Below are 71178 nucleotides of genomic sequence, written 5' to 3'. Positions count from 1 at the left end.
GCCGTCTAAGGAATCCAGCAGCATGTGCACACATCCCATCAGTTTGCCAGCTTATTCAGATGCTGGCCTTGGCCCGGGACACTGCAACATAATGGCTCATCCGTGGTTTACCCTCACCTCTCAAGCTCAAACTAGGTTTTCCTCTCCCTCCTCGTTTTTCACTCTGTCATCTGCTCTTACTTTCACCCGCTTCTCCCTCTCTTTGCTCCCTCTTTCCACAATTTTTTTTATCTCATTCTGACATTCGCCATTTTTCAACATGCAGGGCGCGAAAAACTCCTCCTCCCCGGTCCCCGCTCCCTGGCATCGTCCCCCCTCCTCCGATCCCTCTCCCCTCTCTGTGTGTATATCTCCAGAGATATGGTGGGTAACAGGTCCCTCTCATCCCTCTGCTCTCTTTTTTCTGCCTCACTCTATCACCTATCCCCTCCCTGTCACATGCTGTGCACTGTTGACTGAGTATGTGGAGTAAGGGTGACGCCTGGCTTCTCTGGAATCAAATGGGCTTGAACTGATCTGGAAATGAGAGGGGAGCTGTGGACCAGGGGAGAGGCTTGGCCGTCAAAGATCATATATCTACACAGCAGCCAGATTTAGGCAACATTACACACTGGTGCGCAAGTTCTGGTATATGCATGTGTGCATCAGTGAGTAGCTTTGACTTCAGAAATAAAAGCCCATTGACCTCAAATGATATTTTGCATCCCCCAGCCCCCAACCCTCGGCAACCTGTCAGTGTACACATACAGGACAGAAAACACATGAGAGCCAGCACATCCTTCCCATCCTTCCCTCTCCAAAGATCTGGGGGGGGGGGGGGGCTGAGCAGCTGTTGCACTTCTTAGAAACAGTCGAAGCTGGACCGAGCTGGATACTCTCTCACAACGAACAATCTGTGACACACTGAAGCCGGCCTGGCTGCTCCCACCATGCGTCCTTTTATTCCGCTTCATCGCACTGCCCCCCCCCCCCCCCCCCCCCCCCCCCCCCCCCCCCCCCCCCCCTTCCTGACTCCACTCCGCTTTTCAACCGTGCAGCAGCCGGGACACAGAGACGTACAGTCACTGGCAATCTATTTCCACCGGTGTTTACAAAGCTACCAGTCTTGTCCCCTGAACAAACACGCGGGTCAGAGCGGGGCAGTCGCCGGAGACGCGAGGGGAGCGAGCACACAAAGTCGAGTCACGAACAAATGACACAGTACGAAATAAAAAAGCTGAGAATATGAGTGTTTTCCCTTCCTCTCCTCCTGCGCGTTCGTACTCCTCCGTGCGCCCACTCTCCTCTGCTTCTATCTCCCTCTCTCCCCGCTTCCACCGGCCCAGGAATCGATCTCCACAGGATCGATAAGTTGGCATGAATATTCCCTGCCTGCCGAGAGTGTAGTCGGGGAGAGACGGAGGCTGGGGCTCAGGCGCAGGCAGTGGCGGAGAGGGGAAGGATGGGGACGGAGACGGGAGAGAGACACACACGGAGAGAAGAACACTGTAGGCGGCGTGGACATTGACCAACACATGCTTGGAACGGTGGCGCGTAATTCCACAGAATGGACGGCAAAAAAAGGGGGGATTTTATGCAGTTAATTTGCAATCAGGCTGGACATCGCCGGGATAACGCTTCTTTTATTTTAACAAGCGCCTCGCAGGTGCCACGGACTCCGTTCAAGCCTCCACGAGGAATCCGGAGGAGTGTGTGCGTGCGTTCCGCGAGTGTGTGTGTGTGTGTGTGTGTGTGTGCGCGCCGACTGCGCTCGCCGCTGCAAGTGCATCGGCACCGAGCGAAGGGCAGGGCGGGTCCGCGCGGCTGGCCGACACGGAGGAGGTGGTGCAGGGGAGAAGAGAGATGAAGGAAACACGTCTTACCGGAGTTGGAGCGCAGAGCCAGGGGGGACTTGAGGCGCCAGGCGTTGAGGTCGGGGGCAGTTCTCTGAAACACGAACGGCACCGGCAAGGGGACAAACATGATCTTCGCCCGGCGTCTTGTTTTCGATGCAAGTAATCGGTCAGAAGCGCGGCGAGATCGAGCTCGGTCCTCTCCTGGAGCCTCGGCGTCTCGGCGCGTCCCTCTGGCGTCGACAGCTTCGGGGAGATGCTCGGCGCGGGGAGCTCGCAGCGGTCGCCGTTAGGTGTGTACACATGTAGCCCGGCCGCGCACTTTTATTCACACGTGTGGAGCTCGACTGGTGGCCGGCGTTGGTTTTTGGTGTAAATGTGCATAGAACATATATGTGTATAGGACGGTCCCTTGGGGTGCAGCAGTTATGTCCTATATACAGTCCAGACCGACACACAGGCGGACAGAGGAGACCCGGAGCTGCACTTGAACGGGAAAAGTTGTGTTACAATCACAAGGCCTGTCGTAAGAATAAAAGAGGACGCGTCGCCGGTCGCGGACGCACCTGCGTCTCCCCCGATACTAAAGCGGTTCTAACCCTTGAGTAAACATAGAGGCCCGGGAGCTTATTCTCTCCTCTCACTGCTCACCGGCAATCTCTCCTATAGGTGTGGAGCGAGAACGAAAAAAGGCACGAGAACAGTCGCTAGCCTTGTCCTGTGGCATCCCCGACCGGGCTCGTGGACCGCAGCTTCGGTTATTCGAAATAGAGCCGACACAACGCGCCGCGACACGTAGATGGATACAGACAAAGACAAAGTGTAGAAGAAAAGAAAAAAAAAAAAAAAAGAGGAAAAAAAAATGCCCGCGGAGTTGTAAAGTCTTATTTGGATTTCTTGCACTATTTGGTTTTGTTCTGTTGTATTTTTTGGTCTCTAGCTGCACGCGCTCCCCTCCGCTCGTCTCCGCTGCACGAAGGCTACATGTAGGACAACAACTCGTGCGCTCGCGCGAAGCAGCGCGTCGCGTCTCGGGCACATTTAAAACCGCTGCATTTAGCAAAGAAAAGGGAAAAGAGAAAAGAAAAAGGAGCCACCGTCAACAAATAAAACGAAAAAGAAGTGTGTGTGTGTGGGGGGGGGGGGGGGGGGGGGGGCTGCACGCGCACGCGCTCACGCACGCGCTCACTCACACACACACAAACACGACGCGCGCGCGCTTGGCCCTGACGCTCCTCCTCCCTCGCGCTCTGTCACAAGGCAGTAATTAAAACGCAATCAATCGATACTTAGACGAATAAATAAATAAATATAGCGAATAAATAAATATATATATATATATATATATATATATATATAAAAACAACCACGGAATCACAAAAACAACGCAAACAAGACAGCGTGTACAATCCGGCGGCGTCGCGTTTTATCGGAACACTTGCCTATCTCCGTCCGTCCGCCTGTGTGTCTGTTTTTAGTCTGTCTGTTTGTCCCCGTTTTTTATTTGGGAACCCCCCAACTGCTCATTCGACCTGGCTCCCTCCAGGATTGTAGCGATCTGCCACTAGGCTGGCCGCAACATTGAGGCGAGAGGGGAGCCGCTACTACTCACACATCACCACCCCACCCCCGCACCCACCCACCTCCCTCCCTCCATCCATCCCCTCCTTCCTCGCAACCACCCCCCCCCCCCCTCCATCTCCCTCGTTTTCACTACCGCTGCAAAAGGTATCCTGTATTGATTTCAGGATTTTTCTCCCCCCCCCCCCTCTCTTAATAATACCGGCTATAATGATGCCAATGGTGATCAGTGCATTACTGCCGACCTGCTTGGGAAGGGATTTATCCCGATAAGAGAATCCGCGGATACCTCGGCGCTTAAGGCTAATACCTACCAGGATACCCAGCGTGCACACAATTAACTTATCTCATCACTGCTACTTTTAATCAGCCCCCCCCCCCCCCCCCCCCCCCCCCCCCCCCCCCGCGGGCGGACCAGGGGGCATCGTTAGGGTAATTCAGATGCAGGCAGACAAGAGCGACCACTACTGTTCCCCGAGCGTGAGAGATAGAAACCTGCGTCCACGAGATGAAAATGCATTTTACTAAGTGATATAAACGCGCCATGCGTGTGACTAAGTGCTTCCCTTGTACTTGGAGCGAGTGTATAAAAGCTTACACGCTTTGCAAATAAAATAAGAAAGTCCGTGGGTGCCAGGGGACGGGCTCCTCCGCCCTCAGCCTCTCCTCCCTCCCTCCCTCCCTCTCCCCCCTCCTGCTCCCGGATCTTGTTCTCTCCGTCCCGGCCACGCAGGCCGGTCTCTCCCCATGCAGCACGCCTCTCGCAGCAACGACATGTTACACGCTGTCAATTACAGGCCAGCATCAGTCAACGCCGGCCGCTTACACACCAGATTATTGTCGATATAGATTTTTAAATAGAAAAATCTATAGCTTAAACATCAGCAGTCAATACGGGCAAATCAATAGGAGGGAGCGAGCTCGTGCTCCTGCGGGGCCCGGAAGGCCCCTTCCCGCAGGACTGTTTATACCTGCTCAGTTAATGCTGCGGATGATTAGGTCTGTTTTAATGGAAAACTGTACATAAAATAATAGATTTTCCCATCATCGCCAGACTTGTCATTTTCGCAGTCATCGGCAGACAAACCGTGTGCTCTCTCAAGTAATGTGTGCTGCCCACTAAGCTGGCATATTCCTAATTATGAAAAATGTGTCATGCCTTGTAGTAGACAACCAAGTTTTATTGTCCTTCTCCCTCCACTTCACGTATGACAGATGACATCTGCAGGTCCAACGGGGGAGAGGAGGGGAAGGGAGCGAGAGGAGGAGAGGGAGGAGAGGAACGCAAGAAAGAACGAAGGGAGAGAGAGAAAGAGAGGAGAGAGGTGAAGAGGAAGGAAGGGAGGATGTATAGAGGATGGGTGAAAACTGATGAAGGAGTGAGGTGGGGGAGAAGTGAGAGAGAAGGAGGGGAAAGGGGTGAGGCAAGGAGGGGAGAGAGGAGAAAGAAGGAGGGAAGGGAGAAGTGACTAGTTGTCCTTCAAAGACCCCCTTCTCTCCACAGAGGGAGGCATGCGTGCCCCCTTTCCCTCCTCCCCACACTCCTTCCAGACAAAAGCAATTATTTCTTGTAGAATGTAGTGTGGTTGTGTGCGTCTGTGGAAGAGAGGGATGGAGGGGAGGGTGTGTGAGATTGAAAGAGGGGAAAATAAGATGGTGTTGGAGGGGTAGAAGAGGATGGGGAGGTGAGGAGGAGGAGGAGGGATGCTAACACCTAAAGCATCCAACCCTTCATCCTCCAAACACTCTCCAGGCCAAACTCTTCTCTTGCCTCTGCCACAGAAACCACCGATTCCTGGTGCATATTCACAAACGCACGGAGGCCGCTCGGATGATCTCATGAACCTACAGCAGGTGTTCCACCTAAAAACTTTGAAGGTGGAAAAGAAACTTTCTCTTCTGCCTCTTGTCTCACTTGCACAAACGTGGGCATGTGCTGGATTTTTTTAAGATTTTCACCCTATTAAATATAATTTTCCCTCGGCATGTTGCTCAAAGGGTTTGCATCGTTTGACAAGTGAAATAAACACACGGAATACGAATGCTACGCGATACCTGCCGATGATATCTATCCCCCTTTATCTTTGTCTCCGTCCCACCGTCTTGTCTGTGAAGGACCATACCTAAATTCAGCAGACAGCCCCCTTCAGTGTGTTCAGTCTTGCTGCCTATAGGGCCCCTGCAGCGAGTTGGTCCCTGCAGGTTCACTCCCCAAGGACTTGGAGAAACCCAGGGGTCCGAAGGAGAGACGGAGAGAGAGGGAGAGAGAGATCCCCCTTGGGGGGCAGCTCCAGCCAATAACCCCTGCTGGACCGCTCTCATTGGGGGCCCATGCGGTGCTGATTGTCCACCTCCCACCCTATCAAGCCTCCCAATCCATACAGAGATATATGGCTCGTTCCATTGTTTTCTAGGCTCTATCTTCTCCTGTGCTGTATTGAGAAATGCACTTCTAAAATTGTCTCTTTCTCTCGCTCTCTTTTCAGATGGAGAAATACTGTAATGGATGCAATATTGGATGCTGGCAGTAACAGCAATTTTCAGGGATTAGGGATGATTATACGGGAACAAGATACTGTAAATACTTTTAATTTCACAGAAATGTCCAAAATCTATTGCTATGGAAGTGCCCTGTACTTAATCTCTACTGCCACAATGTTCGGTTTATTGAAATGATTACAATGAATAAGGACATTGAACTTTGTTTTTCTAGCACTTTCTATATTGTGTCATTTTAACAATCAATTACTCCTTTTATAAATAAATTATAAACTGGTCACAATTACTAATAGTCATCTTCCAGAAAATTGTAAAACGAATTACTTTTCCATTTCTTTGTCATTTAGAAATCCTGCACATCTATATATTAGCAGGTCATTTATTGCCATCATCTTCACGAGTGGTGTGTAATATGAAATGTAATCTCTAAATAAAGAAATGAAAAAAAAATATTTCTTCTCTTTCCTTCAATTGGCATATGGAAACAATGATTAACAACTCTGTTTCTTATACACTATTTATACAAGGGTTATTAAAGATGGGTCAGATAAAATTAGACTGTACAATTCCAGAGCAAACACACATTCATTTAATGGTTTACATCAGGGCTATTCAAATTAAAATATTAAGTTGAAATGTATAATTAATAATTGCAGTTTTTTTCATCATTGTTATAGTGAATGTATATTGTTTGGGTTACATGGTTTTGTGTACTAGTTACAAATATATTCATGGAGGCAATTTGTTCAATTCTTCTTCTCACAACATGTTTTCCATGTCATGTGCTGTGGGTTAGGATGTGGCATGAAATATTTATCCAATCAGAAAAAGCCAGGAGTATCCTTAGGCTATACATTAGTCATAACATGGGTCATGCATTAGTCATTTAGTTTATTGCACTCTTGGTAATTGCCTGTTATTCATTCTGAATGATTGATTTGACCGCTTGAAAACACTGCGTTTGAATATTGAACAAGATAATTTTCATTGTAACAGATGCAGAAAATGCAAAAGGCAACGGCAAGGTCTATCCACCTATCAGAGAGTAAGTTTGTGTTTGTGTGCGTGTGTGTGAGAGAGAGAGTCTATGTGGAAAGTGTTTGTCATATATGTGCAAAGTGTAAAGTGCTTATTGTGTGTGTGTATGTGTGTGTGTGTGTGTGTATGTGTGCTCGGAATGTGTTTGTTGTGTGGGTATGAGTGTGGATGTATGTGTGTGTGTGTGTGTGTGTGTGTGCATGCTCATACACCTTTCCTTATGTGTTTTTTTTAGTGTTTGTGTGTGCACCTGTGTGTAAAGTGTTTATTGTGTGGGTGGGTTTGTGTGTGTGTGTGTGTGTGTGTGTGTGTGTGTGTCTGTGTGAGCATTCATTGTGCACACGTGAGTGTGTGTGTGTGCAAGGCTCAGCTCATCTGCGGGTGTTCACATCCATGTCATGGTCGTAGTTAAATGGTGATGTCATGTTGACAAACGAGGTGGTTGAATTAAATTCCCACTCATAAATAACGGCGTCGGTCGGGAATCAATAGCAGCCAACAGTGGCGTTACTGGCTCTGTCAGCGGCCTAACAAGGCCCCATTAGAATGGACAACACTCTCTCACTGTCGCCTGGTCCCATCTCAACCCAGCAGCAAAGAGAGCCAAACGTACACTTCTCATATCCTCTCTGTACACACACCAATAACACACAGTGAAATGCAATATTCACATAAAGCCATGCTCTGACATGATGTATAGATTTGTCAAGATAATATGGATATGATGCATGGGCTTTTATGAGGTTTGTTTGTTGGTGTCTTTTTCAGTGTGTATGTTTGTGTGTGTGTATGTGTGTGTGTGTGTGTGTGTGTGTGTGTGTGTGTGGGCGGGGGGCGGGGGGGGGGGGGGGGGGGGGGGGGGGCTGTTAGTGTGTCTTGGTTAGTGCCAATGTGTGAGAAGGCGCAAGGTTGTGCAGGCTTTGGATCACAACCAGAGTTCAGATTCAACAAAGATTCAATCAATCCAAGAAGACACACAAGCAGGGAAAAGAAAAAGTGAGCTCTGTGTGTGTGTTTGTGTGTGTGTGTGTGTGTGTGTGTGTGTGTGTGTACGTTTGTGTGTATATAGATGCCAATGCCAGTTCACAGTGGCACAAAAATTCAGATACTAACACACACAAATGCGCGCGCACGCAAGCACACACACACATACTTTGAGACAGAAAATACATGACAGAGAGACAGACAGACAGACAGACAGACACACACACACACACACACATCGTGACTACACCACTATTTCCATCCTTTCACTTTCTGCATCCTTCTCTTTTCTTTCCTTTAGTGAACAAGCAGCTGATCCAGCTAAAGCCCTTGTTCTTTCTCTATTCCTTGTCTTTTTTATTAGTTTTTTATTAACTTTGCCTCCCTCCCTCTCTCTGTCAGCCCTCTCAATAATCAATGCTGATATATTGCCAATATCCATCTCAGTCCCTCGTGCCATCTTTCACTGAGGCTCTGTTATTGGGGGAGATTGGCCCAATAATAATGATATTTATTATAGATATCTATTATCTGGGTTTGTGGCAGCGCGGACGCATGCCGCTAAACACTTACATGCCGGCAAACTGCACAGACACAAAAACACAAAAACACAAAAACACACACACACACACACACACACACACACACACACACACACACACACACACACACACACACACACACACACACACACACACACACACACACACACACACACACACACACACACACACACACACACACACACACACACACACACACACACACACACACAGTCTCTCTGGGGCTCTTTAATTTACACTGGTAATATCAGGCGATTATTCCCCATACATATAGTGCAGGGTTATCAGCAGAGTTAGCACAGAGTGGCCATAACCGTCTTTGTATTCACACAACATTATATAGTCCACTGCACCTGCGTGTGTGTGTGTTAGTGTGTGTGTGTGTGTGTGTGTGTGCTCACCTATGGCAGCCTACTGGCGCTGAGCAGTGTTTAGAAGCCAAGGGAGGGTTGATGGGAGGGGTCAAGATTCAAACAGTGCTTGGTCAGGGGAGGGGATGCAGGAGAGAGGGGACTGGACAATCTGGCCTCTCGGCCTCTACACCCCTCCTTCCCCCCTCCTCCACATACACACATGCACACACCCTCCAAACCCCCCAGGCCTCATCTACACCCCCTCCATCCCTCCAGTAGCCAGGGCCCCAGACGGTAATCCACCCCAGTGCTCCTCATCCTTTCATGTATTGATTTCCTCTCCTGCGCCACGGTTACATGTCGCACCCACGTCATTGGGTCCCGGCTGCTTCTGCTGCCCCCCCTCCCCTCTCTACCTCACCCATCCACCCCCCTACACCACCATCACCACACACCCCATCTTCAACAACAACAACAACTAAAAGAGGAAGTGGGGGGCGGGGGGTACAACCCAACCCATCCAGGGAGAGAAGGACATAGAGGGGAGGAAAAAAAGAGTGAGATGGGAAATGAAGGGAGGAAAAAGAGGGCAGATAAAGCACTGCAGTATTTCAGCAAAGCAACCAGCATTTTACAGGGTCAGAAACAAACAGGGGAGGATGGAGAGAGAAATAACAGGGGGAAAAAATCTGCCCCTGGGGGGTTGCAGAGGATATTGTGGAAATTATCAGAGTGCGACACATGCTGGAAGTCCATGGCGAGAGATTTATTTCGAATTTGTCTTTGACAGTGAAATTCATCACCGAGTTGGCCCGTATCTGTTCTAATTTCACAGACACCTTTGGATGACTACAAGGAGGCACGGTTCCATTTTGTAAGACAGAAAAAAATATATAGTTAATTATCAATGCTGCAATGATGGGTTTATTAATCTATAAGTCAATATACAAAAAATTAATTAATTACAATTTTGATGAGTTATTAGTTGTTGAAGTCATTTTCTGAGAATTATGCCAGAATTCTGTGGACCTGGAATTTTGGATTGTTGGTCGGACAAAACAGATGTTTGTAGATGTCACCTTGGACTTTCAGAATTTCTCAGAATCGACATTGTGATCTAAAACAGTCATTTCATGCAGACCTACTCATAATACACAATAATGTTGTCTCAGAAATATAAAGACTCCGGTCCGCTCAAGCAAAAAAGGATCCTATTCTTAAATGATATAATTATATACACCACGGTATGTCTCAAATTTACCAAGTGTCAATGTTCTCTCACTTTTGTACAAAACTTTGAAGATGCATTTGTGTTTTGTGATTGATTTTTGTGATAAATATGTGCTCAAAAGTGTATCTCAGTGTGTGTGTGTGTGTGTGTGTGTGTGTGTGTGTGTGTGTGTGTGCGTGCGTGCGTGCGTGCGAGATCCCTGTGTGAGCAGATGAACTATGAATGAGACTGCAGCCTGGGAGTACGACAGGTCAAGGTTATGTTACGAGTGTGTATTGGACAAATTGTGTGTCTGTCTCTGTGAGCGTGTGAGAGCTGTCTGTTAGCTCAAGAGAGTGTGTGCGTGTGTGTGTGTGCGCTGAGTCCGCGGGTTTTCACAACTAGCCTGCATGTGTGTCTGTCCATGTGTTATCTCACATGAGTACAGACACATATTCTTCATTTATCCATGTGTTTTCAAACTAGCGCGTGTGTGTATGCGTGTGCGTGTGTGTGTGTGTGTGCATATGTGTGAGTGTGTGCTGTAAGGCGGTCCCTATCACCAGAGCAAACACAGGCCCCATCACTTCAGAGCAAACAGCAGCTCGGCACAGCGTATGCATTTTAAACACTTTATCTCTCATTGTCTCGAAAACACACACACTGCCATGAAATAATATGTTATTTTTCATTTTCTGTAGATGCAAACTGGAGTCTGAAAATGTAAACATTAAAAGCTTGCGCAAAACAGTCTCCTCTGTCAGTGTCATCATCATCATTTTCATCATCATCATCACTGTTGTTGCCAGCTCTATCATCATAATAATGCAGCTTTAAAGAGCACTCTTTAAAACATCATACAATTAATGTCACTGCAGCGCAGCATTACATGATCACAATGGTGACAATAGTGATATTGAAGGATTTTTTCTCTGCGTGGTGGACAATGGTTGCTTTTCCTTGCTTGCCATTTGAAAGCACTTATCTAAAGTGGATCTAAGTAGAGAAAATTGTAATTGCAACACAGTAACGCTATATGTGGTCCGAGTATATTGTGTGTTGGGCAAGACACGCTGTACACCGAGACAGAAAAGCAGCAAATGACTTTAGAAAAGATTGCGCCCAGTGGTCAAGTATGGGCGCAATAATATAAAATTGCTATCAACTGAACGTCTGCATTTAAGCCCCGACACTTAAGCCAAGTAAAGGTCAAACGCACGCAGATACAAAAATATATAAGTGTTCCTGTGCACAGATTTAAGAAGATGTGGTTCAGCTCACATTTACTTTATCGCACGTGCACACGCGCACATTCAAACGTACGCGCGTGCGCGCACGGAGACACGCACACGCACACACACAGCCTCGGATACAGCCAATTAGGTACACCACCTTCAGAGAAACACCAGTGGGCATGTAAGATTCGGAGTCCAGAGGGCCTCTAAAGCCTAACACAGTCATAAGCCAGAAATAACACACACACGTCTCCAGTAGGCTCTGCAGACCATGTGAAACAGCAAGGCAAAGACAAAACACTCCATTCCATCTCTGACATTTCCAATATCTGTCTATTCCTCATAAACCTCTGTACGCTCATAAAGTGACTCATTCTTCACAGATGAACATGTTCCACCTGGGTGGTTAGCAGGCCGGCAACCCACTGCCACTACCTCCTAATGCGTGTAATAATTACTACATCTCTGGATTTCTTTATAGCCTTTCGACCCCACGGACACAGTCGGACATGCTGAAGGTGGAAGGGCTCAAACCATTACAATATATTTTAGATTTGAAATATTTCTTTAAAAGAGTTTGAATGTAAAATCAATCTGTACTGTTTGCTGTTTTGTTTGTTCTCTGGCCTTATTTACCTCCACATTGTTGGTGAACCTCTTTCACTTAACCTCCCATTGCAGCTCATAACTCTGCCCCCCCCCCCCCCTCCACCTCCTGCTCTTCCTCTCCTCTCACTCTGTTAATTCACTACACTGTCACCAGCCAGTGTATTTACCTAACACCAATCTTTCTCCTCTCCCCTCTTCCGATGCTCCTCTCCTCTCAATCCTTCTCTCCATCTCTGCCCCTGTGAGCGGTGAGACTATGTGAGTGAGTGTGCAGGAGATTTAGAGCGAGGATCAATAAGAAATTTAAAAATCAATGCACTTAGCGCCAGGAAATCAATGGGCCTAATCGGGATGCCAATCGGCCCAGTCAAAACAATTAAGAGGGAAGAAAAATGTTTAACAACCTCCTCTCTCTTGCTTACATAGACACAGGGGAGAGAGGGGAGAGAGTGACGGAGGCCTAAAGTGGAATATCAGAGGCAGACAGAGAGGGACGAGATGGAGTGATATATCGGAAGGAAAGGCTCAGGAGAAAATGCTCAAAGCTTAGACCCAAAGAAAGCAGGATTGAAGGGAGGGGCGGACAGAGGCAGGGAGCCAGGGACAGGGCTGGAGATAAAGAACAGTAAAAGGAAGCATATGATGCAGTGGGGTGACAGTTATGAAGGACAACAGAGGAGACCAGGAAAAGTTGAAGGATATGGAAGGCAGGACACAGACGCCGTTCTCATCCATTTTTCGTGCAAATATTCTGCCGTTAGTTCCAGGAAGAAAAAGTGACATGTATCCGAGCTGAGGGTTATAAATAAGGTTATGGTTTGTGATCAGAAACACAAAAAGCAATACCCTCCCTGTGGAAGTGGTGCAATTTGGTTCATCAAAGGAATCCAAACCAGCTGCTCCCTATGGTCAAAGACAGTACAGTGTAGCACTGATCCTCGCCAGACGGCCAATCAACTGACAGTCGAATCACAAACAGCCAACACTTCCAAATCAGCGACATCAAAAAGAGACTTTTTGCTCCCCGTCGAAGCGTCCAATCATACCGAATGTTTGTCGGCCCAGACGCCCAATGAGGAAGCTGCAGTGGACTGCAGGAATCGCAGAACGGGTTGGTGGGTGGTGGGGGGTCTAATTTGGGGTCAATCAATAGATCTCCCCTCTCTCTATCTTCCGCCTGTTGCCACGCTAAAATCAATGGGAAAGCCAATAGTTCCCCGCCCCAGTGTGGATTAGTGAACACACAACTAATCAGCCAGTCACTGAAACTGACATCTCAGCTATTAACCTATTGATACAGGAGACACGTGTTGAACACACACGCACACACACTCCAGTACAAACATCTGTGCTGCTGTAATGATGAGGGGAAATACCTTAAGACGTGGCCACACAAACAGGCTGAAAGGCTCTTTGAAGGGTAAACTGTGTCTGAACAGAAGGAACATTCATTGTAACTCTTACAATATGTATCATAGACTATTTGAAATATAGATTATATCTATAGCATAAATATAAGGCCTTCTTTGCACGCATCATCTATGCCCAGTGGTGTAAGTAAGAAGAAGCCGCCGAGCAGTAGAAGTAAGGTGTTTAACAATTAAAGGGACCGATGACTTCAACAATGTCCTCTGATTCGGTGGCAGCCGGCAGCCATTTAGATTTTTTTCTCGCTTCTCTTTCCTCCAGTTCGACAACACATCACGTGCCTCATCTTTTCTGTGGGATCACAGGCTCTGAGGGTCAAGGGGGGGGGGGGGGGGGGGGGCTCAAAATGACCCTGTGTGGACGCCAGCTTCACTCTAATTCAGGATTCAGCCACTGGCCAGCCACCACCGGCCTCCATTAAGAAAAAGAGGGAGTATTTGTTGGAGAGGTGGGGGAGAAGTGTGCTCGCTTGTAACATGGTGGCACTGCCGGTTCAGACTGATATATAAATTGGACATAAAAATTTTAAAAAAGTGTTTTTTAAATAACTGGTTGTCGGAACAGTGTGATAGCAAACAGCAGACAAATGCTGGAAAAACATTAGGATTTTCTGGAGTTACCTTTGACTGTAATGCACGCAGCTGATTAGTGAAACATCTCACAGAGAAGCTGATAAGTGATTTCAAACGCGCCTGTCAAAAATCACATTAAAGACAATAGATCGCAGAGGGTTTTTTTGTGCCAAAAACACCTCACTCCTCAGGAAGATAAAATAATATGTACCTGGCTCTTAAGAGGAGCACTACACAGGAATCATTTTTCAAAAATAACAGCCTGACTAGCTTTCATCCCTTACTTTTGAAAGCCCTCTTGTTTTCTGAGATTGCCTCTCCTTCCTCTGTTCTTCCTCCCCTCCCTCTCCCCTCTCTGTCATGTTTTAGTTTTCATATGTTGGTTTTGTTCTTCCTCATTTTCCCCTTGTGTAAAAAAATGAAAGGCTGAAAATAGGATGAGTGAGGGGGGGAAAAAAGGCAGGAGGCAAAAGCAAGCGACTGTACATCGGTGAAATCACTGTCTGCAGTGCTGAGACTCTTCTCTTCTCTGCACTGACAGTTACGGACTACGATACAGCCCCGAACCCCATCCATATACATCATACTCTGCAAATCAAACTGTATCCATAGACAATGCAAAATGCTCCCGTTGGCCAGTGCTGAATTACTGTATACCAATGTGGTATTCTGACAGCATGACCAGAGGAGCAGCATTGATCAGCTGCATAAAAAAAAACACCCGTTCAAATCGCATTCAGATGTACAAGTTATATGAAAAGCTAAACCCAGCCCATGCATGTTTTTTGAATTAGTTATCAGCCATGCACATTGTAGTGTGACAGGCTGGCGAGGCAAAGCAAGGATAAATGTCTGTCTTTTTCCTATCTCTACCTTCTTGCTTCTTGACATCCTTTCAGCAATCCTTTTTCACACGTTAAATGCACCAAGAGAATGGAAGTGAGAGGCGTGGGGTGTGGAGTGGATTTTGTGTTTTTTATTTTATTTTTTGTCCATAGACTTTATTTCCACGGTGGACCCAGCATGAGAGGCAGGCAGTCATGGCTGGGTCGACATGATTCTACATTTAGGCCTAATCCACACCTCTTCCTCCACACTGTTGTGGTTATGATGGAGTTGGAGCGAGAAACTTATTGAAAGAGAGAGAGGGAGAGGGAGAGAGACTTAGAGGAATATAGGGAGGGAGAGAGAGAAAGTCTGGCGGGGTATTGTTGAGATGTCCAGGCAAGTCCGGATGCATTGGTTCCGTATAACATTCCTATTCCACTTCCAACAGGCGGATGCTGCCACTCTGAGAGAACGCAATCCTGATTTCTCGCTTGAGACCCAATATCTGCACCATACAAATAGGAGGATATGGGAGGGAATGCGATACAGACTATATGGAATATGGCTCTTTCTTCTTATCCTGCTCAGCCATATTGATGTTTTTGAGCCTTTCATTGCTCAGCCAAAATGAAGTCTTTCAGGGGCCGGAGCCATTGACAGATTAGGAAAACATATCGTATTTTGTAGGACATGACAGAGGCTCTGTTGTTATCTGAATAATATGAGCAGTGCTGAGGTGGCACGGAAACACAATTTGTGAAACATTGTGTGGGTAAACTCAGGGGTGAAATTACAGCCTCCTCTCACAGACAGAAAAGTCCAACCGTGGAAGTGAAAGTAGTTTTCATTGTGGCTGTTACATCAATTTTGCTTTTTGCATTTTTTTTGCTTTTTTAATGATCAACTTGCAAAGGGGGTGGGGTGGGGGGTTAACTTTCAGTCCATGATTATGCTTTAATAACTACAACCTAAAGAGGGAAGGTTGAAAACGTTGATGGCAACACTGCCGATCCCTCGCACAATGGAGAACATATAGGGGTGCAAATCACTTGGACCAAATCACAGAAAATTGATCATTTGATCATCAGCAGCATTGTGACAGCTGCATGGTGATTTCCAAAAGGTCTAGCGGATTTATTTATTTTTTACTGATTAATTGTGATGGTGACAATAGTGACATTTAAATCAGGCTGCAGTGATGACCAGCAAGCACCAGAGTGAACAGGGATGCTGGGCAGAGTTGTGGTGGCCAAAACAGGATGTGTGGCTGATAACAAAGAAAACAACAGGGGGGGGGGGGGGGGGGGGGGGACTGGGAAAAAAAAAAAAGGTTGAAGAGATGAAGGAGAGAAAATAAGGTGTGCTGCAGTCATCTGGAGTGTGTAAAAGGGTTATGCTGAGAGGTGGCATGTTCAGAAGCGATAGACAGAGAGGAGAAGAGGGAGGAGGTGGGTAACAGAGAGGTACAAGGAGAACAATTGAAAAGGGCTGGTCGAGAGGGAAGGAGAGATTTGGGATTAAGGAATGAGTGTGGGGTAAAAGGAGGAGGATTATGGGGTTCTGGGGAGAGAAGGACAAAGTGAGATGCAGGCGGGATAGAGGAGGAGGAAACAAGTGGAGGAAGAGACACGGAGAGAGAGGAACTGCACAGGGCTTTTGACGGAGAGAGCAGTGATAAAAAGATGTATTTTTCCCTGCTTCCTCTGTTGTCCTCCCTCTCCTCCGGGTAACTTCCCGCTGCTCTCCCCCTCTCTGCTGCCTTCCTCCTCTGTCTGACACAGTGGGAAGACAGGTAGGGGGCCTAATGGAGCCGGACACAGCGGCCGCTCTCTGCTGACCCCCACAGGCGGAAAGGGGGCACTGCAGGACTCTGCTGACCAGCCCGGCCGAGATCCGCCTCAACTCGACTCTCCGCCGGAGCGGCCATCAATCCGCCACAAAGGCCCGGAGGAGGCTGGGGGAGATGGGACGAGAGGCAAGGGGAATGTGCTCCTGCGATGCTCAATGTGTATCACACGACTCTAACACTGTCGAGAATATGGGGCTGTGATTCGTGCTGGGGACGAGAGGAAATGAGCGAGGTGCTGTGGTGACTTGTGCCCGTGACGATCAGTGTAGAAAATCCCCCTTAAAATCTGGTAATATTGTTAAGAAATATGGGATCATAAGATGAATAAATATTTTTCCGTCTGATAACATCAATGGTACTGAAATGCTCGGTGAACTTATAAGTTGATCAGACAGATTGGTTCTACGAGAATAAATGTAACGATTTGTAAATGTAATGTATCCCCCCCCCCCAATCATTTAGATAATTCAACAAGAAACAATACCAGGCACTCGCTTGTTTAACGTTCACAAATGTAAAAAGAAAAATATATTTTTTAAATCAGCTCACTTTCATATTCTTATTTTTGATTTTGATTTTTGGGAGAGTCTGACAACTTGTGATGGTATTTATTATAATTTTCGACAATTTAAAAACTACACTGATTTAAAATTACTCCACGAAGAAAGTGAACACTGGCAGACAATAAGCAAAGTTGCAAAGTGGAGAATTACATTTTCAGAATAACATTTTCATGGAACCTTTGTGATATTTATTATGTTACTTAACATTTGACTTAATGTGAACTGTTACATAATAGTAAAAATAATTTCTTACAACCGGATGCCGCTTGTACATCTGCTGATTTTCTTTATCACTTAATAGTGAATTTCTTTGAGTGCAGCTGGCATTTTTAATTTTTTTTGCTGTTAAAAAAAGCTAAATTGCTGCTAAATCATTGTTAAATCAACACAGATCATGACGACAGCTCGTCCACTATTCTTCTTTCCTAGTTTGAACCTCCAGATATACTTTCCAAACACCAGGCCTCGAAAGACACTCCAAATCAAATAAACTTGAGAGAAGACAAAACATCCTTTGACTTGGTCCCCACTCTACATTCTGGCTGTATGATATACTTTTAAGGAAATCCTCAGAGGGGTTGACGTGGTAACAGCCACGGACAGAAGCTATAGGCCATGGGTGTGGCAGGGTGGCAGGGTGCCCGGGTGGGAGCACATCCCGGGTCCAAATCTGTGGCAGTAGGGGCTGACCGCTGTGCTACGTCCTGCAGGTAAAATGGATGAGGGTCAGCATGTTGGGGGAGACTCTACCTCCCTGGTCATTGTGTGGGGGGAGGTACTCATTACAGACTGACCGTTATGGTGACAAGCGGTGACACACTGAGGCTTCACTCTGGGGAATTGGATGGTGGACAGAGGACGGGATGTGCAAAGGTTGTGTGGACATTGTTTACGTCAATGCATTGTTCTTCTTTTTTTTTACTCTATATACATTAAGGTAGCTATGTGCGTACACGTGCAATTGTGATTCTGTTTCACTGCGTGTGTGTGTGTGTGTGTGTGTGTGTGTGTGTGTGTGTGTGTGTGTGTGTGTGTGTGTGTCCAGGCTAGATAGCACATATTTGCTAATCTGTAGGGGGTAGCAGGAGGAAGGGGATTGGGTCATAAGCCGGGGTCAGGTGTTAATTCACTGCTTCAAACCAGAGCCAAGCACCAAAACCAGGGGAGACCGGGAGACAAAAACTACAAGGATGTATTTAAGGTCCACTGTGGTGTCTCTCGTCCTGTCATTTTCCTCTTTGGATTCCGCTTCACTCTTGCTTTGCCCCCCTTCTGTCCTAAATTTCACCTCGTCTCATTCCATCCCTAGCCCTATCCCCATCCTCTCCTCTCCCTGGCCGGTCCAGTACGCTGCTTCCTCCCCCAGCTGTTAGGCCCCCAAAGGTCAGTCCGTCTGCAGGGTCATCAGTCTGGGATGAAGCTGAACTCTGACACCGAGCCCTTGATGTATTCCAACCACAAACCCGCAGACACACTCACATAATGGGCATGTGTGGTCTCACAAGAGCCCCGTTTCATTGTGGTCATTTTTGATCAATTTATCACTTCTCCTTTGTCACTTATTGAAGTCCTGTCTGCGGCGGCAAAGCCATGGTCTGCGGCCGCCTGCTGCACTTGCTGAGTGGTCACGCAGAGAAAAGACAACACCTTCAACGACAGGATCTTTGCAGATGATTAATCCAATCACCATTTATCAGCTAATCGATGCAGCGATGATCACAAACTGCCCATTGATTATATTCAATAACCACAATTGATACGTGACTACATGGGGGGGGGACACTCCTCCTTGAGAAAGACGCAGGAGACCAGAAGCCCGGACGTGTGTGTACACACACAACCAGAAAAAAGAAAAATATATCAGCAACACCCCATTCCAGATTTCAGGATTTTTGACCTATAGTTTTCCTCTATGACAAACTGGCCTTCCTGGAAATATTTACCGAATTTAGTCAACAAGGATACTAACAATTTATTGGACTTTCAATTTTATATTTTCTCTGTAGCAATGTGCCTTTTAAATCTATATGCCCATTTATCAAAATTATTAAATACAATTTAAAAAACTAAATTTTGTTCACAACATGCCATAAACAAAGGTAAGCCTATATATCTTTGAAAATGTATATCAAATATATATATTTTCCCCTCCAAAATAATGTCCAGCAAAACAGACATTTCTGACAGATATTATTGGAAACATATGCAGTACTCTTCGTCTGTCAAACTTTTCTATTCAGGCAAAGATCGTATTAATTTATTCAGCCATACACCGGTCACTGCTGGTCCCTTCTTACCACAACAACGACGCGTCGTGCAACTGCAATCTTTCCGGCTTAATTGAGGGACTGGCCAGGCGACCTTTGACCCGCTGGTCATTACCGCATTGTGCACCGGGCCGCGGAGGAGCCGCCGCGCCATTCGGGAGGGGAGTCGTGTGCAGAAAATGGATTCATTTCGTTTGGCCCGTGGTGCTCGACACCGCCTGTACCAAAGTGGCCAGTACCAAAAAATATACAGAAAGAAAAAAAAAAAAAGAACCCCCACATCAAAGCTTCATAAGACCAGAACTGAGCCAATAAACCGTTTATGGAATGATGCTCTCAGACACAGACTTTAACATAAACCATAAAATTGACTGTATCGGTCGCGCGGTCTGTTTCAAGTCGATAAGGTGCGGGACGGGGGGTCAGGGTGCCACTCCTGCAGAAACAGTCCCACCTCATCCGCAGACGTGTGACAGTCGCCTCAATCCTGTTTGGATAATCTGGCAAATATTACTACTACTACTAATAATTTCTCCAGGAACACACTGCTTTAAAAGAAAAAAGAAAAAGAAGAAGCCATGCACAATTACAGACGGATGATTTTTACAAAGATATGTGAATACCAGCTTGCACTTTAATGCAGGTGTTTAAATGTGCAGGTGTCACCACTTGGTCCCATAGCCTTTCAGTATTTGTCTTATTGATTTGATAACCTGATTATTATTTTAAAAAACTTTGTCAAACTTCAAGTGTAACAGACATTTCTCGTCTTAAAGATATAGATTTATAAGCGACTGAATTTACCTCTTATATTCACTTTATACATTTTCCCCGGAAAAAATAAAAGGGAAAAGGAAACGTTTTTAGAACACAAAGGCTAGATGTTTTTCAAATACCATAGGTTATATATTAAAGACTGTCTGAATTCTTATTTTTTTATCATATGCACACGCGTCCGCTCGAGTTTCTGGTTTATTCTAAGGCGATAAACTGCATCTGTTTCGAAGCTGTCTATGTTTTGTATTTGCATGAAGGCGACATTTCAATATTCCTCGAAATAAAAGCTTGGCGATGTGTTATGCAAAATAAGTATTACTACAAGCGAAATACCCACATTCAGATGTAGATGAAACAGTTGGCCAGTTGTTTGGAAATATTCTGGAACTTTATCGCAAAGCATTTTGAATAACTTGGAAATTAAAATCGGAATTTTGAAACACCCTCAAACTGTCGGCTGACGATCCACATTCTCAGTTTACCTCAATGACATTAGAAATGCTGCAAAAATAAATAGTAAGCGGGCCTATAATGTTTTTAATTCACTTATTTAAATAATATGCATACGACATGCTTAGACATTTTAGAGCGACGGGATCTGAAGCAAAAGCAGTAACATTGAAAGAATTGTGAAATAATCTTGGAATCGTGGTATTAAAATATTGACATGCAAAACAAAGAAATATGCATTCATATTCAGATATTCTCTAAACATTAACACCTACATCTTATCGATTTCAACTGCGACATGAGGTCAAACGTGTCCGGTGTGATCAATAACTCGACATGCTTCCATCAAACAACCAATAACAAAACGATTTGGACATTTTTGGGCTTCAGATGCAAAGCAACAGTGTGAATATCACATCGCAGCCGCAGGACATTTCAAATACACTTCGCTTTTAATTTGATTTAATTAAAATAATATTTTTTGTGACAGCTACAAGACAACAAAATGCAAATATTCAAAATTACGCAGATGATTTTGAATAGCGTACTAAAGCGCGAGCGCAAGCGCGCACTCTCACTCTCACTCACTCACTCACTCACTCTCTCACACACACACACACACACACACACTGTGGCATATTATTGATATTAAATTACAGTGATGGTAATAGACGGAATATATGGAAGAGACTCAAAACTACAGAGGAGCCTCATCAAAATTAGTCAACATCCGCAAAGAGAGCACGAGAAATGAAACATGTCCATAGTGCCACAAGAAAACGTTTGGACACGTTAAACAAAAACATGCATGTATTTTAACACATTATTGTTATGATGTAGGTAAATCCAGGGTTTGTAATACAGTGCGAAGTAACTCCATGTGTTTCTACGTGCAGCAGCTTTGACCATGCAAGTGTAGTGACTTTAATGAGACAAGTAATTCCGAATAAAATTCGTGCAATAAAAGCAACCTGGGAAAAATACATTTTCTAAATGCATGACGGGTTAGATATCCAAAACAGAAATGTGTCACTTTCAGAGCTGCAGTGTTAACGAGAACTGTCTGCTGAGCAAAACGTGCAGTGTTCGGGTCTCGTGGGGTTTGAGTCATGTGCGCACTGTGCTTTACACTCCACATGCTCGCCTTGTTTCATAACTGCTCACACTTATGTTTGCGTGTGTTTTTTCATATTGATAAACCTATATGTCACCTCAAGACAGAGACGTCACAAATTCCCAGTTTCAAATTATCCTACAAACTTGGACGAGCTGTGCAAAGACCCAATGTCCCGATTAGGGTATTTACATCACACGATCTAAGATGTAACCTTGGGGCAGTGTAATCAGAAAACTTAACAAAAATAGAAAAAATAATTTCCCTCCTTAACATATTTATTCATGAGCATGTGAGGGTCACCGTGTTGAGGTCAGATGAGGCACAATTGAGCCCTGGCCATGACCTTGTGGTGTGTGCATCGTTTTAATTGTGCGTAAAGGTTAAGCAGAAAGGACACCCTCGTGTTTGGAAGCCACGTTTGAACCAAGCGATGGGAATTTAAGGACCAAACGCGGTCGGCACATTGTCAGCACCAAATGCTACCGCAGGTATTAAGCGACAGGCGTTTAAAGGAGATTTTGGTGGTAAATGATGGGATGCAGGGACGCTGCCACGCGTTCCGTCAACGTGGCAGGGGGCCACCGCGGAGCAGTGTGCTGCACAGTCATCGGGGCAGCAGCGTGCCGGCAGCGCAGCGGCCGGGCAGAGCGCCTCGGCTGGGAGGGAGGTGTCCACTGACCGCTCTCCTCCTCTCCTCTGGCGGCTGCGGCTCCCTGCTCGGCCTTATAAAGGCCGTGGATCCCCCCTCCTCTTAATTGATTTTCTCATAATTAACTCAGTCTGTCCATCGATTTCCCTTCTGCGGCCGATCAGCACTCGCCGAGCTCGAGGTGTTGTTGTGCTGTCTGCGGGCATCTGGGTGCCGACGAGCGAGTGTCGACAACATTGATTACAACCCTCGGAGCGCGGGGTGGACTCGGCCGTAAACCGCCGTCGTACAGGCGACATTATGCACCAATTAAGACACAGGTTGCCTATGAACACACACACACACACACACACACACAGACACACACACACACCGCCCGGGCGGCGCGGCACACCCACCTGTGCGTAAAGAGCCTCTTAAATCAACCACGGCCTTTCACAATAAGAAATCAAACGACAAAGAGGAGAACGACTGAACCACAGGACAATGGAGTCTACATCGCTGTCTCTGTTTGGGCATCGGTTCTTCCCTTCGAGCCAAAGCTCCATGCTGCCAGCTGTGCATGAAGTCAAACGTGAGCGGCATCACGCGCAAAGAACACCAAAAATATGAGGACACTGCATTCAGCAGCAACGACGACGACGACAACAACAACAACACCACACACACACACACACACACACACACACACACGTTCACTCACACCGTAGATATGAGGCAAATCATGTGCAATGGCATTCGCAGGTGACGAGAGAAAGCATTGCAGGTGCACAGGAGCTGTGGCGAGACTTCCGCATATGCATAACACAGAGCATATTCCGAATCAAATATTCCCGCGATAATACAACATGCAGAGCAGGCGAGAAGACACGACGCTATTCGTCCACGGAGCAAAGGAGCAAGGGAAGATGAGGACAGGGGTACAGAGAGAGAGAGAGAGAGAGAGAGAGCAAAGAGAGAAGGAGTGAGAGTCGGAACACGAGGGTTGCCCCAGTGAATTAATTTCTTTCTAATCAATAAAAAAAGCCCAGCCCCGCACAAAAAAAATCATTAGGACCGATATTTCTCTACCCCTCTCCCCTCTCTGCGCTGCCTTTTCCCCAGGACGCCGCCGAGGGGAGAGCCTGCCTCCCCAGCAAGTGGAGTAAAACCGTCCGCTTTTTGGAATTGACACTGAACAGAAAAGGATTGTGATGTGAGCAGGAAGAAGGGGAGTGTGTGTTACAGCCGAGGAGAGGAAAGGTGAAAAGACACATGGAGGAAAAGGAGTTCAGTCTGCAGGATGCATATCTGAGCCCCAAACACCCAACAGCCCGCCCCCCAGGAACATTTTCTTGTTGTTTTCTTCTTTTTTTTGTGCATTTGAAAAATTTACCAGTGCTTCCATCGGTGAACGTCTCCATCCCCGCCATGCGAGCAGCCTGTCTGGACAAGAGAGGGATGGAGAGCAAAAAGATGGGGGAGAGGGTACGGGGGAGGCAGAGGTGCATGTAAGGGGGGGCAGTGTGTGTGTGTGTGTGTGTGTGTGTGTGTGTGTGTGTGTGTGTGTGTGTGTGTGTGTGATTTGGGGGGGGTCTGGGTTGAGGGTTCAGCATTAAACTGAGGGGTGGGGGTTCAGAGGAGGGGTGGGGGTGTTTGGGGGCATATGGTTACACCCTAACCTTTCATCTCCCCCTTCTCTCTCTCTCTCTCGCTCTCTCTCTCTCTCTCTCTCTCTCTTCGTCCCTCATTGTCCCTCTTGCTCTCTCCATCTCTCACCCTCAACGTGTGTCTCTCAGTGGTTACCATGGTGACCTGGTGGCTGTGGTGATGCTGCTGAGGAGAAAGAGGCGCGTGCACGTGAGAGAGGGTAGGAAGGAGGGAGGAAGGCAAGAGGGGTGCAAGGATGGGTTGTGTGACACATTTAAGGTAATTAAGAAATCAAAATCATTTCCAGGATTAAATATCACTGCACCACACTCATGTCGTGTCATACAAAGATGCTGGTTTGCTGCTGATTCACTTTGAAGGTGCAGGATGTTTATAGGGCCCAGCATGACACTGAGGCATGGCCTGCATAATCAAGCCATTAAAGTATGTGGAAACAAACCGTAAAGTTCCTTAAGGTTACATTTTTTAAGCCTGTGCGTTTCTAAATCCTATAACTTTATGACATAACCGATGACGTTGACATGACACAGTGGATATGCAGCAGGAGCTCTGCTGTTTTGAATATGAGGCCTCTTCAAATTGGTGATTCATCTATATGCTGCCACCTGCAGGCCACAGGAACCACAACCCTTCCTGCTCTTCATAAGCCAAGAAACCTGAAGTAGCCTCGTGCACACTGTAGCTGGCAGTGACTTTTAAACTTGATTTGCATGTTCTCTAATCTAAATCTAAAAAAGGACTAGCATAAACACAAACTGTTATGATTAAGGTAACGCACACACACACACACTCTTACACAACACATGTAAACTTATTGTAATGTGATCTAAATATTGTAAATTTTGATCATGTCACATGTATGAGAATTTCTCTATTTATTATGTGACTAATTTAACTTTAATTTTGGTAATGATATGTAATGACCATTTTTATGTAGAAAAGCCTAACCAGGGACAGGGGTTGCAAATAAGCCTAGGCTAGAAACCCTATATGCAATACATCTGTATAATGTTATTGTAACCTGCTACAATGTTTTTTTGCATTGTCCCTGACAAATAAACTGTGAGTTTTGTGCAAAGGAAAATTACCATTTCTATATTGTCTGGAATAACTGAGTAAGGAATCACCTCAATTTTTAAAAAAAAGTCTACAATAATTGTAAATTAAGGAACTGGTCACACAAATTCATTCTGAAATGTGTGTATTTAGAAAGCAATTGCTCATATGTTGTCATTTAAAAAATCTGCCCAATAGTAGCTTTACAACCACACACCGTGCAGAGATAAGCCAAGGAAGGCCAAGGAGCCAAGAAGGCTTTGGAGAGAGATCAACTAATCTGTTTTTCTCGCCTCAATAAAAGCCACAGAATTTCCCCCATCAGAGAGATGTACCATATGCTGCAGGGTATACATACAATAACTGCAGCCCCAGTGGACCAGCAGAGGGCTATAGTGTCTATCAGCTTTAGATGACACGTTTTGATAGGAGACTGATTTAGGCCCGAGTTACCACAAGATGACTCGAGTCTCCATCCAATCAGGGAGGTGCGAGGAACACCTGAGGACAGTGGAATAAAGTCTACGGGAAGATGGCGGCCGGTGTCCTGCCGCCCATCATTACATTAGCTTTTTCACCGCAATACGATTTGCACCATGGAACACAAATCCACCCGATGTCTCCATGAAGTGTTTCAGGCAATAAACCGAACACTCACCTCGCCGAATGATCAGCGTGAGATGTTGTTAAAAAATAAGGGTCGCCTGATATATTCTGCTCCAAGTTATTCCCTTTCTGCTGGTAACAGGTAGTGAAAACACATATTGAAACTGAACGATTCATTAAAAAAAACAACCCTATATGGGTTTCATTTTTTTTCTTTCCAGGATTGGCTTCACCATTGTTTACCTCTTGCAATGGCTTTTGGTCTCGGTCTTTTTGGTCTCCATCATACTGCATCACAGGACTGCCACTGTCCGGCCCCAGCTTCGTCACCATAGCAACGAGATCTTTGACCCCGTCTGTGGAATCCTTGACCTGGATGTAGATCAGTGAGGCATCAACGGAGCCTATCGGCTGAGGGATGTCGCTGTGCTGAGGCTGCAGAGGAGGGGTGATTGTGGCGGGGGTGATGGGGGTTCAGTCGGAGCCCAGGGAGATGGCGGGATCCTATGACGGAAGGCAGACTCCAACCCTGTCCTCAAGCAAAACAACCCCTTCAGCTGTGGTAAGAAACCATATTAGGCCACAGAGAAAACTTGAATATAGCACCTCTAAAGCAATAGTTCAACATTCAGGAAAAAAGCTTACTGATTTTCTTGCCAGGATCTACATGAAGCTTGGTAACACACGTGTCTATAAAACACGGAGTTGGAGCGAGCAGCCAGTTAGTTTAGCTTAGCTTAAAGATTATAAATGTAGACAGTCAGTCATTGCTCTGTCTGGAGATAATACAAATCCACTAACCAGCACCTGTAGTGTCTGAAGGAAAAAAAATTGTCCTGCACATCACCACTCGTAAAAACAAGAACTTGTTCTTGTACAGATTAAATGAACGAAATGCCATGTCATGTTCTTTGGGGTGCTTCCGATATGCTAGCAGCCAAAGTTTATACTAAATGCTGGATAGATATGACTGTAGTATCAAACTCTAGTTGTCAAGAAAGCGAATAAGCATTGTTCCCAAAATGCCCAAAACTATTTTTCAAATTGTTCCTTTAAACATCCAGACTTAAATGGGGACTGAACGGAAAACCTGCTGACTTCTGCACACATCTGTTCAGGCCTAGTCACACCAACTGGTGCAGTAGCCTCTGCATTATTTTGAATTTTTTCCGCGAAGTAAAAGGACACAGCATTCCAGCTGTTTGAGCAGTTTGTTTTGCCTGTTGGAGACGAGACCTTCAGAGATCTGATTCGTCTTGGAGATGGCAGCCTGACAGAAAAGTGAGGTGGGACTTGTTGATGGTGCTCTGCCCGTGTCTTGTCCTTGGATACTTGAGAGCGAAACGTTCCTGATCTGCGCCCTGATTTCTTTGACAAACAAATCTCTCGTGGTGACGCCGTTCAAGAAGGAGTTATTGTTGAGCAGAGGAACAAGGCAGCATACTTTGAGTTAGACCTCTGTAGTTCTGCAAGATTGTCAGAAAGAGTGCCTGGTTCTCCCCGTGGGCATCACATTGCTGGTCTTGCTTCAAGGCTGGGTGTGGTGAGAACTGGGCTTTCAAAAATCTCAGTTTTCCCCAAGGCAGACCTGGGGCAGTTTAGCTGGCCATCAAACAAGACATACTCGGAATAGGGGAGAATTGGCTCAATCACAATTCCTACTAGTCCCCAGTCAATGATAAAACTTTGTTAATACGCTCGGCAGCATTTTTTAGGCTGGTTGTGGTCAGAGCAATGTTGGCTTATAATGACGGTGTCTTCAAGTCTGCATGTGACAAGGAGGCAAAAGAGCGCACAATATTTAACACAAACGCGTGAGGGATCTGGCAGCAGAACTAAACAAAAATGATGGGCCCTGAAATGCCATTACAAATTACAATAAGCCTTGTTGCACAGCAACAGTTTGTGTGCACAATGGATTCAATGAGTATAATAGATGACAAAAGTTCAAAAGCAATTTATGCATTTTGAAAAAGTTATTCAGTTCACTCTGTGTCTTTGAGTATTAATCATATCTTAGTGAGGATCTTTACTGGTCTAATATGCCATTTGGAACATATAAGAAAAAGTAAGGCAAAGGAGTGAACAGGTTAAATAAAAATTACAAGTAATCTAGGTAGAGCGAAGATTGAATTAAATCATTATGTGTTATCCATCTCTCGGTGGATCCTTGTTGAGGCACATCCATCTAAAGCCTCCAAATGACGTATCACTACACACTGCATAACCTAACCTTGAACCACAGCCTGCCTAAAACCCATCACAGCGCCAGTACAGAGTGATTACTTGGATTCAAAAGTGAAATGAGGTGGCTTCTCAGCGTGCCCTTTAGCCGACATTTACATTATTTATTCATGTGCTCAAGGACTGTGATGGTCTACATCAGAGGACCTAATTATGTCCAAGGAGGCCCAGTGATGAGTCACAGAGCTCACTTACAATCATAAAGACTTAACACTTGTGTATGATCAACATTTCTTAATGTAACAGTAAAATGAATCGCATGTAGGCCTACTGAATCATCTCTGCTATTGCTTAATAATATAGGTATTGGCTTAAGTTTCTTCAAAATAAGTAAACAAGTAGGGAATAAAAAAGGCTATTTGTTTTGCGACTAAAAGTATGTTATGGGGGAGTTGGTCACAATCTCTGTAGTGAGGACCTAAATGAATGAGAATGAATATGAGAAAATCATCTTTCTTTCAAAATCTGAAAGAGATGCACAATGTCATATTTACAGATCATGAGTGTAATCTTGAGCAAGGATATGAATATTTGAAAAATATCAGAAGCACCTTAAAATTCTATTTTACAGCCTGTAGGCAGCTATTAAAGTTTTTAATATATAGGCATGCATGGTCTTTTATTGTGTCGATAAGAATGGCAGTTTGGGACATTGATGCATGTGTTTAAAATATTGAATACATTTTTTTGGGTCAAATGTTCCGTTTGTTCATGTGAGATTTATGATTTAAACAATTTATGTACCATCTACTGTGCTTCATTTAGTATTTTACCACAATTTTTTTTGTTACACATTGTTTTTGAATGTTTAGTTTCTGCAATAGAATAAAATAATTTTCTGGTTATCCCAACGTGAAACTAGAAGTGCTGTGTCATTATGTCCAATGTAATTACACCTTGAAGCAAGTGCACAGTACCAGGAAGAAGAAAAAAATAGCACATGGGCAGGTAGTTTAATGAGATGTTTGAAGTACTCATTACACCGTCATCTTGCAGACAGGCGAAGAGCGAAGAGAAATAATTAGGGATGTGATCCACGGTGACCTGCATTGGATGGAACTCTTCAAATGTTCTGGGGGCAGGGAGAGGGCACGTTCCTACTAATACAGGTACGGAGGCTGGAGGACCACGAAAAATGTCAATTTGGAAAAATTGTTTGAAATATCGACGAGTGAGGCACAGATATTTCAAAATATGATGTGTGCTAGGTTAGAGATATTTTAGTTAGATTGGGTAAAGGCTCATTTACGAAACTCCCTATAAGCACAACAGGCATAAAAACACTTGCATGCATACTGTGCTGCAAAATTTATCTTTTAATGCTGTATACAATTTTAAATTTGAAAACAATATTTAACTCCATATGCATTTTTTAACAAATATTTATCATAGACAAAAGCTTGACCATAAAATGTGTACTATTGGATATAGAAAAAAAATTCAAAGCGATAAGTGAATCTTTGACGTTTTTGGGAAATTAGAGCAACACAGATCTGTGTTTTTACAATATTCCTCCTCTTGTCCAAATAAAAAGTCACTACCAATAACAGCTTTAGGCCATCAAACCTTTATTATTCACCAGAAATAATTTCAATGATTTCCACAAAAAATAATTGCTATTCCAAAAGCAAGTTTTCTTAACAAATGTTCTCCTGAATTAAGTTATTTTTCTCCCATGGACAACACAGACACACGTTAACAAATTAATTTACCAAAAACCCAAAAGTTAACTTGAAATATGTCTATTGTCCCTCCCACTGCCCAGCCCAGAAGGGCCCTGCACTTCAGACAGTAGCAAGTCTGTCTGCTTAAGTCATGCCTGTATGAAGGGACTTAAGGGTGAGGGGCCTTATTGATCGTCTTCTATGAGTGAAGTCCAGGCATTAGTTCCAGCAGGGTGACTAGACAGCTGTCTGTGAGCCACTCTACTGGGCCTACATCGCAGGGCTGAGTGGAGCTGGGATGTGCACTTTTGATTTTGATCTTCCCAACATCACTTCTATTGACCGACGCACTGTCCTGTGCTTTACTTGCTGAGAGAAGCACTTGCTGGGGCCTCACTGGAAGCCTGGACACAAGCCACCATTGCATTATCCGAGTTGCTGTTGACAAGCTTGTGATGATGAATCCTCTATGGTCTGCTGAGGCCTAGCCCTAATCACTGCTGTCATCTACCGGCAACTGCCGTATCCACTGACCACGGCAATCACAAGCTGGGTTATCGTGGTACACAGGGCTAGTATTTGTTATCAAGGTTTTTTTTATGTGGACTAGGCTCTCCAAAGTTAGACCAAAGGTCAATTTCATACTGAGAGCAGCCCACTTTTGTATTTGTGCTCAAAATATCACACATTTTTCAACAATCAGAAACTTTTCCTGGCAGGCTTCTAGTTTTTTGGAATCAGTTTTAATAAGCCTGGTATCAGTGCCGGTTACATTTAACATTAGTTTGCACGTACAACTCAATAAGTATTATTTGTGGGTATAGTAGTCAGTTTACATTTTTAAACATTTTCACAAGCCAATGTGGAAATTGCACTCGTGCAATAAACACACGATTTGTATTATTGTGGCCCATGAAGTATGTTTGTGTGTGGGTGTGTGCGCCTGCAGTCTCAACTATGAGCATGTGAATCTGTCAACACTACATAGTATTTTTCTTTTAATTCGTGGCAGCCCAAGTGTCTTATCCTCATTTATAATTTACATTTATCATGTTAGGAGGGGCTTACCACTTGATCTTGTGGCACACGCTTGCCGGCTCCTGTTCTGAGACTAAGAAGAAAAATCTTGATATATCCTGATTCATCCTGGTCCTACAAAATAGCCCCTGTGCACGGAGCCAAAGGAAAAGAACAAATAATGGAAATGTTTCAAGTACAAATGGACTATTTTGAAAATTTAGGGCCTATTTTGAACACAAACAATTAATGGTTGGTGCTGTCATCTAGTGGTTGTTATAGAAATTGCAACTGCAAAAAGGAGGGCCGTAGAGTGGTTCCAACTGTGCCTGTAACTGTAACTTATTCCTTACAAATCTGTTATTCACAGTTAATATAATAGACCCAAAATAGACTTGTCAGCCTACAACGCCCAGTGAGTCCCTGTGCGCCCACCATTACCGGATGAGAGCCCTTTCCTGGCTCCCAGCAGCTTTCGGCCCTCCTCATAGTCATCCTGGTCCACACTGATCAGCAGGCAGACGCCCTCCATGCCGGCTGCCATCCTCAGTGAGTCTGTGATGAAGACGCCCTTCAGGGCCTCCAGCAGAGCTCCACTCAGGTAATCACTCCAGAAGGCCTCCAGGTTTTCCAGCTCCGTGAACCGGATGTCGCAGACAATGGAACCCAAGTCTCTGGAATGCAGCAGTGAGCTGGCTTGGCTGAACAACTCAAACTGCCGCTCTAGCGGCTGACGCTTGTCCGAGGAGACGCTTCCGCGGAGTGCTGACTCATGCTCCAGATATTCAGCCCGGACGCGCAGGCGGACATCTGATAATGGTGGAGGGACAAGCAAGTAGTGGTGGAAATAGGGGTGAGTGTGTAGTGGGGGGAAAGTGAGAGGTGGATATAATGGTAGGAGGAGTAGAGGGGAGAAAATGAATAATGAGGGCAAGGCAAACACACAGTGAGTAAAGGGAGGAAGAGAGGAGGGTGAGGAAAGTTCACAGAAAAAGTAAAAAGAAGTGAGCAGTGAAAGTCAAATTGGATAGGACCACGTAAATAGAAAGGGAGTGTGTCAGGAAGTCAAAACAAAGGTTGGAGAAACAGGAACAATACACAATCGTTAGAGAACAGCTCATTTCCACTATCAACATTGGAGCATTAGATTAATCAGAGGTTAAAAATAGGAGTTTGAGAGCACCGACTTCCCGAAAGGAGGTTGAGACCAAATAGGCTGATGAAGACGGCACAGGAAATTGTGCACCGAAATACTTGAGGATGTAATTCTATTTTGATAAAGGCCCGTCAAAAGAGCACTCCAGTGGTGTGGCAGGGCAGAGCAAACTTACTAATGTAGGGCACTGGCGCTTTACAAACCCAGCTGGGGCAACTGTGTGTTCATTTGTGCGCCAAATACTGCTGCAAGCGCTTGAGAATGTGTTTTGGTGAAAGTAAATTTGACATTTTGAGCACTGAGAAATAAACCCTGCGATTGGAACAGTAGTTCCTTTTCTTCTGAGGCAATTCCATCATTTTAAAAGTATTAATGTCAGCTATAAACTAGAGGGGCTGTTCGTGATCAGAAGAAACTGATGGATGAGATTTTTTACACTACATGGTCTCCATAAATTAAATTGTAAGCTTCAGGATATATATTGGTGGTAGTAAGGAAAGCTACTTAGCAGTGTCAAGCCTCTGTCTCGGTCCGTCTTGTTCCAGCCGAGTGTTAAAAACACAGCAGATTCATTCTGATCAACATGTTTAATGCTGACGACAGACAGCTCCTGCAGCTCCGAAATAACAGGATTGGCGGTCATGCAACAGCACAGCTAGAAAGATCAGAGGATACATACTGTGCTGAGCAAGAGCACTGCTGAGACCGTCCCCATGTCATTATTCCGGAACTTCGAGTGGAAACCAGCCGCTGATGACTTTTGCTGCAACAAAAATCCATCTCTCCTGCTCAAACCCCTTTAGCAGAGGTAAACAGTATTTACTTCCAATGACATCAATTTCTCTAGAAACATTCTCATCAAGGCTTCATTGCAAAGCCGTGCAGAAACCTTTTCCCTCACAGTTTTAAAGCCATCACTGCATCTCCATATTTTTAAAAGCCGGACCATTCAACTCTCTTTGTTGCTCTATGTTAAACTTTTGAAAAAGGACTAAGGTGAAATTTTTAAATAAAGAAAACGGCTTTAAGTGTTAAGATAAACAGAAAAAACTTATTTTTGGAGGAGCAACAAGCATATTGTACATAACAGAATGTTTCCACATCATCAGACCCAGAGGTATTTGTGTAAATCTCATACACATGCGTCTGATGTGCAGACAATGATCAGAGATTCAGTAATGGAACACTCATCAAAGTACGTACCCAAATAACTATACAGTGGCTGTATAGTAATGGCTCAACCATTTCTCCATTCAAATTTGTCTGGGGCTTATGGGAAATGGCCCAACGCTGAAGAGGGTTCAAGTTTGCAAAATGCCAACATTAGAAATGCAAATGTTGAATTAAGGAATTGATTTTGCATCTCTTAACATTTGTAGGCAAGTGATAACCAAACATCGGATTTTGCATTCATGCTTCATAAGGCTGTAATTAGATTACTATGAAAACAGAGAACTGGATCAAAGGGGACGCTTAATCAATACGGTTTAACAAATGTTTAAAATACGCTGGGTCGGAAATAAGATCCAGCCGAAAAGCCACTTGCAGGAGATCATTCAATTTACACTTCAGTTTCTCATACAATAAATGGAGGCAAAAAAAAAAAAATCTTTAAAAAAGGAATATGGTACAAGAACATGAAACTCTGACATTTTACAGGCTTTATAAGATGCGCTAGTGATTTGAAAATATTAAACTAAAAACCTGTTTCTATTACAATAGTTTAAGTATATGATATTAGGCCGTAATAATTTCTTCAGACCAGTTCATTGACAATAAATAGAGATACAAGTTTGATACATTATGTTGAGAAAATCCTTGTCATAACAAAGATCATGATTGTCCTCAGAGGACTTAAAGTGCCAATAACAAGTATTCATCCCTCCCTTTATCATGTTTTATTGTTTCAAAGCATTGATTATTAGTAGACTGGCAACATATGGCTAACCTGAATCATGCAACTGTTATTGATTAGCAACTCAAAGGTGATGGTCATGGGAAGTGTATAAAACCTTTTCCTGACTCAATATGGAAAGAACTTTTATGGCCTAGCAGAACAAAAATTGTGGTCCTGTTCATAACTGGCATTTACATCCATCCAAGCGGACAGCTCAGGTGTACAGGTGTGAATGCCCTCCTGTCATAAAGTCAAAAAAAGACAGTGAGATCCGATTACACAGGAGATGGTATGGGCCACATATGGCCACATTCTTTTAGTCGACGTGAATGTGTCCTGGGGTGCGGCCGAATTGTCAAATTTGCTTAGGGAAGGTTCCTAAAACCTGAAATGACCCGGAAGTATTTCATCAGCAGCCATTGTATTTCACACCGTGTGAAGGCTGTGGCTATGAATAACACCTGCCCTTCATGCAATTAATGTATTTATGGATGGTCCATGTCTGCCTTCCCATTTCGTACTGAGCAGGACGGAGGTAGAGAGAGTGGAACTGAGAAGAAGACCATTTGAAACCACAGGAACACACAGTGATAGTCATTTTGTTAGGGTTACAGAGCACTTCACGCTTCATCAGACACAGAGACATCCACTTAGACAGGACATTAGGAAGCACAGCTTTCATTTTCTCTCTTTAAACACCAAGCCTGTTTGGCTTCCTCCATCTCACCCCACCAAAAAAAAAAAAAAAAAAAAGTTTTAAGTACCCATTTACGAGGAGTCACTTGGAACTGAGAGCTTCAACTCTTTATCGATCCGTTTTTCTGCTGAACGACTGACCGAGAGAGTGGAGTGTTAGGGGAGTATTGAGAGACAGGCGGACAAAACTCCCCCTTTTCCCCATAGAGAAAAATCACCCTCTGCACTGTTTTGCGTAGTTTGAGCGTTTAGTGTTCATTTTCTCCCTCTGATTGTGTGCAAGGATACAGTGTTCCTGACACACAGGTTGGTCTGTTAAGAACTGCGAACACAGAAAGGAGAGACAGAGAGAGAAAGAGACAAGCACAAGTGGGTTGGATATCTGGTGACTGGGTTGTTTTTTCAACATCAAGCAGGCATGGAATAGTTCTCACTTCTCTTAGTTGCAATGAGATTTGAGTCAGGTCAATTTATTGATATTGATAAGTTCCTCAGCTCAGAAATGCCTTTGCTGTGGGTCTATAATATAACACGGCAGTGTCTAAGTGGGATGCTTGGGAGTACCTTGACCAGTCCCCTCACCCTCACCGATCCATTATTTCAGCTCCGACAGCAACATTAATCTTTCATGTACATTAGACCAAGTAAGGGCCATCACAAGCACCCCATTTAGATGGCACAAAACTACTACTGAGCTGAAGTTTACAAACACCTTATGGGCATTCGTACCGTTGTCATTGTAAGAATGACATTGAGACACTTCACTGGAAAGGATCTGAGAGATGAATCATGACACGAAAGTGTATTTGAAGTCTGTTCAAATGTTAGGGGCCAGCATTGGACTGAACCGCCCTATCTATCTCTGCTCCCTCTTGACAAAACGCACACCCAGGGCTCACGCAGGGCACAGAGATAAGATACAGCAGGAGCTTCCTTCAGCAGAGCACTGTTGGGTTATTTTCCTCAGAACTGTTTGAGTAAAGGTTACATGGGCCTGCTTTTAAACACTGTCTGCAGCCATTTTTAAAATCTCTGAGATGGAATACAGAGCTAATACTTCAGAAAGGATTTGAATCTGGACCAAATTACTCTCTCTCTTATACGAAAGTCTTGATAAGCCATTGTGATTTCAGTGGATTGAATCTTGGGGGTCGATATTTACACCCACTTTTATGAAGATACCACGAGGAGGAAGAATGTCAAAAAAGGTTTCCCACGTGCGATGATAGCCGGCACTTTCACAAACATGTCCAACGTATTTCTGTTTTGTCTTAGACTGAGCTTTGAGGTTTTGAGTGACCCTCTTCATTGTCCTTCACTAAACCCCAACCATAAAGCTAATTCCAATATTAGCCACAGATTACCTAAATCTAAATTACACTTCAGTTTTTCTGTTACAACTTTGAGCCGAGCCGACGCTCAAGTTGACTTCCTCTGCAATTTCACTACCATAATTATATTTGGTCATTTAATTTAATGTCAATTTGTAGTCTTTTAGTCATAAGAGTAGCCCTCTAATGTGGGCAGACCACGACACAGTGAGTAAACAAACATCGGGGCTACATCCATACCACTGCTGACGAGGTGGAACCAAGGCTTACAAATAGGCTCCTGCTGGACTTTCATTAAAACTACAGAAAAATCATGTAGTTTTCTAACAAAATAAACACGTGTTGGCCATATTTGTGAACATGTTCCGGTTTCCCAGGGTTATTATCCACAGAGAAAATCAAGGAATTTGAAATAGACATTTGTTACATCAGAATGGTTTTGGCGAGATCAAATTAACTTGGAGAGATTTGTGTTGTTTGGCAATTGTTTTGCCCTTATTATCAGCTGAAGACGTCCTAGACAAATTTGTGACTTACTGCTGAGGACTCTGTCAGTTCTGTGAAACACTGACACCAACAACCCTTGTCAGAAATAGATCTCAAACATATTTTTTTTTTCTCATCCACAGTGCACAAGACTATAACAGGGGGGACAGGGTAGGGGGCAGCTACATCATGAGGCACAAGCAATGAATACAGAACAAAGTGGCAGCACCAACCCCTGCTGTAACAAGGGGGAGAGCCTCTTTTACCTTAGGCATCGGCCCACAGTGAGCGTGCGCATGACTGAGTTGATCACACACACTGCAGTATGAATGGACAGAGTGGAGTGACAGCTCCATTGTGTCATAGGTTACTCGAACTGAGTCACAATCCTGAGTCAACCTGGTGAAATCAAATGTGGAGTCAAGACAGCAACATGTTTATAGTCACAGGTACATTGCTCATCGTGAATAACTGAGAGGGGCCGTTTTCATTGTTAGAGGATTTCTTTCAATTGATTTATAATCGTCAGGCCTTCGTTGTGATAAGTATTTCTGAGGCAAGAGGCAGTGAAAGATGTTCAAAGGAAACATTTAAGAAAGGTCTACATGATTGACTTTAGAAAAATTTGCACAAAGAGCAACTGATGTCAGTGGCATTTGAAACTTATTGTTGCTGAGAGAAACTAGCACGGGCTGATTTAAAGAAAGGCAACAGTTGAAACATGGAGCAGGACATTGATAACTCATTATGCAGTGCAGCTTTCCAAGGGAGTTAGATTATTTTATACAATTGCTCCAAAAAAATTTCCGGTAGGTTTGTGCCTGTTTGACGTCAGAGACAACCTACCAGTCCACGCACTTTGCAGCAGCAGCAGCAGAAGAACATAACCCGATGTGTTAGAGAGTAGGTGAGATGAGGGGGAAAGGATGCAAGAGAGGCCAGATGGAGAAACAGACGGGGGTGACACAATGTCCCCGATGTTGATGTTACAGTTTAGGAGATGTTGAAAATGGAAACATAGTCTGAGCAAGATAATGGAAGAGAGAAGTCACTCAACAGAAAAGGGAACAGCAAGCAACTCTATATTTTATATCCACGTGTTGAATCAACCGTCAAATCGATTGTTGAGAACCTTTTCTTTTTTTTGCTGTGCCTATACATCAGATTGAGCATCTTAATCTGATGTGTTTGAGATGTAAAGTCAGTATCTGCTTGACCATTAAACAACATGTTGACTTTTTGGTGCCAGGAGACACTTAGTTGAGTTGCCAGACCAAATCATAGTCCTAACATTATTTTAAAAATGCGTTTGTTTCACTGCTTACATGAAAACTTCACATTGTTCAAAAATAACGACTACAGTCCTGGATAATGTAATAAAAACGGGTTTTACACACAATCAATATCTCCAAATTTAAAGTTAAATCCAAATATTTAACTTTAGGTTCTTATGCTGTCAAGATTTTTAGCAAGTGCTGCAGTGACACTGTCACTGGAATTTAAAAAAAAAAAGAATCAGACACACCCGGTAAACGCCTCAATTGTCTATTTGTCTGGTGAAAACAGCATTGGTGTGGCTGGTGTAATGCCACCTGCTACATTGGATCAACTGGATTATAATAATTGGTGTGGTTCTTCTGAAGTGTGTTAGTTCTTTCTCCCCCAAAAGAGTAAATAAACATACTTTGCAGGGGGAGGGGGGATAAATTACCAAAACTAAAAAAAAACTAAAAAGAAAACTCAGACTTGGCATGCTACCTATTTAACTCAAGCCGAGGTTCAGCAAAAACAAACATCAGAAATAAGGGGACAAACAGGAAATGTGTTCATGCTGCAGGAGATGTTATGATTGAATATGATATTGAAACTTAAATGGTTAGTAAAAGTGGGGAAATTATCTGTAAGAACAAAAAATGTGGGGGGGTGGGGGCAGTACTTCTGAAGACAAGACATGAAAAGCACAGCAAGTAGAGAGAGTTAAGAATGCAGGAACTGTACTTACTGCAGGACATAATATGTGGCGGTGGTGGTGGTGGAGGCGGCGGCTGCCCCTGTCTGCTTGTTCTCTTGGACCTACGGCTCCAGCCATTTCCCCTTTTCTTCCTCCTCCTAGCGGGAGGCCCAGGCATGGGAGGGTAAATACCTGACAGAACAGGTACGAAATTAGTTTGTAGAATTAGGACACCAACATGTGTGTGGACAGGGTATGTTTGAGTACGTGTGTGTTACTGTCCTTTTATTTATGTTCCTTTTCACCCAATTTCTGCTGTTATCTGATCAAACTGTCCTCTATTTTACCCATGAGAAGTTCTCAACAAGCATAGGGTCTGTAAGCAAATACAAGAACTAAACTTATCCCATAACTGAGCGTATTATGATGTTGACATGTGGAAAACCATCTCAGGTTAAACAATACATATATACATTCCTAGTACAATAGAAGAATGTCACAGAAGTACCGCTGTGCCTGCAGGTACTAGCTTTAAGTGAAGGGTAAAAATGTTTCAATGTAAAGAATGATAATCACTAATTTTGACAGTTCGCCTCCTTGACACACAGGTCTGTGCAAACACTGCCGCTGATACTTCAGTCAACTAAGTACTATACTACAGTACACTTACCGGTTCTCAATTGCTGTGCAAAATATGGAAATTCTGTCTGCCTACAGCTGTGTCGCATTCCAGAGACGCAGAACAAGTCTCTGTTCTCTGTTGTGTACCCCCGTCCGGTTCTCTCTGGGGATACTGAAACGCATAAAAATATAGATTAGTCATCATCAGGATAGGACTATTGGGACAGGTTATGCAACTGAGAGGCAACATACTTTCAAAATCTAGTAAAAAGAACTTCTTTGAGTCATTCTCACCTGCCCTCCTTTTCTTGTGGGACACTAAAGGCAGCAGATCATGTCGGGTGAGGACTCTTAGTAGCTGCAGCAGTGGCTCCAGGTTGCTATCACTGAGGTATCCTCGCCTCTCTAGCTCTAGCAAAAGCTCAAGGCCAGTCTCGGGCTTATGTGAGACCACTAAGGCGTGCTGGGGGGCCTGAGGCTTTAAACGCCTCCAGGCCTTAAGTAGCTCAGGACTCGGGGACACTCCCATGTCATCTGGATCGCCCTCGCAGGGCTCAACTGTCCAGCCTGCTGGATTGAGAGGGTGTGGTGCAGAATAGGCTTCATTCAAAAGGAATGAGAGCACTTCAATGTCAGTCTCTGTCAGCTGAGAACCAACTATTTCAAAGACCTCATGGAGAGACAGCATCCCATAGTAGTTTAGATACTCTGTTTCATCCCAGTACAGTGAGTTCCTGAGAGGGTAACCTTGGTGATGGACTGAAGCCATGATCAGGGTCCGTCTATGGCCTCTCGCTACCTTCCCAGCTGTGCCAAGACTGTTCCAAATGAAAAAGATTTTTTTTAATTAAACACACAATTTTTACATTAACAAACATGTAAAGCTCTAACATTCCAAATCCCAAGTTTGGGATAACAGCAAATAACAGCATGAGGCTTTACAACCAACACTGTAAAATAAAACATACTTAACTGCAGTGTACGCAGGTCAAATAAACAGGTACTTGTCTTTCATGAAAAGACTGCATCCTTATTTACACAAGGTCTGACCTCCATGTCCCACCATATTGTCAATGTTTGAATTTCACATATATAATACATGTACTGAAAACCAACAACATTCTCTTCAGATAAACAAAGAAAAAAATGAAATAATTGTTTTCGGAGCCAAGGAAGAATGATGTAAAGTTAGCACCAAGCTTCGAAACGGTAATGTTAAAAACAACAAACCAAGCCAGAAATCTGGGTGTAGTCATGGACTCAGACCTGAACTATGTTTCAGCAGGATTTGGAAAAACTTGTCCATGCATTCATCTTCAGTAGACTCGACTACTGTAACAGTGTCCTTACAGGTCTCCCTAAAAGTCAATCAGACAGCTGCAGTTAATTCAGATCACTGCTGCCCGACCAAAGACCAAGACCAAAAGAGTAGATCATATTACCCCAGTCCTCAGACCTTTACACTGGCTTGCTGTTTGTCAAAGAATTGACTGCAAAATACTACTGTTGGTTGACAGAGCACTGAACGGTTTAGGGCCAAAAACACATTTCTGATCTGCTGCTTTGCCACGAACCATCCAGACCTGTCAGATCGTCTGGAACAGGTCTACTCTCTGTCCCCAGAGTCAGAGTTAAACACGGAGAGGCAGCGTTCAGTTTCTTTGCCCCACAGATCTGGAACAAACTCCGGGAAATACTGCAGGTCTGCTGCAACTCTCAGCTCTTCTAAATCATCACTGAAGATTGTGGGAAGAACTGTTTGCCACTGCCTTTCAGTAAATAAACTATCTATGCATTTCTTGCACTGCACTGTAACTTGTATCACCTGTCTTATTCCACTTTAACATGTTTTTATTTTCTCTTTTTGAGTATTATATTTTAATCGGATTGGATCTCGTCTACCCAGTGCTTTTAAATGTTTTATGTAAAGCACTTTGAATTGCCTTGTTGTTGAAATGTGTTGAAAAAGTCATTGGATTAAATCTTCTTTGAAAGAGCGGGCAGATGTCTGGACGAGGGGCCATCACAACCAGGGGAGGCTGCATCACCAGGACACTAGTTATCCAAAAGTGCAAAATGCAGTTGGTGCTGTAGCACAGAGCTAATGTGAGTTCCTCTCTTCCTCTACGATGTTTGAAGGCCTGTGGGTGAAAGCGCAGCAGTCTTACCTGTTGTCGCCGTCAGCTCGACGCCGTCTTGAAACATGCGAGGCAAAGGGTCAGCAGGGAATGTGCAGTGTTGTCGTCTTTTTTTCTTCTTATATGAAATATTTTACTAAAGCGGGACTGCAGGTCGACGCCCAGCAGCAGCAGCCGGTGGAGCAAATTACTCCCTTGACACGTTACGTAATCGGTCACGTTTCTCTGAGGGGCAGAAGAAAAAAAAGAACAACAACAATACGCATCATGAAAATAATTGAGCTTCGTAAAGATTTTTAGCCGGATGAATAAGCTCACATTTAATAAACATACCCACGTTCGGTGTGTTGTGATATTCACATATAAACGACATTAAACACACTGAAGCAGAACTCTGTCGGACGTTAACGGGGGAAATGACTTGCTAGCTAGCTAATAACTGTTTGTTTACGTTAGCATTTCGCGGGCACAAGACGGGCCGCGGGTCTTGTCGACGTTAACGCAGGAACATAAAGAGATGGAACTCTTCGGTGCCTGTTTCAAAGGCGACGTTTAAAAGACTAACGCAATTGACTACTCACCTTCCTCGCTTTTTGGTTTTGTTTGGTGACTCCCACCGCTCCGCACAGCAGCGACAGCAGCACAAGAACTCCGAGGAACCGACCAATCACAGTCCTCCGCATGCCCGATGACGTAGGGCACGTTTAGTTGTCGCTGATCTACGGTCAGATCTTCTCTGCGAGCTCCTTGGTGAAGCGGTGCGACTGGGAAAAGACAGCCGATCCCAATTCAGCTGTTCCAACTCTTCGCTCTCAGCTGTTTCCCTTTAAAAAAAGAAGAAGTTATAATTTAAAAGCACTGAATAGAAGAATTCAGTGCTGAGACACAGTTCGAAATTAAATACTGTTAAAGTACTGTTAAACGATAGCGTATCCGAATAACTATAGCCTGAATAGGAATAACTACATACATGCTTATAACAGTGGAGGGTTTTTTTGGGGGGGGGGCAATGGTCATATTATCAAAATGATAAAGCAGCAATTTGTCTTAAATGAAAAGCTGAAATACAGTTTAGTATTTTACATGAAAACTCACTAGTATCACAAGACATAAAATAAGACATAAAACACGTGGTCATCGTAGGTATACACACAGACCGGATTCATTTACAACTACAATTAAATATAAATGTAACATTATACATATAAATAATACGACGATAAACAATAATAATAATAAACCAAGCAATTTTCTGTCAGTTGACATATCACGTCAGCTTTACTTGTGAATACTGTTGAAAGTAAATACTTCATAACTTCATAGTTTATAACAAAGCATTATATACTGTCATAAATTCTTTATGTGTCTTCCATGCGATGTTTGATTTGTAAATTAACTAAAGTGGTCAAATAATCGTACTGCAGTAAAAAGTATTAGAGGATTATCATTTCGCTGTGAATTGCAATGGAGCACAAGTGGCGTGAAGTGGAAATGCTCAAGTAAAGTACAAGCACCTCAATTTTGTACTTAAAGTAATTTAACTTAGATACATACAGACATGATCAACATAGTTCAAGATAAGCGTTCGAAACCAAAGTGAACGATGGAAACGCCCCCGCAGACGACAGCAGTTCTCTGTGCCGTCAGTAGATGGCGGTGTTGTGCGTCCAGGCAGCAGGAAGTTCAGTAACACCCACATCACATCCGCGAAACAAAACAGCAACAAAAGGTCTCAGACTGTCCCACCAAACTTCTGCCGTGAGTATATTTGCTCATACGATCACAGGGTTTGACTGTTGACGCGGGTCTCGTCTTCTCTCTGTTCCTCTCAATCATCCTACGGTTGTTGTCAGTGCTGCGGTGAAAAAAACAACGATTTATCTGCCTGGACCTGAAGTGGACGCGAACGTTAGCGCTGAAGCTAGCTCTGCTACTCTTTTGATCTTTTGAAAGATGCTACACGTGTACATTTTTTTTTCATATAAAATGGCACGCATGTTCAAAATTTTAGAAACGTCGTCCAAGTTGCTTAGTAAATTGGACACTACATGGTCGTGTGTTGGCAACAGTTTGTTAAACATCCGGCTTGTTGAGTGATGTGGCAGTGACCGAGCTCTGACTTGGTTGACTCAGATGTTCCACTACTCAAATGCAGCACTGCAGCTAAGCTAACCATGTCTCTAGTGTTGAGGAGTGGATCACACTAATGTCAAGTGTTGTGGCATCTAGATTTTGTTACAAACAAAATTGCAACCTGCTACATACCACTTGTTTATTATTTTATCTTACAGTGTTTTTTGGGGCAGCTCCACCTAACAAAGATTCATAATTTGTTACTATATCAATACCGTTTTCAAACAATCGACAAAGGAGCTAATCCATTGTGAAATATCTAAAAGTATTAACAAATCAATATCACAAAGAATAAGACGCCAAATGGATTTCTTCATATTGCTTTTTAAGTCTTACCAGAATATGAAAAATACAATTTAAAATTAAAATTAATAAAGCAAGCAACTCCTGTCCTTTGTTAAGCTATAACCTTCCTGGTGTTTAACATCGGCTGTGATTGATTGATTGATTGATTGATTGATTTATCTGAATTGGAACAGATTATTTGTTGACAAAGCCAGTGCAAATATGACGCCTGAGTTTTGGTTAAAGCAAAATTATGCTTCATAATATTTAACTGTTTTGCCCAAACCCCTGTTGATACCCAAAACTAGTCAGGATTAGAGCTGCAACAGTTAATCGATTAATCGATTAGTAATCGACAACTATTTTGAAAATGGATTAATCAGTTCAGGCAGTTTTTATGGAATGTTTTTCAAAATCCTCTGATTTTAGCATCTTTAATGTGAATATTTTCTGGTTTCTTTGCTCCGCTATGACAGTGAACTAAATATCTTTGGTGTGTGGACAAAAGAAAACATCGTCTTGGGGTTTGGGAAAAACGATCAACATTTTTTAAGCATTTTATGTTGTTTTATGGACCAAACAACTAATCGATTAATTGATTATGAAAATAATCGTTAGTTGCTGCTCTAGTCAGGATCATAACTTTGTTGTTGCTAGTTAAAAGCGTAGACCACCATGTAAAGAAAAAAAATAACAGCTAACAAAAAATGTTTACTTATATATATACATTTGTTTATGTATTATTGTAGCAGCGAGTGTATAGATGCCATCTGGAGCGCCAAAGGGGGAGAACTGTCTTGTAGACATGGACAGCAAGGCAGGAGACCTGTTCAGTGCTGAAGATGCTCATCCAACTGGGACAGGTGGAGCTGGAGTCTTGGCAAAGTAAGGCCTCGCACCTTTTTGGTTTTAGTGTTATTTTATCATATAGTGGTAAAGATAATGCTACCATCAAGAGGGTGTGATTTTACATTGCTCACATGTTCTCCCCTCAACCTGAAGAAAATTGTACTGACGGATTTGCTACTGTTGTTTTACTAGTCTTCATTGCAGTCAAGTCGTATTGAATAGTCAAAGCTAACATATGGATAACAGAGCAACTAGGCTCTGAAGTTCTGTTTGCAATGTTAATTTATGAAATTCTGAAGACTCACTTCTTAATGGTGTCGTCTTATCTCACAGGCTCTGGCTCCCCAAAGGCTTCTCAGTCAGTATGGCCAAAGAGTGGGTCGACAGGCGTCGCGCGTCCATTCGACCATGGGCCGGCTTTGTGGACCAGCGCAAGTTTTCCAAACCCCGCAATTTTGGAGAGATGTGTCAGAGGGTGGTGAAAAATGTGGACACTTACAACAGCAACTATACCTTCATCTTCCTGGGTCTCATCCTCTACTGCATGTGAGGCTGGTTTCTCAGGGGGAATATTTTCCCCTGCTGCTGCTTGGCTCTTACTCACATTGCCTGAGCCTCATATGCATAGAGGACCTGTCTAGAAACTGTGTTTTCACAGATCTATTTTTTGCGCTGGGCACATAGAAAAAAAGAAACTTTTTTCTTTATCCAATAATGTAATCTTTATTCTTAGACGTAGCAAACATCTAAAAATGTTGCTTAAATAACACCGGACTGATCTTGCTGTTGATTTTTCTTCTCTGCAGAATCAGCTCTCCCTTGCTGCTGATTGCCCTGGCTGTGTTTGCCGGTGCCTTCTACATAATCCACCTCAAGTCCCTGGAGTCAAAACTGGTTGTCTTTGGTGAGTTGCCACAAATGTCAATCATTTTGTTAGTGTGTGCCTGCTGAGAAAAATCAAGCCCACCGACAGTATTTCATATCTTTAAAAACAATATTTCTTTACATAAATGTGGTAATTTTGGGTAAGTATGGATCTTTTTTTAAGTAACTTGGCAACTGCCAATTATTTTACTATATGATTAAAAACAGAAAAGTTTGCATCTTACCTTTATGTCACTCTGACGGGGAAGAAACTCTGCAACTGTTAATATCTATAGGAATATAGTGAATACATGTCTCTGATGATAAACTTATAATTATTGTCTTAAAAAAGAAAATATATCCTTGGGATCTTAATACAATTTTTTTCCCCAGTCAACTTACCGGATACTTCCAATCAGGGACGATTGTTTAAAATCTGCAATTTTCTTGTTGATCAGGCAAGGAGCTGACGGTCCCTCACCAGATGAGCCTGGCTGGAGCTGTGTCTCTCCCTGTGTTCTGGTTGGCTGGAGCTGGAGCCGCAGTCTTTTGGGTTCTGGGTAAGTCAAACAGCATAAATTGTCATTCATTATTCAGTCTAAACATGCAGGGATATTTGTTTGCGAAGCCGTCCTGGGAACAGCAGCTGTTGTGTGTTTGTGTTATTATTCAGGCATTAATCATAATCACATTTTACTGTTCCATTCAAATGAAAATGTGTAAATGCATTCATGCACAGACACTCACAGTTTATTGGAAAACCTTCCTCCATGTCATTTTTTGTCTTCACATTCCACCCATTTTCCATTTGTCACGTCTCCTGGCAGGAGCGACGCTGTTTGTGATCGGCACTCATGCGGCGTTCCGTGAGCTGGAGCCGTCCGAAATGGAAGAGCTCTTGATGGAGTCGGTGTGAGGAGCAGGCCGAACACTCAGCAGGTGCATGTCGACGATCAGTCCACACTTTGACCCTATCAACGTGGTAGCCGAAAGGGGTTTGACATCAACTACTCTGAGGTCTGAACCATAGCTCCATGTGAATTCGGCATTCCCTGTATTTGACATATTCCAGTGTATCAAGAATGACCCCTGTCCATCCTCTGAAATAGTTGTTGTTACAGACTGTATTGCTTTTTTCCAAACTCATTTGTACACACCCTGTAACTTTCCATATGTGCAAATAATGAATTTGTTAATGGGTATTTAAGCACACTCTCATACAGATTATATGCCTTTTTCTTCACATCGGATGCCTCTGGTTTGCGTCACTTTGCGTCACCTTTTGCTCCCTGCAGCGTCCCTTATGAAGTGACATTGTTCTGCTTATTTATCTCTTTGCTATACTCTCTGCTGTAGACGTCCATCTCTTTTATTATGTACATGTAATGTTCACACTTCTGAACTCCTAAAAATAAGAATTTTTCCAAAGACAAATTACAATTTAAAGCTTTAAAAAAAATATGCCTCTTAAAATGATCTTTTACAATAAAAAGCAGGACGCTTTTTAAAGAGACTTCAAAAACAGATTTGGTGCAGGTTATTATGGTACTTTTCGTACGTGTGCATATCTATTAACTCTGCTTGCAACATTCAGATCTGGAGGTCATTCTGCAAACCTGAAATATTTCTTTTATGAAATGAATCATTAATTTGTTTAAATTTCGATAAGTTTAGTTTTTTTTGTATTTAAATTTCATTTTGAAAGTGCAATAAACCCACGATGTAAAGAATCATTGGTTCCTTTTCCAGTTCTTTATTATTTTCCATCTTATTCATTCAGGTTGCCCCCCCCCATTCAGTCCAAACTACATTTCACTCATGTTGATATGTGCATGGCAGGAGTGGCATTGAACTCAGTGGCCTTCTGCACTTAGTCTGTACATTTCTTCATTATTCTGGTCTGGTCTGAACGCACAGTGGCATAGGATGGTTCAAACCCTCCTGGCTCCTCTTCTCTATCTGTAGCACACAACACCGCAGCGCTCACCAACCCCCCTCTTGTCCCCCCTACGGTCCCCCTCTTGTCCCCTGTTTCATGTGACCTCCGTGACCTGTGGTCTGTGACAGCACAGCGAGAGCACCCCCATGCTCAGGTTGCCATGGCGATGACCTTGGAGGGCCCTAGTGAGACACACACACACTCGCTTACTCACTGCGGCAAAGGCGAGCGATCGATATTCTATTATACGGAGGGTGGTGAGAGGGGAGAGAGGAGAGTCGCACTGCAGTGAGCTCACTGCAGAGACACAGGGGAAATTAGAGAGAGGGTGTGGGTGTGTTTGTCAGTGAGAGTGACAGAAAGTGGGTGTGCACTAGTGTGTATGTAAGTGTATGTGTATGTAAGGACCAGGAGACCCTGCATTTGTCATTGGACAGTGGTAAAGTGGTGGCAGAAAGTTTTAGCGTCTCTTAAAGTCCCTGAAAGGAAGGTGTCCTAAATTTTCACTGAAAATGCAGAAAAGTGACCTAACAATTCCCAATACTTATCTCTCACATTATACAACGGTATATTGTGTATAAATTATTTGACTTGGCCAATGAAAGGTCAATTTAAAATAGATTACCCCTGTGGCACAGAGAGGCAGCAGTCTGTTCCCTATAAATAAAAGATATACTAGTGTGCTTGTTCGCTGGAAAGTAACCTTTTAGAAATAGCAACTTTTATTCATAGTCATTCTTTCCTAAACACTATAATTCATGTACTAAATTATATATATATATATATATATATATATATATATATAAAAATATATACATTGGAACATTGTTCCCTTTGTGAGACGACACTGATTCTCATCCTGAAGCTCATCACAGACGAGGCAGACACATTTACAGAGGGGTTTGGTGCATTACCCTGGGCTGCTGCCAACTCTTTCTCCTATGGCAGTTAAATGTTACGCAGTTTGCAGGTTGACGTGCATATTAACTCATAACACTAGGTGGCATCCCATCCTCTTCTTTCTATTTTCTCATCAACACTTCAGTCTTGATAAAATAATTGCATCACTTACACAGATTCTTTAACAGCACATACATTTTATAATGTGATAAAGTACATTTAGAAGGTTGGAGAGGTTTTCCTTAATTTTTTATAAAATATGTCACATAAAATATGAGAAAGTGGTAGGTTGTCATAATAGATTCATTTTATTGTGTAAACCCAGAACATACCATCTTGAGTGGAAGCGCCCATTTTAAACCACCAAGTGAGTGATGAAAGAGATAAAATGTGGCAGGAAGTTTATTGAAGCTTATTGTGCTTGAAAAGTCAAACAGAGACAGAAAGACACACAGACAGGTCTGAGTTGTATTAAATGTTCTAGATGTTTTATTGGTGTTGGTTTCATTTAATTTGACACACATGTTCTACTAATTGTGTTGGTTTATTTTTTTTTTCTTGAATTCAACTCTTTCAGCCGTCCGAGACAGACCCAGCCCGAGACCGCTGGCCCTTCACTGGTCTCCAACACATACATGCACACAGTCCTGGGTTCAGACAGAGGTATACCAGGACCTGGAGTGAACCAGACCTGGAACCGATCCGATGATAGGCCCCAGGCACATGGAGCAATCATCACCACTCACCACAGCACAACACACTGAACCACGTCATACCGACACACCTGCAGTGACAGGAACCTGACAGCCTGAAAAACACAACCTAAAACCCTGCTCTGCTGTTCCGTTTTTAGAATAGCCTCCTGGAGAACCAGCAAAGGTAACTGAAACCAAACAAAAATCAGAATGACAGACACATACGTCTCACTTTTTTCCTATCTCATCAATATTGTTAATGTTCTTCCTCATGAATGTCTCTCTTGAGCTGTTTTTCAACATGCTTTTTTTTGTATTGATTCATTTAAATTCAGTATAGAATTATATAGATTTCCTAGAGCACACAGAAAGATTGAGTTGCATTTACCAACTTGGAGTGGGTGTACTGTAATAGTTATTAACAAGGACAATGGTTCACACAGTGCACACAAACAGAGACAAACGGGGCAGGAGGGACGGGAGGGCGGGGGTGTGAGAGACAGGAGGGACAGGACGCCATGGGGTGTGCTTTGTTAGGCCTAAATGAGGAAAAGTAGTTCTCACATCCCCACCCTCCTGTTTAGGAAATTTAAAAAAAAGACAAGTAAAACCATTGAAACCCCCCTAACCCACATATCAAAAAAACAACAACACTGTGGCCGTTGAGAACAGAAGGGAAGGGAAATGGACGCAGCGAGAACAGGGGGATGACCCCTCCACTGGTCCTCCACAGACAGGAGACGGAGGCAAGAGGTGGCAGTCGAAGTGGTGTCGGCGGTGGGATCTCACTGTGTGATCTTTATATCTGTGTGTGATTGGAGGACAAGCAAAGGTTTGGCGAGGAGGGAAAAGAGAGAGGAAAGAAGGTACAGAGAAGAGGGAAGGGAGGAAGGGAGAGAAAGCAGGGGGGAGAACGGGGAGGGAAAGGAGCTGGATGGCCCTTTTTTGCAGAGCGTAGACACTCCCTTTGTATCCTTAGCTCATTCAAATCTACATACACAATATGCAGCTGCCGTTTGGTAGATATATTGGTTTATGTACACAGCAGTGAGAGAACACATGCAAAGAGTATCATAGGAGATGGTAGAAGGGGGGGCGGGTCAGTGTAGAAAGTTGTAAAGGTGCTTTTGCTGTTTTTAATCTTTGGGGCAGTTGTGATGAAAATTGCTTCAAAGCGGTTTTTGTCTTTAAGGGGGGAGGGCATCTGGAGGTGTGTCTTGCCAGGGATGGAGTGACAGGAGGGAGAAATAAGTGGAAGATGAAGGGGGTTTGAGCAAAGATGCTCTGTCGATCAATAGTACGTCTCCCTCTCGACCCAACCTGGAGTGCAAATGAGAGGAAGAGAAACAAATTAAACAAATTAAAAGTTTGCAGTTGATTTGACAAAGTTTTCAAATGATATTATATGAAGATTCCCATTTTATTAGCATCAGTTTGAGGACTCACGTCTACCGTGAAGACATGACTCATTCTCATGTCTGTACGGTAAATGTGAACCCACTGCCAGCAGTCTGTAAGCTTAGCTTAGCACAAACATTTAAAAAAGGAGGAACAACACTCACCTCCAGGGTTCCTACGGATGAGCAGTTTTCGAACCTCATCATAAACAAAGATGAGAAAACTATATGGGAATGCACAGAACCACCAGCTAGGCCTACGGACAAGACAGGAGAACCATAATGATTAGAAATCATAATAATCATAGATAACACAATAAATCTGTATAACAGAGTGACTGCATGTATATCCATGTGACACATATGGCAATGGTGCTCACTTTAGAGGATACATCCTGAGTGCCACATCCATGCCTGGGCAATAGGACAGGAAGGCAGCCAGGGCTGTCTCTTCAAACAGGCCAAAGATCAAGATTTTGTTCCTGGGTAGAGAAACACAGAGAGAGGTAGAAATGATGATATGGACATTGGGATAACTGTCAGCACCACTGTAGATCATATCAGCTAATGAATACTGACAAAAAGATACATTCAGTGATGGAAAGACACATTTAATTGTCGAGTTGTTGGACTCACCTCATGCCCTGCTGGAACACAGAGTTACGTCTGGTCTTGCAGATGATGACGTCAGCCCACTGCACTACTACAATACTGACAAAGAAGGATGTGTGGCATGTGAATTCCACAATCTTCCTCTGCTCGTATGTCTGAGGACGAGAAAGGTTAGGAAGACCATGAGATAAAGCAACAGAACCTAAAAACACTAACAGTTTCACTTAAACACTCTCGCAAACTACACACTTACTATGGCAAGCTGTTTGAACTTTTACCAGTCGCAGTAATAGCTGTTATAGATTCAACAATAAATTTTTCTTTTCTTTTTTTAAAATTCAGATATCTAGAATTATCTTGCAGATATCTGAAATTGTAACTAGTGAAACTTATATCTACAATTCCTTTTCAACTTAATTTTAGATACCGAAAAATAATTTCCACTAGTCCAAATATCATTGTATATATTCTCAATTACGTAAAGAATATGGTAATTAGAGCCAGAGATCCTAAATTAAATTGTATCATGTCAAAAAATATCTCAAATGAACATTTCAACACGTCAAAATGACATTCTGACATGATAGAGTGTGCAACTTAGGGCGACATATCCAAAATGGTTTGTTGATGGGTTTGAGAGATCAGAAATTGCATTTGTCGATATCTGAAATTTGAATTTCCATTTCCATCTTAAATTTACATTTGTCAAGATGTCGTTTCCACTTGTGAAACTCACTGCTAGTTAGTACTACTTATTAGTTATGAAGACGGCTTGCGAGACACTTACCCACTGTTGTCCATAGCTGTCTTCCAGGTCGTTGACAGAGCGGTCATCCCAGTTGAGCCTGATGCCTACGAGATGACTGGGCAGGAAACCATTTTCTGCTAAGATGACAAAGTAAGCGAAGAAGCCTCCAAGAGCCTGGATCATACCTGGAGAAAAAAACACACAAAGAGAGATCAAGTAACTGATTTTTAAGTTTTAAAGACTATTTACAGCCTGGATCAAAGGTCACATCTTCAATTCACCTACCAATTTGTCCATAGGCAATGCTGATGAGCCTCTCATTCACCAGCTTGTCCCTGGCCGGGTTCCTGGGCTGACGCTTCATGATGTCGCTCTCTGCCGCCTCATAAGCCAGGGAGATGGCTGGCACCTGAGGGAAAAGTGAATGCATTTCAACTTTGACTCGTGTCACACCAACGAGTGCTGTATTAATCGGATCCTGAGTATGTGCGCCATATGAACCAGTGAGTGTTTGATCAGCACTCACCATGTCGGTTCCCAGGTCAATACACAGGATGGTGATGGTTCCCAGTGGCAGGGGAATGTTGACAATAATGAACAGCAGGAAGGGTGTGATTTCTGGGATGTTGCTGGTGAGTGTGTAGGCGATGGACTTCTTAAGGTTGTCAAAGATCAAGCGGCCTAAAGAGAGAGAGAGAGAGAGAGATGCAGACGGGTTACATCACATATTAAGTACATCCACTGACCCTGGATGATCTTCCAACTGTGTTTTTCAGATGATTTAAACATGTTCTGTCTTAAGGGTCGTCTCACCTTCTTCCACTCCAGTGACAATAGATGCAAAGTTGTCATCCAACAAGATCATGTCTGCAGCCTGTTTGGACACATCAGAGCCAGAGATTCCCATGGCAACACCAATGTCGGCCTTTTTCAGGGCAGGAGAGTCATTCACACCATCTCCTGTCACAGCTACAATGGCACCCTGGGAGAGACAAAAAAGGGAAGTGGAGATTAATTAAATAATTTTATTGTAACAATCTATGCAGGAGGTTGATCTTAATATTCCTTTCCTTTAGATTAACACAAGATCATTAAATAAATACATCAAAGATAAATAAACGATATAAGTCAATGCTTTATGAATATACAATACTGGCATGAATTTAAAATCCCATGCTTGAAAAACAACCTTAATGTTTTCAGCACCTACTTTGTTTTTTCTTTTTGGAAAAACAAATTATTTCATTTGAAAAAAACAAACAATTCAAAGGCTGACATAGTTTCTGCATCTTTTAAATGAATCATGTTTTAAAATGCAATCAGTAAAATGAGTCAGTTTTCTATTGTAAGCTACCTAATAAAAGCGTAAGCCTTTTAGTATCTAGAAGCAATCTAAAAATACCACAGTAGAAAAAAAATATCTTTATTTGTCTGTCAGGGAATCTTCATTCAACAGGCAACTAGCGCCATCTGCTGTTGAAAAAATATAATAATATTCAAGAGCCTTGTGCCTGTGCCACACAATGTAAAAAAAACAAAGCCATTAAGGTACAATACTATTATTTTATATTTCATTGCCTATAAAACAGTTTATAATAATCTTAAATCTTCCAACCTGTCTCTGGCAACCCTCTACAATGATGAGCTTCTGTTGTGGGGAGGTTCTGGCAAACACAATCTCCGTGTGATTCCTCAGGATGTCATCCATCTGATCCTGAGATAGCTCTTTCAGGTCAGTACCGTGGATCACACAGGCCTTGGCATCCCTAAACACGGACATTGGAACTGTCATGTAAGCCTCATAATTCACTATTATTTATATGACTGTGTGTATTTTTCTGTAAACATCCTTTACCTGGGGTTGACCTGGCTGACAGGTATATTGAGACGAGCTGCAATGTCTTCCACTGTTTCATTGCCCTCGGAGATGATGCCCACTCCCTTGGCGATGGCCTTGGCTGTGATTGGATGATCTCCAGTGACCATAATGACCTACAACAACAAGAGCAACAAAGGTGGTGTTTATTTATGTGATTTCAAAGGAATTTCTAAAACAGAAGCTGTTTAATAAACTACCGCGAGGCATAAAGAGATCATAAATTAGGGTCACCTTGATTCCAGCAGATCGGCATTTGCCAACAGCGTCAGGCACAGCAGCACGGGGAGGGTCGATCATGGACATGAGGCCAACAAAGCAAAGGTTATCTGTCTGGAAGTTGACATCATCTGTGTCAAAAGCAAAACCCTTGGGGTACTGGTCTTCTGGAAGCATCACGTGGCAGAAACCTGGGAGGAAAAGAAACGTGCGGTTTTGAGTTTGATTTGCGATGTCTTTGAATATCTGAAAATCCACCCTGATTATCTCTCCCTATCCATCCATCACCTGTGTCAGAACCACAAAGAGCCTTGTTTCAAGAAGTCAACTGATACTTGGTTGAAAAAAAGGTACATTAACATAGACAAGGACAAATTAAAAGCCTTTAAAACATCTTGATCGTGAATCGTCACAGATTTGGGATTTATTAAAATACCTCAAATGCAAGGATGTGGATTTTGAGCTGATGAAAATGTGTACCAACAACTGCAACTGATACCATTTAACTCATATAGTCTTGTACAGTTTGAGATTATATTAGCAGTAGAAAGGTATACTGCATGTCTCATAATCAAATAAGTAATGATCTTTTTTTAAATTTTCAAACATCAAATTTTGTAGGATTTAAAAAAAATTGTTAAGCTTAAATGTGTAAAGGTATGAACAAGACATAATAGACATATTCCAATTAATTGTGGCTAAATTAAATTCCTATTTAGTCCTCAAACTTACCCTATCCTCCTCCCTCCCTCTCTGTCCCTGATCATCTCTACTTCTCTCCGGTTCTATCTATCCTTACCCAGTACTCTCTCTCCCAGTCCTCCCAGCTCCATGTAGGCATTCTGGAAAGCTTCCTTCAACTCTTCATCCATGGGCTGCTCCTTGCCCTGTATCATGATGGTAGAGCAGCAGTCTAGGATCCTCTCGGGGGCTCCCTTCATCACCAGCAGGTAGCGGTTGTCATTGGGATCCTCTGTCTCGTGCACTGAGAGCTAAATGGGGGAACAGAAAGTACATAAGATTGAAAATTGGACCCCGGCTGCATTTGTCAAATGTGTTGTTATTATTTGTGCTTACACGGCTACGTCCAGGCCTTTCTTACCTGGTATTTGTTGGTGGAGTTGAAGGGGATCTCAGCCACCTTCTTGTTCCTGTCCCTCATACTCCTGACTGAGCCACAGGACAGCTCGATACACTTCAGCAGGGCAGACTCTGAGGCATCGCCGGCCACATCGCGCTTCAGGATGGTCACTGAATCTTGTCCCGCTTTGAACTGAGCGCGGTTACACAGAGCGGCGACACGAGCCAGAGACAGCCATGTCACTGAACTCTTGTCAAATGAGGCACCTGGACGAGGAACAGAAATGTTAAACACCGCAATAGTAATTGTTTATCCCTTTTACAGTAGAGCAGTCTGTGTTTATGTCTCCATTACTAACCTGACTGGTCCTCGGTGGTGTCAGCCTCATGGATCTGGTTGTCAAACCACATGTGGGCCACAGTCATTCTGTTCTGGGTCAGAGTGCCCGTCTTGTCAGAGCAGATGGTTGAGGTGGAGCCCAGGGTTTCCACGGCTTCCAAGTTCTTCACCAGGCAGTTCTTCTTCGCCATACGTTTGGCCGTCAGGGTCAGACAAACCTGCAGACAAATACATTTATAGTGTTAAAACATGTTAAGAATTAATGGTATCACTGAGATAAGATAATCCTTTTATTGATCCCCATGGGGGGGAACACTTGTATAAAGGCAGCCCGTAGGCAGAATGAGTACAGGATAAGAAAAGAATAAACTAAAATAGAACTATATAGAACAACTAGACACAGATTTACAGGAGTGGTAGTGCAATACCAATCTCAGGTGACAGAGATGTTGCAAAAAATAGCAGATTGAATATTATTTCAATGTATCTCCGCTTACGCTGTAAAGGGTAATTTCGCTGTTTCTTGGTGCTTTATATAGTTAGATCATGGTACAATTAAAAGGGCCACAAACATATATAATGAGGTCCACTTACAGTGACGGTGGCCAGCAGCCCTTCAGGCACGTTTGCCACAATGATGCCAATGAGGAAGATGACAGCCTCCAGCCAGGAGTAACCCAGGATGATGGCCAGGATGAAAAATGTGACACCCAAGAAGACAGCCACACCAGTGATAATGTGGATGAAGTGCTCGATCTCCTTAGCAATGGGGGTTTTGCCAGTCTCCAGGCCCGAGGTCAGAGTAGCAATGCGACCCATGACTGTGCGGTCTCCGGTGCAGATAACAATGCCACGCGCTGTGCCTGGTTTGGAAGAAGCACAGAAATACAGTGTTGTAAAATATATATATATATATCTATAGCATCAGTATCTGTGTATTGTACCTACGTATATTTGGGGTACAACTACCTCTAACTTACATTTAGTCTGAATATAATGTAAGTGTAAACTCTATTATTTGGCTCAGTTTGGTGGGTTAAACCCAACCACTGGTCCACAAGTTAATAACACAATGCAATACTATTGCCATGGTGACAATACCTTCCACACAGTTGGTGGAGAAGAAAGCAACGTTTCGGGTCTCCAACGGGTTGTCATGGGTACAGTCAGGTGACCGGCTCTGAGGTTCTGACTCGCCTGTCAGTGAGGAGTTATCCACCTATTAAGAAACAGGAAATATAAAACATGTTGTACAACAAGTAGTAGGTATTTGAATGTTTGTATGTGTGTGTGCGTGCGTGTGTATACCTTGCAACCATGAGCAGAAACCACCCTGATGTCAGCAGGGATCCTGTCTCCTCCCTTCACTTCAATCAGGTCTCCACCCACCACTTCTTCAGCGTTGATCTGTACCTTCTCACCCTCACGGATCACCAATGCTTGCTGCAGGGGAGATATCAGCGGAAGTTAGAAAATACACACACACACACACACGCACACTCAACACTGTTTTGGCGGCAGCAAACTACTTTTCTCTCCCTTCATGTGAAAATAACTCCCTTGCGTGCATATTTGTCTTCATCACATTTGAGTTCGTCAATCTAATGCACTTGCGATAAAAACACATTATGCATAACTAATTGCAGAAACAAGATAACAGAGAAACAAGCTTTGCCAACCTCCTTTTGCAATATGCAGTATTTGCCCTCCGTCTTAGAGGCAACTTAAACCTTAGAAGTATTGGCAGCTGAAAAGCATGTTACTAACTAAACCGCGCTCACTCGTTTAGGACAGCAGCCAGACAACATTACTCTCTAAGGAACACTTGGCTGGGAAACAAAGTGACATTGTGAAGACATATAAAAATTTGTATTTCTGCTTCCCATTCACACAAAGGCACATTAAACATGTCCCTGTGAACGGTAATGTCTGAGTCCACCTATTTACCTGAGGCACCATGTTCTTGAAAGACTCCATGATTTTGGAGCTCTTAGCCTCTTGGAAGTATGAGAAGCAGCCAGTGATGACGACGACAGCTGTGAGCACAATACCTAGGTACAACTGGAAAGAGATAGACAGAAAGATAGATAGAGAGAGAGGGGAGAGAGAGAGTTAAACATACTTGGGCTGTGGGGAGGGACTGGGTACGGTCTGTGTGAGAGTCAGATCCAGTAGAGGAGGTATTATTCATGTCTGTAGGTCGGAGTGTGATGGAAGTGTCAGCTAGCTGTAGATGGGCCAAATGTGAAAGTGGTCTTTGCTATTATGTGCGACTGTGTGTGTGTGTGTGTGTGCGGTTCTCACATTATCTCCAGCAGGTTCGTCCTCGGTGGCTGCCTGGATGGCGTAGGCCAGGAAGCAGAGGATGGCGCCTGTCCACAGCAGGACGGAGAATCCACCAAACAGCTGGCGACAGAACTTGACCCACTCTGGGGTGGTGGGAGGAGGGGTGAGGGCGTTGGGGCCGTCCCTCACCAGATACTCTGCTGCCTTGGCATTGGTCAGTCCCTGGAGGGGAACAGAGAGGAGGTGAGACGCGAAATCAAAGAAAACACACGTGTTTCGGTTTGTTAACATTCTCATATGTCTTGAGTATGTCTTTTGTTCTGTACTTTGTATTTCATGTTAGCGTCTTTGGGTCTTTTGTTTTCTGTATTTGTGAGTAATTCGTTTTTGTATTTGTAAAAGCGTCTTTGAGTGTCTAGAAAAACACTATATAAAACCTTTATATCATTATTATTATTATTATAATTTAGTATGACTTTGGTGTCTTGTGGACTGCTGAGGTGTCCAAACCTGTAACAGACCAATGAGGAATCCTCATGCCACCTAGTGGGCAACTGGAAAAATGGCCTCACACCATAGAACAGATGTACAGTTGCTAAGAGAACCTGACAAAATCAACTCACCTGGACAATGTCAGTCTGGAATTTTCGGCATACTTCCTCGATGGACATCTTGTGTTCCGTCTGAAAGACATTTTACAGGGATAATCAGTGCTCTGCCAATTTCAATATGTTTAGGAGTTGCCAATTTTTTGCATGCAGGAAAATTAAGTAGAAAGAAGTCCAGATTGGAACAAGAGGTATTTTCTTTGGCTTTGTAGCATTTTTAGAATATCCAGTAATGGCATACAAGGTAATTGGAAAATTTACTCCATGCATGCAGTTCACCTGAGAGACAAGAGCATCAGGGCAGCCAGGTATGGCGACCCTGGTGTCTGTTTCTTGCGCTGAGATGTGGGATCAAAGTGATGAAGTCACCCCTCTTACCAGCAAAAATACATTAATTTGGCCTTTATGAAAACGATTTCCCTTCTCTGATATAAAAAATTGGTGTCAGTGCATTTTCATTATCCTGCAAAAAAATGTTCTTCAAAAATTGAAAATCATTTTCTCACACATACATGGATCGTATAAAAAAATCTTTTGAAATAAGATTGAAATTAATCAGCTTTTGATTTGAAATGATCAAAAATGAATAGACTTTAAACGTATCACATCACCATTCAGCTCCACAAGTATTCTGAAATAAAGGTTGGTTTTACTTACAATGGGCACTTCCTTCTTCAGTTCATCCATGTCCTTGTTTTGCGCCCCCTTCTTCTTCTTGGGGGATCGCTTGTCTTTGTCCTGTGTGGTGGCAACGCGGTAACTGTCTGACCGCCCATACTACAGACACACACACAGTTTTATACATGCCTTCGGACTAGATTAAGGAGCTAGTGGACTGTGTGAATCTTAGCAGGTGTTTGGGATTGTACATGTCCATTGTATTAACTAGAACTATCCTTTGTCTCTGAAAATGCATTACATAGATATTTAGTTCAGGAAACTATCCTCCCTTGCTTTCTAACAGTTGTAGCCAGCGGGCTTTACTGAATTGCCCTTGACATTTCTCTCTGTCGATGTACAGTTGAAAGCATTGTATCCCTCTGAAGTGGCCTTGTGAAGTCGCCCGCATTTCTCTGAAAGTAATAATGTCAATTCCTCTGCGTTTATGAGGAACATATTAGGTGAAAAATATTAAAATAAAAACCTATTATCCAAAGAATCATTGTGACGTGAAAGGAAAATTCATCACCCTGGTAGGTCTGATTCGCTCCGGCGCCTGTATCCTGCTCTGCCATATCTATGAGATCAAATGATTCTTGCTCTGATGTCCATAACAGCCAGACGGACCCATCAAAACATAATCAGGTGCAAATTGTTTGACCTGAAGGTCTTAACTAACAGCTTACTGCTCCCTTTCATTTTTTTTTTTTTACCTTGCAGCAAACATTAACGACATGAGAGGGAGAGAGAGTCCAGACAAACTGAGTTTATTTACTCATCAAAGGCTTTCTGATTAGATTCTAGTACACTCTTAGACCAAAAACATCAGACACACTTTGATGCCAAGATAACTAAAACATTAAGCCACATGAATGCACACACTGTCGCTTCAAACGTCCTCGTCCTCTTCTGCTTCCTGTTTTACTGTACTGCCTTTAAGTTTTTTTTTACTAAAGCTGTCCCCCAAGAAATTGTTAAATTGTTAAAGTCGATATGAGTGGCCTATTAATGATCAAAATTTTTCTCCAGCGCTGCACATTATAGTCATTCTATTCCGGAAGGAGAGCAGCCCGACCACTGGGGCGCATCAATACAAATGTCCCTCATCAGAGGTCAAAGGTGACATGGAGAGAGGCAAGAATCCCCCTCAGGAGGTGTGAGTGGGTCCCAGCGGACGGGCCCTTCATTGACTGAGGTGAGTCATTAAGGAAACTGCCCTTGGTGGCAATCAATATAGTCAGATGCATACTAATAACTCAAAGCAGAGGTTTGCGAGCATGACAGTGCTACAGAGTAGCAGAGTCCAGCTATAAAATCACAAACACCTTAGGTCAGATGTAAACATCAATAATTATAATCAATGACAACAATTAAGGTATGTGTGTCAGAAGATCAGAGTACAAAGTTAAAAGGTTATTAGAAAAGAGTAAATGGCTCCATATGTTTCTGTTTGGTTAGATTTTGGCAAAAAATATATACTTGGTTAGGATTATTCATTAAAATATTTAGCCTGCCAAAAGCCCAATTGTCAGAGGAACCAGAAATATCTTCCCTTTGTAAAATAAATCACATTGCGATCATTTGTACAATAACAAGGTATAACTTATACCATCTTCTTGCCCTGGAATATGGCCACAGCCAGGGCTCCTACCAGCCTCACCTCTAGTTAACCACAACTAACGCTGCCTTGCTCACTGTGTAAGCAGTTCCTTTTTAGCAGGCAGGCCCCAATCACAATAATCAATTAATTCAAAAGATTTGTTCAGAAAATCATTCAGTGGTTTGATGTGGTTCAAATATTTTGTTGATAACCGGGGCCGCTCTGACTTGCCTCAGAGTGATAGCCCGGACTTTGTCCCTTGAGACGTTGTCCATAGTTTACTGAAGAAACAGGCTGGATTGGAGTGCAAACGGAGAAAAATTGAAACTGGAAGTCTTCTCCCTCCAGAGACACACGTGTGCACTGAATTACAAACGTAGCATATTTATCTTGCCTAAAACAATAAACGTAATCCTAGATTTATTTTTGACACTGAAGCTAACGTCTCTTACTTACGCCTAACATCTTTTGCTTTTTCTACAGTAAAATGAATGAGATTAGATTGCCAAATTCGTTAGCAGATCCAGTTGAGCATGATACTATATCCCAGATAGTCCCTGTTTTAACACACTTTGAGACCATATTTCTGGAATCATTGTCTATGTTGGTGTTGGGCTTCCAAATGTACTACCCGCCTCCTCGACCCCCAGCTAAACTTTGTGTGGCTAAGAAAATGGTGGTCTCCGCCCAGATTATAATCAACTTCTAAGTCTGTCCGACCTGAAAGATGGATCACTCCTCAGTTGCTCATCCTAAGGTTTCTTACATTTTTTTCTGTCGAACAATTCTTTTGTTCTTGTCTGATAGGAGTCGACGGTGTAATGCTGTAAATTGTGATATCTGGCTTTGTAAATACAATTTGACTTAAAATAGAGTTAACAGAGGGTCTACTGGTACAATAGAATACAATGGTACAATAGGATTTGGAGGAAGTCCGTTTGTTTTATTTCTTAAGTGTTCTTTGTTCAAATTCACTTATCAAGTGAGTATGTTTGCAAGAGCAGCAGTGAGAAAGTATGAATAAGGATACTAAGGCCTCGACTTATGCTGTTTGACAAACCTACACCCAAACCACACCAAAACACACACACACACACACACAAAGATCAACTTGCCAAGAGACAGATGTAACTGTACTGCTCTTATGTAAAACTCTTGTGAAATCACGTCTCTATGAGACCATGTGGACACAAAACCTGTCTTTCTAGTCTTGTCATAAAAAGTCTTCGTGAAGCAACATGTGGATGACAACCGCTAACATGCCATTAGGAAAATCCAGGCGAACACTGGTTGATCTGTTAGAGGTCTCTATTGTCTCTAGAAGCTCCGTTGACTCCCAGCCGCTATCGTTTCTGTCATTTCTGTGGACATGGCTGTTTTCACAAAGACTGCGGCTTGTCAAGCAGAAGGGGAACAGCATTTTTCGAATATTTGTTCTGGTGTGCATAAGCCACCGTACGCCACTGCTGCCAACTCTCACCCACTTAACCGTGGAGTGATGGCTGCTCAATGACCACTTCTGAATCCACAGCAAACAATAAAACCATTCGTTCGAGCGTGACAGGCAGGGAGTAGTATGTCAGTGGGAGGAAGCAGTTTGAACGGACTGCAAACGCACAAGCAAGTACACATATGCTAACACACACAGACACACACACACACACACACACACACACACACACACACACACACACACACACACACACACACAGGGTTCTGCAACAAAAGAGCAGGTGAGCAAATCTCTCGCTGCAGCAAGACCAGGCAGGCCTGGCGAGACCGAGATGCATAGAGCAGAGACCGATGCAGTGGAAAATTACTGCTGCAGTGCTCACCCCCTCTGAGACAAACCCTTGGTTTGTGTGTGGGGGTGTGTACATATTATATTTATGTATCACAGTATATGTAGCCTACATGAATAAGCGAATGAATGGTTGCTTTATATATCTGTTTAAAAAAATCAAAGATCTTAAATAAATGGATTTACCTCCTTTTTTTAGGCGTCGGCACCATAATCTAAGAGATGACGGACTGGTAGGTGCGTTACGATAGATTCATAGATAAACAAGTTTTTCCATAAACAATAAATGATCACTGCAAAATCACAATCAGGGAGCATTGTCAGCTCAGCGGCGCACCTGCACTTTTGACCATATACGCGCTTGGAATTGATAACAGAAATGTGAGCACACTCAGTTCTTTCTCTCTCTGTCGCGCTCACACAAACCCACACTCACAAACACATGTGCAATAGACAATAGATGTCGTTGGTAGGGCGGCGGTGAGGTGTGCCAAACAAAACGACATATGTAATGAAAAGTAAAGACAGAGGGACGGATGTGAAAGGGGAGGGTGACAGACATGACTGGCCACATGGAAGGGGAAACATCGGTGGGAGGTGAGATGCGAGGACAGATAAAGAGTGAGAGAGGCGGGTGGAGAAAGGAATGGAGAGTGAGTGAGTATGAGGAGCAGTTGTCACTCTTCTCTTCTCTCGTCCTTCTAATTAGATGTTGACCAGCAGTCTTTGTCTGTTGGCTCTGTGTCAGAGTTTGACCTGCAGGGACCCCACTCTAATAGATTGCACAACCTCACATGGTGTTTGTGTGCGTCACTTTGAGAACGTGTTCTCCTATGATGGTAGATTATATTCTATTTATTAAAACTACGGCCGTCTGCAGATATGAATGAGTGGTTGTCAGCATTAAGTGCAAAGGAAAGAGAGGTTACGTGTGTTTGTTTTACAGTGTGTCGAGTATGTTACGCACAAGCCTGTGTTGGCTTTGCGGGTGTGTGTGTGTTTGTGTTTGTATTTGTGTGCTTGCCACTCAATCATTAATGACAGAGGGGACAGCCTACCAGGCCTCTCCTTCCCCCCTCTGTACACATCCAGCTACCTGGTGTCACTTTACTTTAAGTCGTGCTATTTAACATTCATAGCCGGGATGTTAACATGTAATATTGGTAATCAGACACGAATGTTGTTGTGGTCAACCAATTAGTGGAGTCTGGTTTACAAACTCATAATAAATGACAAAATAGAACACAGCTGTAATATCATAAATGTGTCTTCTTGGAAGAAGTTGCTGACAAATACTGTACATTAACAAACACTTCCTTATGTCTGCATAACTACATTATAATGTGTTGTAAATCAATCAAAGGGGTCTTTTTTGATATGCAGACAACTTCAAAGTGCTGCCTGTGTGTGTCTGTGTCCAGCTGCCTCTCACAGCTCAAGGTAATGTAATGAGGCCCCTCAAAGGAAACGGACACTCATGGCTGGAATTACAGACGCCCGCTCTCCCACAAGCGCAGCGGCGAACAGACTGATGTGCAGACACATCTCTGACATCATCGGGAAATGGAAAAATCGCATTGCTCCTCTCCGGGTTACCTAGTGAAGTCACTCACACCCAGTTACATATTGGCTCATTAAAGCGTGTTAAAATATCAATAATTCTATTAGGCTGGGGCTCCACACATCTGGTTGTGTGTAAATTATTCTGCCGGCCCGCTCTGGCAGACCAAACTAAACCGTGCCTTTTGTCCTCTTGATGTGAACAAGTCTGATGAGGGAGTATGTTTGGAGGGCAACCACTGTAACCATGATGACGAGAACAGCCATTTGCATGGTGACGAAGCTCGCCTGTTGCCTAGTGCTCCTAGGATCCCCTGATGTGATCTGTGACAAGAAATAATTGATGACATCTGTAACTGGACACTGTATTTACTGCTCTATAATACAAACAGGGCGAGGGATGCAAGAAATGAGTGTGTTTTTGTGTGCGTGTGTCTCTATGAGCAGAGGTGAGTCATTCTATTGGCTGCAGTCCATTATGTGCAGCGACTACACGCATTGCGGCAGAGAGACTGGGGGAGATGTGGAGTGGAAGGGCGAAAGGAGACCTGCTGATCTTGAAATAATACTGTATAATATGACAAATATAAGACACAGCTCAGAACTCTAATAAAAGAGACCCGCTGAGATTGAAAAAGCTTGTCAAAATCTTCCTGCATGGTAGAGTGGCAGTTAACAGTGTATCCTGTCAGCCACTCTGACTTGACTTCTTGCAAAACCACAAAACCATTTATGTTGGCAGAACAGGAGAGAGTGAAACTGCTCTGTTACATTGTGCACATCATGTACAGCGCTGCGTGACATGTTCTATTTAGGAGTGGCATCTCGAGCACGTTAATGGCAATGGGTCGGGGCATGCCCTCAGACCGTGGGTTTGGCTGGGATGTAGCCTTTAGTTCTTCCCCTTCAACTGCACACGCATATACTGTAGGAAGAGGCGAGAGCTGCTGTGGTTGCGCTATCCAGCTTCCCTTTGCATGTGAGTCACATGAGGAAGTGGTTTGTAGGTGGAAAAGTACCATCGTGCTCCACGTTTTTTTGTTCTTAATTTAACATTCCACAAACACAACTGCATTAGTCATACCTACACGTGTCTTCCCTTCCTCTTTGTACAGAGCAGCCACATTAAAGGATCACACTGGCTCCTCTCCACTGAACATGTGAAATCCACCTCACGGCTTTATTCCGTTTTTTTTTCAATCTCTACTTTGACTGTAGATTTAGATAAGCTGCAGCTGCTGCAAATTTTAAGGGGAAATGTTATATGTTTAAGTGTCGCACATGTGCTAATTTCATCCAGTGTGGTAAACATGCCCTTTGTGAAAACTAGGAAATTTTATATTAGCCATTTTAAACGGTAAGAGAATTTAATTACGACGCATTCATTTCATTTAATATTTGTAAAAATGTACATTAAGATTTGTGCTTGAAATTTTAGCATCTGTCGAGATGCAGAAATGTGTGTGTGTGCTGTTTGTGTATGTGTTGCTGCATGTGCGTGTTTGTGAGTGTGACCTTGCAAGGTCATTGGACCATCTGCTGTTTCTTGCAGCAGGGTGGCAGGGCGCTGGGCCCCGGTAGGGGGCTCAGGCTGGGGACCAAGGGACATGGCTTGGGATTAGCTGGTCCGATTACTATACTGGATTAGCCCACTCTGCTCATCCCTCTCTTTGTTTCTATATCACTCTTCTTTCTCTGCCGTTCTCTCTCAATAAATACATAAATTCTATCCTTGCATTTACACTCAGGTCCTGCTGCCAAATAATTTGGCGAATGGCTTTTAACAGTACTGGGTAAGGGAATGATAAAATGGCTTCTTTTAACAGGGGATAATGATTTGGATGCCTTGTAAAGGTGGCTGTCAAGAAAATTGTTTCACTTATCCATAGCAGCCTGGAGAGTGATGTGAAGTCTTTTTATCTTTCTATTTAACAAAGTGATCAGACATCAAAAAGAGGAAAATCAAGATATCGGAAATTAAAAATAAGTTGAGATGTTGGCGTGAAACCGTTTTTGTTTTTTTAAGGAAACAGTCACTTAATACTGTGTTGTGGTTTTAATTAAACACTAAAATGAAAGGTATAAGCATATAGTTATAAGTACAATAAAAATCTTGTGTCACTTGTGTCAAGAGCATTAAGTAAAATTGTAATCTCAAAACCACATAAACACAAAGAGACAAAAAGAGATTAACTCTATCAATCTGTGTTGTACTTACTCCAAAAAACTACAAATAAACAAAAGGAAAAAACAAACCAAACACAGCCCAAAAAGAAAATCCCAATTTAAAATGAAACCCCTCCTTCTGACACTCTGTTCCCCTCCTGTCCATCTGTCCGTCCTCCATCTTTATCTTCATCTATTCATCCCACAGGGACAATTGTGTAACTAAGGACATTAAGTTCAGGTCTAAAGGACATACATATACTGTAGTTTGTCTCCGCCACGTGTGTATGAATCTAGTTTAGCATTGAGCATCGTAATCATTGGCGCTTGAAATGAATATTGGCATCTCGCCATGGTGGGAGAGAGGGCACCTTATGACTCCTCACCAGGCAGCTGGTCACACACAGATGTGTAGATGTGTATGCACGCACGTCCACACAGAGCTGTGGACGTAAAAGCCATTAACATATCAGATTCTAGACATGTACATGTGTCACTTCGTCGATTCAAAGCAGGATCTGTTTTGTCCAAGTGACAATGGTGACAAAATAAAAATCCAAAATATAAAAAAGGTCTTTTTTGGATTTCAACAATTATTTGTCCATCTTTGCTGTGCGGGCTACCTCTTTGTGGTTTGGTGTATTCATGCAGGAACACACACACACACACACACACACATACACACACACACATCCCCAGGACAACAGCCTGAATTAGTCATGTTGTCGTAGTCAGGCAACCTAACCCTTCTGAACCCTTCTCATTATGGGAGCCCATCAACATGTTACTGTTAGAAAACGGTGCCTACTATAATCATGTTTCAAAGAGATGCATGAAGGAGACAGAACCGACCTTTACGTTTTATTAGCATTACACAAGCTGCCGCTGAGCCCACAGCTCAGGCCTTGTCCTGTTTGTCTCACACTACCAAGGAGGGTAGATGCAGGCTTTTTTGGGGGGCTGAGGCGCTGGAGAAGTCTGGACTCTGTCCTTCAGCATAACTCTCACTAAGGACATTGTCCACATTACATTGGATATCTATTGATCAGAAAACCTCAACAGGCTTGAAGAGGACAATGGAGGGGCATTCCAAAGAGACGCCATGTTGACCTTAATTGACCCCTATAGGTCACAGAGCCACAATATCCCAGCTGGCCGTATGGGCAGAGAGACCATGCAGCTGATCCGACGCTGTGCGGACGCGCTTTTCTACTGGTGCCTGCAATGTGTGGGACAGATCAGTCGTGGTACAGTGCAGCCTATCAGCATCAGGCAGCAGGTGCAGTGGGGAGGGATGTGCAGCACTCTGCACCAAACTGAGGGCTGGGCCTCTGCAGAGGCCACACACACATCCATCTCCTGAACCACCTTCCACTCACACCCTCTAACTTCTTCTCTTTCGCTGCACACGCCTCACTGGGGCCAATATAAAAGCACACGCTGTTCAAGAAACCTTGACGCCAGCACATGATGTAATCAGCGAGTTTTATCGAACTCAATGCAAACGGGAGCTTCTCTGCAGCCATGATGAATTCAAAGCAGCTCCACCATCCCACTTGTCACCAGTCTCCACGACCTTCTGACAAAGCTGCGGTGCAACTACTACTCTTTCATCTTTCTTTAATCCCCCCCCATCCCTTCTCCAGTACAACGGCACACCTACACCACACCTCTCCACCCTCTCCATCACCACGACATTCACCCTTCAGGCAATGTCCTACGAGGATCACCCCCCCAACCCCATCCACCCCCCCCACCCACCCCCCACCCCCCCATCCCGTGAGTCTCTTCACCCCCCCTGTTAACCAATCCCCCGAGCGCACCATGAGGAAACAGGAGCCACGGTAATGTGAGGCTCAGGTCATTATCCTGTAACAGGATATGCAGCCAGGCTGCCCTCCCCCTCTATACGCCTCCTCCCTCACATTAAATCCCTCTCTCTTTCTCTCTCTACACCTGCAGACCAGTCCCTAGGTACAGTATCTGCCCTTCCCCTCTCTCTCTTTCTCTCTCTCTCTTCCTCTATCCCTCTTGCTCTCTCAGCAGTGGCACCCTCCCCCTGTCCGTGTCACGTGCCTGAAGGTGAAAACCAGCAGGCCATGCATGTGCGCAGCCCTTCATCAACATCCCCCTCTACTGTCTCATCAGCACCAGCTACTGCACTGTGGAGCTGCATCGACGCAGAGAGCAGAACAATGTGCATCAACAACATGTGAATGTGTGTAACAACACGCCTCACAAGTCTCCTTAGAGATTGCTCTTCCGAGTATTTCTTTGTAAGGCAACATATGCCGGCTGTCTCTCCAGTATTCATGGTACAAGCTCCACTCCCACAGCATCACTGCGGTCTCCATCACCCCTTTCTGCGTGGCTCCTCGTGTCAGCCTATCACAGCTCTTTACAGGGAATTTCCAGAGCAGAGGCCCCTCCCCCGGTTTGACGCAGAAGGCACGTCGCAAGCGCTGCCCACTGCGGCCTTGGGAAAGGACAGCTGGCAGTGCCATCGCACAGTGCGCCAGTGCGAAAATTCTGAGAGAACCAGAGCCAGATTCGGAAGTGTAGTCGACCAGGCGACGCGTTTATGACAAGATACCCGGTACACACATCCATTCATCCTTTTATCCGCCCCCTGTCCTTTTCAGGGTCACCTATAGCGCAGATAGAAAGGCAAGGAAACACCCTCAAATTCTTTTATTATAGCCTAATGTAAACCCGTGGAGGAACGACACACCGATTCCTTTCATCGTCTAATCATTACACAACTCACACTCCGCAGCAGCGCATACGTAAGCGCTTTTTGCAACCCCCATCCCCTTTGACGCAGTGCCCACTGTCGACGACGGGCTGGCTTTCACACTGAGCCTGCATGACAGGGACCGGAAGCTCAAACCGTACATCTTGCACGAAGCCTCCCGGCGAGAGAAATCTCAGATGCCGCAGCGGGGGGGGGGGCATCAGCTGGTGTCACATGCGACGGCACCGGTTTGCACGAGGGCGACCGATGTCCCCGAGCATCGCCTGGTCCTCTCTGGCTGCGGCGTCACGGCACCGCATGATTCAGCAGACGGGCCGAGAGAGAGAGAGATTACAAATTACAACTCCTTCCGCAGGATGGCGATGGAGCAAACCCCCCCCAAAAAATTGCGCAACACCTCACATCGGCAGTTGCATCTGCTGCACCATGGCATTTTCCAGTGGCGCTGTGTCTTTCCACCCGCCGCCACTGCATCATTTTTTTTTTCTCTCCATCGGTTTATTTTGAAAGCCTGAGACACATCGGCTGCTTTTGACGCTGCGCACGGCAGACGACGCCACTCTGAAGTCACTCGTCGTCGTGCTCCTTGTCGCAGCGCTTCTTTAATCTGCGGTGTGTGTGTGTGTGTGTGTGTGTTTAAACGTGTTCACTGTTGGCGATTAACGAGTCCCTGTTATGTCACAAATTAAAGGGGAAATAAGCTGGTTGAGGCGCTTATTCCCGGTAACCGCATTATGACGCATGGGTCATCGAGGGTGGACGGAGGATGAGGCTCCTCGGCCGACTGCGTCCGCTCGAACGGACGCGATGGACCCGGCGGCGTCTCTCCCCGGTCCACCGCCAGATGCCGGTGGGGGTTTAATAAGCCGAACGCGCGGGGCAGGATGGACGGAGAGGAGGGGCGGCCTCTGGTACATAGGAGGCAGCGAGGGCACGGGGGAGGTCACAGGACACACTGGTCCTGCATTGCCGAGAAAGTCGTAGAACAGATCAAATATAACACAACTCATTAGGTTTCTAACGGGTGAAGAGCGGAGGGTTTCTAACGTCTGCACCCCCCCCCCCCCCCCCCTCTCTCCCACACAAGACCTCTGTGAGAATAAACCGATTAGGGCCTATATGCCTGGCAAGGTTATTGGCAAAGTAATGGCCTGCAATCCATATGACACACTAACAACCTTAAAAACCACACATACACACACACACACACACACTCACACACGCACACACACACACACACACACACTCTCTCTCTACTTTGAGGCTTGGACACCATCTTTTCATTCACATTTCATCTCGGGACCTATTTAATTTGAGTGAGTGAATCGGACCTGTTCTATTCCAAGTCACAACCAAAAGGCTACAGTGAAATCAGAGTGAGCCTCCGGTTTTTTTTTCTACGGCTGCGTCGGTCCTGGGCTACTGGCTGCATCGATTTGTCGCAGTCCAGGAGAGCAGGGTAAAAACACAGTTCCGCATTGGAGTCAATGTCACTCAGACGAACGGGATTAACGGGAACACGAAACGATCTGCACAGCTCGCTCAGAAGCCGTTCCTCGTCAGGTGCGAGGCTACACCCGTCACTTCTCAGGGCCACTTCAGGGGGGGGGGGGGGGGGGGGGGGGGGGGGGGGCTACAACGCAGTTAAAAAAAAAAAAAGTTGGAATCGTCAGTCTTACCCCCATGTTGGCGCAGTCACTCTTCTCCTTTTAGGTGATGCACGGCTTGAGAGGTGTCAGCCCCTCGCGGTGAATTATATCAAAATGCCTTGCCTGCGAGAACAGACGAGGACGTGTTCGGTTGCGGGTTTTTGTTCTCTCTTTGTCGTTTAGCCTAATTGGGGGGAAAATGAGCAGGAAAAAAAAGACGTCAGGGGGGTGATTTTCTAATGGCTTGACGAAATTCTTGGCCTGAAATAAATTGTCTGTCAAACCTTCGAGAAAGCTTCGGCTACGATCTATCTCCTCGGCGAGACGTCTTTCAAATGAAATGTTGCGGTCTCAAGCGGAGCACCACGCGGGGATGCGCTCCTTTCCGTTGCTCTCTGATACTTGCGGTGAAAGACCAGTCGAACTAACGCGCCGCAGTGCTACCTTTTCAGGACCGGATCTGCCTCCGCGGCTCTGCCTGCTGCCGCACTACTCCGCTCCTGTTGCCGCACCACTCCGCCGGTGGAGGAAGCGAATGACCGCACCGAGGAGCCAGTTGCACCCGCCCACCCGCAGAAGTCGGCCAATCATAATTCGGAGCGTCTCATTGGTGATGTGTTTGCTGACCAATTGCGTTAATGTCATCCTTGACGCGGGCCAATAGGAAGCGTGCTCTGCCCCTCCTGCATTACTGCAGATTTCCGAGGCTTGAAGCCAGCAGCATTGCGAGTCTCTAGGCTGAAATTTTGTATAGATGGACGCACAAGGTTAGACTCTAGCTGTCGTGATTGTGTTTGTTCATCATGTAATGTATTCATGTAACATAAAATAGTGAAAAGATGTGCATTATTGCATGTGATAAGCACCCCTGGATGTCTCATCAGTCGTGTTGGTCCCGTCTTGAGCATGTTGTGCACCTCAATATGTCACTTCTCTAGTGGGCCAGGGGCGCAGCAGACAGTGTGTGTGTGTGTGTGTGTGCGCGCGCGTCTTGAAGTGGGATGAAGCCAAACTAATATGTGATCCTATTCTTTCATATATCAGTCATCAGACTCTCAGTGCACATCAGTGGCTTGGCCAGCTGCAGAGAGCAGCCTGCAACCCCACTGTCTCTATCAGCAGGTGCATGTACAGTTGTGTCAACGCAGACTCACCATTTCAGCTGACGCGGAGAGACGTGCACTCCGCGACGGAGGTGGAATTGGACGGAAGCATGAAAGAAAAAGGAATCGAACCTGG

At 44.0% G+C, this 71178-nt stretch overlaps 4 protein-coding genes across 12 annotated transcripts in view; 1 reads left to right on the top strand and 3 right to left on the bottom strand.

Moving 5' to 3' along the window:
* Positions 1 to 23831, bottom strand: part of pou2f2a (POU class 2 homeobox 2a) — a 67024-nt gene extending 43193 nt beyond the window's left edge. For 3 of the 6 annotated variants that reach the window (XM_035641414.2, XM_047331309.1, XM_047331296.1), the window contains exon 1: positions 23780 to 23831. In XM_035641414.2, the coding sequence (XP_035497307.2) occupies positions 23780 to 23816 (37 nt within the window). In that variant the 5' untranslated portion in view covers positions 23817 to 23831. Of the gene's footprint in view, positions 1 to 1862; positions 2272 to 23779 lie in introns of those variants that run through there. The other 3 variants (XM_035641423.2, XM_047331341.1, XM_047331330.1) reach the window with 3 other exon arrangements.
* Positions 23832 to 29511: 5680 nt separating this feature from the next.
* Positions 29512 to 41622, bottom strand: dedd1 (death effector domain-containing 1). 2 transcript variants are annotated; one of them, XM_035642422.2, is made up of 6 exons: positions 41499 to 41622; positions 40948 to 41142; positions 39074 to 39597; positions 38829 to 38951; positions 38210 to 38350; positions 29512 to 31451 (listed from the first exon to the last, which is right to left on the bottom strand). In XM_035642422.2, exons 3-6 carry the CDS (start codon positions 39546 to 39548, stop codon positions 31045 to 31047), a joined length of 1146 nt encoding a protein of 381 aa, XP_035498315.1. In that variant the 5' UTR covers positions 39549 to 39597; positions 40948 to 41142; positions 41499 to 41622; the 3' UTR covers positions 29512 to 31044. The 2 variants fall into 2 exon arrangements, with proteins under 2 accessions (XP_035498315.1, XP_035498324.1); XM_035642431.2 differs by lacking the exon at positions 41499 to 41622 and adding an exon at positions 41251 to 41465.
* An 898-nt stretch (positions 41623 to 42520) lies between these two features.
* rabac1 (Rab acceptor 1 (prenylated)) lies at positions 42521 to 46778 on the top strand. 2 transcript variants are annotated; one of them, XM_035642894.2, is made up of 6 exons: positions 42521 to 42675; positions 44085 to 44220; positions 44518 to 44730; positions 44991 to 45088; positions 45507 to 45608; positions 45876 to 46778. In XM_035642894.2, exons 2-6 carry the CDS (start codon positions 44099 to 44101, stop codon positions 45962 to 45964), a joined length of 624 nt encoding a protein of 207 aa, XP_035498787.1. In that variant the 5' UTR covers positions 42521 to 42675; positions 44085 to 44098; the 3' UTR covers positions 45965 to 46778. The 2 variants fall into 2 exon arrangements, with proteins under 2 accessions (XP_035498787.1, XP_035498796.1); XM_035642903.2 differs by having other exon boundaries at positions 42557 to 42675; positions 44088 to 44220.
* A 1575-nt stretch (positions 46779 to 48353) lies between these two features.
* On the bottom strand, positions 48354 to 70442 carry atp1a3b (ATPase Na+/K+ transporting subunit alpha 3b). Of its 2 annotated transcripts, none has more exons than XM_035641184.2 (23): positions 70224 to 70442; positions 69970 to 70123; positions 58406 to 58525; positions 57764 to 57823; positions 57159 to 57362; positions 56802 to 56915; positions 56163 to 56297; positions 55956 to 56073; positions 55449 to 55717; positions 54874 to 55072; positions 54537 to 54781; positions 54234 to 54426; positions 53450 to 53625; positions 53195 to 53331; positions 52955 to 53105; positions 52153 to 52321; positions 51866 to 52020; positions 51625 to 51748; positions 51379 to 51524; positions 50616 to 50746; positions 50360 to 50461; positions 50145 to 50236; positions 48354 to 49902 (listed from the first exon to the last, which is right to left on the bottom strand). In XM_035641184.2, the coding sequence occupies exons 2-23, from the start codon at positions 69973 to 69975 to the stop codon at positions 49874 to 49876; spliced, it is 3075 nt and encodes a 1024-aa protein (XP_035497077.1). In that variant the 5' UTR covers positions 69976 to 70123; positions 70224 to 70442; the 3' UTR covers positions 48354 to 49873. The 2 variants fall into 2 exon arrangements, with proteins under 2 accessions (XP_035497077.1, XP_035497088.1); XM_035641195.2 differs by having other exon boundaries at positions 58406 to 58486.
* Between the last annotated feature and the right edge of the window lie 736 nt (positions 70443 to 71178).

Source organism: Scophthalmus maximus, chromosome 1 (assembly GCF_022379125.1).
Source record: "Scophthalmus maximus strain ysfricsl-2021 chromosome 1, ASM2237912v1, whole genome shotgun sequence".
NCBI classification, from domain to species: domain Eukaryota; kingdom Metazoa; phylum Chordata; class Actinopteri; order Pleuronectiformes; family Scophthalmidae; genus Scophthalmus; species Scophthalmus maximus.
Note: the sequence above shows the minus strand (reverse complement) of the source record. Positions and strands in the feature narration are given on the sequence as shown.

Excerpts from the sequence above, each read along its gene's own strand:
- dedd1 (XM_035642422.2), bottom strand. The coding sequence starts at position 39,548 with ATGGCTTCAGTCCATCACCAAGGTTACCCTCTCAGGAACTCACTGTAC. Across the intron at positions 38,952-39,073 it reads CCACAAGAAAAGGAGGGCAG|TATCCCCAGAGAGAACCGGA; the intron begins GTGAGAATGACT and ends TATGCGTTTCAG. Across the intron at positions 31,452-38,209 it reads GCCACATATTATGTCCTGCA|ATGTCCGCCTGCGCGTCCGG; the intron begins GTAAGTACAGTT and ends CACCATTATCAG.
- rabac1 (XM_035642894.2), top strand. The coding sequence starts at position 44,099 with ATGCCATCTGGAGCGCCAAAGGGGGAGAACTGTCTTGTAGACATGGAC. Across the intron at positions 45,089-45,506 it reads GTCAAAACTGGTTGTCTTTG|GCAAGGAGCTGACGGTCCCT; the intron begins GTGAGTTGCCAC and ends CTTGTTGATCAG. Across the intron at positions 45,609-45,875 it reads CGCAGTCTTTTGGGTTCTGG|GAGCGACGCTGTTTGTGATC; the intron begins GTAAGTCAAACA and ends GTCTCCTGGCAG.
- atp1a3b (XM_035641184.2), bottom strand. Across the intron at positions 55,718-55,955 it reads CTCCACCAACTGTGTGGAAG|GCACAGCGCGTGGCATTGTT; the intron begins GTATTGTCACCA and ends CTTCCAAACCAG. Across the intron at positions 49,903-50,144 it reads CATCCGTAGGAACCCTGGAG|GTTGGGTCGAGAGGGAGACG; the intron begins GTGAGTGTTGTT and ends TTTGCACTCCAG.